Source organism: Aethalodelphis obliquidens, unplaced genomic scaffold (assembly GCF_003676395.1).
Source record: "Aethalodelphis obliquidens isolate GAN/ISIS:26980383/991018 unplaced genomic scaffold, ASM367639v1 scaffold23, whole genome shotgun sequence".
Taxonomy (NCBI): domain Eukaryota; kingdom Metazoa; phylum Chordata; class Mammalia; order Artiodactyla; family Delphinidae; genus Aethalodelphis; species Aethalodelphis obliquidens.
This window is the reverse complement of record NW_020837967.1, coordinates 25,013,903-25,077,079: the sequence shown is the minus strand read 5'-3', so window position 1 is coordinate 25,077,079 and position 63,177 is coordinate 25,013,903. Positions and strand designations below refer to the sequence as shown.

Genomic DNA, 63,177 nt, shown 5'->3' with positions numbered 1-63,177 from the left:
AGGGAGGGAGGGAGGGAGGAAGGAAGGAAGGAAGGGAGGGAGGGAGGGAGGGAGGGAGGGAGGGGAAGGAAGGAAGGAAGGAAGGGAGGGAGGGAGGAAGGAAGGAAGAAAGAAGGAGAGAGAAAGAAGAAAGCAAGAAAGTAAGAAAGAAAAAAAAGAAAGAAAGAAAGAAAGGAAAAGAAAGAAAGAGAAAGCCCGCCATCTGGCCCAGGAGCACAGAGTGCCTTTCCTGATCCAGTCTGCCTTCCTACAATTGCCATCAGTCTCTGTGTGCTCTGCGGTTGGGAGGGTTACAAGGTGAAACCCCTCCAGGGCAGCTCTGAGACTTGTCAGGAAATAGGCTTCATACACACCCTGTTTGGCTGACCAGGGTGAGCTGCTAGAATTTCAAAGGATAAGCCATACCTGTCCTTAGTGACTAAATTATTAAGAACATGGAATGCAAATCAAAACTACAATGAGATACCACATCACACCCCCATTAGGATGGTTTTTTTTTTTTTTTTTTTTTTTTTTTTTTAGCAGTACGCGGACCTCTCACCGTTGTGGCCTCTCCCGTTGCGGAGCACAGGCTCCAGACGCGCAGGCTCAGCGGCCATGGCTCACGGGCCAGCCGCTCCGCGGCATGTGGGATCCTCCCGGACCGGGGCACGAACCCGTGTCCCCTGCATCGGCAGGCGGACTCCCAACCACTGCGCCACCAGGGAAGCCCTAGGATGGTTATTTTTAAAAAAGAAAATAAAAAATTACATGGGCTTCCCTGGTGGCACAGCGGTCAAGAATCCGCCTGCCAATGCAGGGGACACGGGTTTGAGCCCTGGTCCGGGAAAAACCCACATGCCGCAGAGCAACTAAGCCTGTGCACCACAGCCACTGAGCTTGCACTCTAGAGCCCACGAGCCACAACTACTGAGGCTGTGTGCCACAACTACTGAAGCCCGCACACCTAGAGCCCGTGCTCTGCAACAAGAGAGGCCGTGGCAATGAGAAGCCCGCGCACCGCAACCATGAGTAGTCCCCGCTCGCCTCAACTAAAGAAAGCCCGCGCGCAGCAACGAAGACCCAACACAGCCAAAGATAAATAAATAAAATTTATTTTAAAAAAAGACCAATCATAAAAAAAAAATAACAAGTGTTGTCAAGGATGTGTAGAAATTAGAACCTTCATCTATTGCTACTGGGATGTAAAATGGCGCAGCTAGTGTAAAAATAGTTTGGCAGCTCCTCGAGAAGTTAAACATAGAGTTACTGCATGATCTTTAACTCCACTGCTAGGTACATACTCAAAAGAATTGAAAGCAGGCTCTCAAACAGATATTTCTTCACCAATGTTCACAGCGGCATTATTCACAATTGCCCAAAGGGGGAAACAACACGAGCATCCATTGAACAACAGACAAATGGAGAAACAAGATGTGATATATTCATACAATGGAATATTATTCAGCCACAGAAAGGAAGGACATTCTGACTCATGCCGCAACGTGGATGAACCTTGAGGACGTCACGCTAAGTGAAATAAGCCAGACACAAAATGAGAAATAGTATATGATTCCACTTCTGTGAGGTACGTAGAATAGGGAAATTTATAGACAGAAAATAGAAGAGAGGTTACCAGGGGCTGAAGGGAGGAGGAACGGGGACTTACTGTTTAACAGGTAGAATTTCTATTAGCCTTGATGAAAAAGTTCTGGAAATGGATAGTGGTGGTTGTACAAGATGGTGAATGTATTGATACTTAGTGTCACTGAATTGTATACTTAAAAATGGTAAAAAAAAAAAAAAAAAAAAGTACGGAAAAGTACATTTCTTTGTTCAATTCCTTGCCAAGGGTGTAGACACCTCAGTTCCAGGTACCGCCTTCTGCCCACACCTGTGTGTCACCTCGCCGCAGAGAACCACCGGGAGCTCTCTGAAGGCAGGTGGCACCGGACCAGTCCAGGTGCCTTGCAGCCGCGTGGTTAATATTCTGCAATTCCAAATGTCTTCCTCCATTTTCCCCAATTCAATCACATACATGTCCATTTTTCTGCCTGCCATTCTGGGCAAGTGAATTCTGCTGGGGAATGTCCCTTCTTCTCTCCCCGAGAAACCCTTCTCAAATGAATAAAACATGGGCCCGAGCAATTCAGCCTTCGCAGCTGGTCTCGCCAGCTTATAGTGCATCTTTTGTTTCCTTCCATCCTCGACAAGCATGATGGCTTTGCTCTCAGGCTAACTTTGATTCCTGGGAAGTTGAGGCTGGCAGGCGCCTGTCGGTCCCATCACACCCGAGTTCAATTTAGACTAATGATTAGCAAGGCCACGCTCCCCAGGGTTACACGTGTGTCTTCTGTTGTCTTAACCCCCCAGACATGGCCCTTCACAGTCCCACTGCATAATTAGAGAAGGGATGACCGGGCAGTGCTGGGATGCTGTCCCTTGCCGAAACAGGCAGCCCTGCTTCTCTGTCTGGCAGAGTGAGCTCCCCAGTCTTGGAGGACCTGACTTTGAAACTCAGCCCCAGCTGTGGTTTCTGCCATCAAGGACCGCCTGGGCAGTGTAGCTATTCTGATAAAATGCAAACACAGGCGTGCGAACTCTAGAAAGAAATCACTCTGTCAGATTTCTGGGTGGGTACCAAATGCTCCAAAAGTGCCTGCGTGAACCATATTGCTAAATTCGAAGTGAAAACACATTTGCCCCAGGAAGCATCAGGCTAACTCCAATTGTCATCTCAGTGGAGAAGATTCAGAACAAATGACAGCTCTGGGAAGTGCGTGTTCACATGAAATGAGGATGCAGGAGTGGCAGGCTAGGCAAACGGAGGCGTGACAGCTCTTTGCTTTTTCCTCTAATTCTTCCAAGGGATGTCTTCCCCCTTTAGCAGATACTAGAGAAACAAAGACAAGCCGCCCTAATTTCGAGCGCACTTTTCCCTTCCCACTCGCTCTGGCTTTTTCCACTGAGCTGCTCCATAATCTGATGGCATGGTTCTGGCAGGTTGGCTTCTGCCAGGGTTTTTGGCGTTTCTGATGTGACATTGGCTTCATTGGATGCAAGAATTTTTCTCTGGAATAAATGTAAGTTTCTAGAGTGGCTTAAGGGGACAGCTTTGCTTCGAAACCCACCAAAGTCAGAGCAAACCTTGGGCACCTTCTCTCCTTAGTCACTTATTATATAACAATTGCCCAGTGTCACTGCTGCTGACAGGGAGATTAGATCAATGAGGCCATTCCCTGGAGCTGGGATAAAACTGTGTGAAATGTCACCAGGCTAATGGGTTTAATGAGGAGAGGACATTATTCCTGAGGAAGGCTGCTGAAAGCAGATTGAAGGCAGCATGTGACAGTCCGTTTTGTGGGCTTTTTCTTGGTATTGGCGGGGACTCTGTTTGCACTGGCTCCTGCATCCCCAAAGCCCATTTATTTCCTTCAGAGAGGAGGGCCACGCCGACCCAGTCCACTCTGGACTCCAGGGCCTTTTGCCTCAAGGAAGAAGATGGCTCCTAGAAGTCTATAGAGATTTCCTGCTTGTGAAATCCAGATTTAAATAAAATAAGTAAAGCCTTTAAAAGTTAGTTGGATGTGGGAAATGGCAAAAAGGGAGTCAGCCTCCTATGACAGCAGGTATTGAAAGCATGGTGTGTCAGGATGGGATGGATACAGGACAGGGACCGGGGGGGTTGACAGAGCCACCAGCTGCCCTGTCACCTTCCACCACAACCTTGTTCTGAGGATTGCAAGGACTGTCATGACTTCTGCCCTTTCTGGATTCCTGTCCCCCGTGGGGATCACAGCAGCTGCAGGTCTCCGGAAATCGCTTCCGTTGTGTGTCCGAGTGGACACGGAGCTGTGCCCATCAGCTCTACCCCTGCTATGATGCACTCACACATGAGGTGAGATGCGATCCACCTGGGAACGTTTAAAAGCCAGGCCACAGAGCCAGGCTGGCTCTTCGGAATGTCCAGGCCAGAGAATCTGGCTCAGGACACACAAAGAGGACTTGAACTTGAAATTGCCGAAACTTACAGGGAGTTTTTTCTTTTCCTTGTTTTTGGCCGCGCTGAGTGGCTTCTGGGACCTTAGTTCCCCGACCAGGGATTGAACCTGGGCCCTTGGCAGTGACCAAGTGGAGTCCTAACCACTGGACAACCAGGGAATTCCCTCAGTGAGTTTATAATATGGTCACATTACGTTCATCTTGGCCAGTGGCCTGCTTGGTGCCCTCTCACTGAATTTGGAGGAAAAAGGTGAAAGGTCAGTGCAGTAATGTCCTAGCCACAGGTCCACTATGGGGTAATATCCAAAAGAAGAGTCATGCAAACTGACCCCCATCAGGGATGCTTCAGAGTACACTTGAGTTAGATAGCTATTTTGTCCACAGTATTTTTGTCAAGATTTCTAACACGTTTCTCCATTCTGTCGTCATTGGGTTAAAACTACTTTTCTAAATCCTGAAAGCTGGTTCTTTTACTGGCCTCTTCTCTCGCTCTCTCTCTCTCTCTCTCTCTCTCTCTCTCTCTCTCTCTCTCTCTCTCACACACACACACACACACACACACACACACACACACACACACACACACACGGAGCCAGACGCTCAGATTAAGCTCTGAGCCTTCCTTTACATTTTACAGTAGGTAACAGTCCTCTCACTAAAGTGTTCTCTTGGGATCTTGTGGTATCTGGGATCCCTGGCAGAATCAAGGTAGCTCTAAGTATCCTGCCTTGCACAGTCTTTTAACTAAATTCATTATGATATTTCAGTAGCTTTAGTTAAAACCTTTGTTTTAACTTAAAAATGCAATGCTCTTTGAGATACCATTCTCTTGTCTGCAGAGCAGGAAGGAAGGAAGGAAATCACAGTCTTGCCTTTCAATTAAGAGGCTAAGTGGAACAGTCCCTACAATCTGTTAATCACCTAATATCTCTGTAACGTTTTTCCTACCACAAGCAAATGAATACCGGCAAGCCTCAGAGATCTTGTGGGTTCAGTTCCAGACCACCTCAGTAAACTGGAGATAGAAACAAAGCAAGTCACACAAAGTGTTTTGTTTCTTAACGCATATATAAGTCATGTTTACACGTCTCTTAAGAGTGCAATAGCATTATGTCTAAAAAAAGTACATACATTAATTAAACGTTTTATTATTGAAAATACTAACCATCATCTGAGCCTCCAGTGAGTTGTAATAACAAAGATCACTGAGCACAGATCGCCATAACAAATATAATAATGAAAAATTTAGAAATATTGTGACGATTATCAAAATGTGACACAGAGACACGAAGTCAGCAATTGCTGTTGGGAAAATGGCGCCGACAGACTTGCTCAACGCAGGGTTGCCACAAACCTTCCATTTGTGAAAAACACGGTATTTAGGAAGCACATTAAAGCAAAATGCACTAAAATGACGTCTTCCTGAAGAGAAAGAAGTTTCTCCCTTGGTTCTCAACAAATGAGGGGCTGCGCTCAGCAGTTACATTTAGTCCCCAGAACGTGAAGACACTGGGAGCTCTTGTTGAGAGTGTGTGATGGCCAGGAGTTTCCACCTCTCTCGTTCATTCTCACGTGAGCCCCAGGAAAGGCGCAGCCTTCAACATTTCTAACAGCTAACATTTATGGAATGTTGACTCTGTTCTGAATGGTTTCATAAAAGATCTCATTTGATCCTTGTAACCACAATGTGGTTTGTTATCCTGTAGGGAGACTGAGGCTCAGAGAACAAAGTGATTTCCCTAAAGACACACAATCAATACATGGCAGCCCGAAGACCCAACCCAAACCCTCAGTTACGTCACCGCCTGACAAGCAGGGGAACCGGGACGCATGTCACTGTGAACGCATTCACTCCCCACACTGGGCAGCCGGTGGCTTCGTAGGTAACGAGATCTACAGGGCAAGTGAAGAAGCATTACTAAGAGGACCTGTCAGTAGCAAGTTAATTCCAGGAAATGTTGCAAACCATGGCTCCTAAACTTTGCTGCTCATTTGAACCCAGGCACTTAGGTAACATGCAGATTTCTGAGCCCCAGCTCTGGATTCCTAGCCAACGACAGCTACCCACTTCTTTTTTTCCAAACGGCCCATTACTTTAATAAAATCAGATGGTGACATTTTCAGCCTTAATGGTTTCTGCTGTGAATGGTAGTTGTCATCGGGTATCTTGTCATTTAGAAGCTTACAGTCTGGTGTGATGAAGGAGGCCTTTGTGTGTGTAGGTTCTGCAGGAAGCATGTGCTTATTCTGAGATATTAGTAAACATAGTGTCTCTGCTATAGCGTGGAATACAAAGTGTAGCACACAACCTAGAAAGTGGGAATATACTCTGCTAAGTAGCAGTGGGAGTTAACTGTGCGCTAAGATGTTTCATGGCCTTTAATTTAAATGTCATGTAAGTTTTTATGATGCTAACCTCTGGTCGGCCAACTTTACTAGAAAGAAGAGAGCATTTTGTTTTCCCAAAGCAATGATGCGCTGGCATCTGGGGGGCTTCTTCTCATTTTCTTTATATTAAACTTTCAAACCTACATCTAAGAAAACCTATCTGTCTTTTAACTTTTAAATATATTCCCTTAAACATAGGTATTAAGACCTTAAAATCTAGAGATTATCATACTAAGTGAAGTTAGCCAGACAAAGATCATATGATAACGCGCCTGTATGTGGACGCTTACAAAAAACAAAAGCAATACAAGTGAACTTAGTTACAAAACAGAAATAGACCCACGGACAGAGAAAACAAGCTTACAGTTATCAAAGGGTAAAGCAGGGGGTAAATTAAGAGTTTAGGATTAACATATACACACTACTATATATAAAATAGATAAACAACAAGGACCTAGTATATAGCACAGGGAACTATATTCAATATCTTATAATAACCTATAATGGAAAAGAATCTGAAAAAGAATATATATATATATTACACACACACACACATATATATATGTATTACATAACTGAATCACTGTGCTGTATACCTGAAACTAACACAACATTGTAAATCAACTATATTTCAATTTAAAGAAAGACCTTAACATTTTACATCAAATGGCTGAAAGTCAGATTTACCCTCCAGCAATTGCTTCAACATTAGAATATTTAGTCCTTATATTCCTCATTCTGTCACCATCTCTGTTTCCATGTGCTGGTGCCCTGTTCATACTACAGTTCATTAGGAAAGCTGCGGAAATAAATAAAAATAAATTAATAATTATAATGGAACAATTTATTGTGAGTTAGCAGCAGAGAATTAGTAACTAGGAAATGTTCTACATTTTAAATTAACCTGTCCACGTGTAAAATCCATCATAACCTCATGTGTAGATTTGCCCACTGATAAGCAGGTGGGCCCTGACCACAAATCAGGCAGTGTTCTCTGGAAAAGATATTAGTTTTGCTTATGAATAGCATCTGTTCCAAGAATGTATAATATTATGGCTCCAGCGTATGCTGTGTAGAGAGGAAAAAAAAATAGGGGTGGATTTAACACTACATCTGTGACTAGTTAGTTATGGTAACCTTCAGGTATTTGGTGGTTTCAGCAAAAGTTCTAATACACATTCCAGGCATCAAGAACTATAGCGAAGACTGTAAAAATATTGAGACAAAGAATTAATGCATTCGCTAGTTTGAGAAAACTAGAAAGTACGTACGGCTCCCTGCTGACTTGAAAACTGCGCTCAATTCATCCTCTCCAAGGGAGGTTTGCTGTGGGTTCCCACGCGGGGACAGAGGCTCTGGCCCAGGCAGATGCTGAGATGGGGGCGACTTATCAGTGGGGACCCCGAACGATGGACTAAGTTTCCATTTATCCAGGGGACAGTGGGTGACAAAAGGAACACTGCAGGAGTTAAGGTGTTACCCAGGAGCTCACTAACAATCGTCCCAGCCAAATGAGACACTGGGTTTGGACTTTTATTGTTATTTTTTAACCACTGCTGATGAAAAGCTGACTTTCACTAATGATTTATTTTCTTTTCTCAGACTTACGCTTCGTGTCTATTAGATGCTTTCCTACAAACCACTAATTATTCTCCTTGACTCTCTTATTTGCATGTTTTACATTATTTGCTTCTAGAAAATTTAATTTTTGTGGGATTACACCAAATAGCATGCAATGTGATCTATCTATATCTATATCTAGTGATATAGTGGATCAATCAATCACCTGGGTACTTAAGCGACTAATAAACAAAGGAAGAGTAGGCTGGGTTTAAGACGGAACACGGAAATAGCTGAAGTAAAACTCAAAACAAACTGAAAACCAATAGACCAAAACCTTGAGAAACCCTAGGCACTTTCTGAAAGTGTTGGTCATTTTTCCTTCAGTGGCACTCAGCCCTCTGCTCACTGATTTCGCCCTGTTCATATGGTGAGGAATTATAACTCAGGATTTGCACAATGTGAATTCAGGTGGCCATTTTCCACTCAGAGATACTCAACAATTCAGTTCAACCCTATGGTGCTGGGTGTGGTAAACAGAGGGATTGATCTGGGTCTTAATTTATAAAGGTGAGTGAGTGACAACTCAGACAGGTCAATGACTTTGACAGAAAAGTTTAATGTCCCTCACAGATCCCCTAGAAAGGAGAGGCATGCCACGGCACGCAGGGCCACGGGGCCCCAGAAAGGAGTGATGGGAAAGCAGAGGTCACAGCTTTTACTGGGGTCTCCGTGGGTAAGCCAAGACAGGGCTGGGAAACAGCTTGGGATTGGCTGGTTTGAATGACTCTGGTGGGCTCTGGGACATCAGGGCTGTCCCTTGTTGTCTGGGTTGATTTAGGGCATGGAAAACATCGGCTTAGTGTGTGAGGGTTAGATAAGGAGGCTGTTTACAGCATGGACTCCAGATCACAGAAGAGTTATAAACAACGGAGGCCACTGCTTTGGCCCTGTGATTAATGGATGACAGACAGATAAATATGGGACCTAAGAAAACACAGTTAGGACAGGGTGGAGCCAATCCCTTCCATCAGGAACTCAGAATCCAGTAGCTGAACTAGATATGTAGGCTGACACAGCCAATCCAGGTGTATCGTGATAAACGCTATCCTAGCAGCTTAGGCCAAATGCTGTGGGAGTTTTATGAAGGCCAACAAGCAGAGATGTGGAAAGCTTTCTTATATGGGGGATTTATAGTCTCTTCAGCATTCGACTTGAATCACTCCTTCAGAATCATCCAACCCTGGTAACGAATCCATGGGAGAGCTTAAGTCGATGCCTAGCCAAGTGCCTGGCACACAACAAACACGAAACGAAAGCAAGGTCTTGCCTCTCCCCACCCTGGTGTCCTCTTTGTACGCTAGCCATCACCTACTCAATGAAAGCCTGATATCTTATTCTCTCCCCTGATGGAAGCTTATTTATTTATTTTTTGCAACTAATGTTGATAACCAACTGGTTTCACGGTTGTTCACGTATCTCCTTCTTTTTTTTTTTACTTTATTTTATTATTTTGGCCGTGCCGCTCAGCTTACGGGATCTTAGTTCCCTGACCAGGGATCAAACCCGTGCCCCCTGCAGCGGAAGCACAGAGTCTTAACCCCTGGACCGCCAGGGAAGTCCCTCCCATTTTTTAAATTAAAAGTCACACAGGGTTAAAGAAAATACTCAGTTTGGGTTGCCTCTCGATCAGCTGGTGTGAGATGTCGGGAGAGGAGGCCAGAGTGCCTGTGCCTGTGTCTGGACACTGCGGTGCTGGCCTACGTCACTGTCCTCCTGAAGCCACATCCGTATCTCCTGTGTCCCAGGTGCTCCCAGCCGGCCACTGTCTTTCCCCGGAGGACAGGAAAATTGCGTTTTCCTTATGAATCTGACAAAGACTTGTAGACCGCAGGCAGGGGGATGCTCGGAACGAACTGCACCTCTGCTCCGGGGGCAGGTGGCAGGGTCGGGAGGGAGGCCGAGAGGCTTTCCCGCAATGCGTGGCCTGATGGAGGAGAAAGTGGACAAAGAGAAAACAATGAAAACTCATTTTTCTCATGCAATAACCATGCAGATTCAATCTCCTTAGAGTGAAGGTATAGGACTGAAATACATTTGTCATCCTTTTTCTTAATCCCCAGCGTTGTAAAATTTCTGTTGGGGGTGGTGCCCAGTCTTCTAAGCCTGCAGTTAACAGACACCTAAGGCACTTTATTCCCCCAGGGCCTCTGCCAGCATCATGTAATGATGACGACGGCTGCCGTTCTGTGAATGTTTATTTCGTGCCAATCATTCCGTTAGGCCCTCGACACACTAGCTCTGTTTCTTGTGCTCTCTCCCTGCTTCTCAAACTTTGCAGTGTATGCGAATTATCTGGGCATTCACTGAAAGTACAGGTTCCAGGCTCTCAACTGTAGCAACTGGAAATTCTGATTGTGTCCAATGAGGCCCAGGAATCTGGCTTTCTGGCAAACCCCCTGGTTGATCTGGAAGTAAGTGGTCCAGGGAGTACCTTTGGGAAAACAGATTTCTAGTTCTTAGTTAAAAACTAATAATGCAGTTCTTGGTTAAAACTAATAATGCAGCATAGCATTATGAATTAATAGAAAGTATGTCGAGGTCTAAAAACAAGTTTTCGTAGCACCTGTTGCTATAAAACCCTTTCTGGTTTTTGTGTAACTATTATTGTCTGACTTTCTAGAAGAAGCCAACAAGAGGGACTTCAAGATCTTATCGAGAACATTAATCTTTTTAGAAAACGAGAACTGGTAGTGTTTTTACAGACTGAGAAAAACATCAAACAATAGTAAGTTAAAAGAAACCTTGTGGTAGGGTCATCACCGAGGCCCTAGAGCAAGGACGGCGGTGGGGGAGGGGGCAGGTTTCTAGGTCCTTATAAAAGCAGCAAGTCAAAGGAACAAGGGCTTTGTCCTTTTTATTATTTTTTTCCTTAAGAAGGCCGTTAAGCATTCTCTCTCTGGTCATCGCACATCTGCCCTGATGACTCAATAATCCAGTTCCTTCCTGAGCCTGTGAAGTCCCTTCTCCAGGACTCGGAGAGAGGCGGAGACGTGCGGCCATCCGGGGCTGGATCCTGGCACCGGGTCCCGCTCAGGGTTGCTTTAAACCACATTTCTTGTTTTCTCACAATTGCATAAGCAGTAGATAGATTTTTTTTTTCCTGTGTTTAAATCTCCCAAAATCAAGTAGATGAGAGAGAGGGAGTGAAGTTACACCAAACTGAGGGTGGGAGGTGATGGGGGGAAGGAAAGGGGTTCTCTTTGCAGTCAAAATAAAACCTATGCAGGTGCTTTCTGAGCTACAGAGACCTGCCTTTTTTTTCTAAAAACAATAACAAACATACGTATACACGCGTGTATATATAAAAGGCAGAAGACCACATATACGCATATGGCTACACAGCTGGTTCGCACATCTGTCCACCACCCCTGGTCTATGTACTGGTGACCAGTGTGGGAAATGGGCGTGATGGGTTTCCCTCCCCAGCTTTTACCTTCATCTGGGGAAACACCATGCTCCCGTTCACCTCTGTTTGCTTCCGTTTATAATTCAGACACCCACCCCTCATACTCATGTGCCTTTTCTATCTTGCCCTCTCCCCTCTTCACAGTGGTATCCCCAAATCTGCAGAAAAGTCTCCCACCTTCTTCCTTGCTTCCCACTGCCCCATCCTCATTTGTTCATTCTGCTTGTTCTTCTGAAATGGCCTTAGTCATGGCCGTGATTAGAGCAGGGCCAGTGATGTGTCTGTGCTGAAGAAAGAGGGAAGGCAAACACTCTGAACGAGGTTGTCATGATAAAGAGGCAGTGTCAGGAAACCACAGGAATCTTGGAAATCATGAAGTCATCTTCTCCAGCATCTCCAATATCGCAGTCTCGGTACCTCCCTCTAATGAAAGCTGCCTTTGCCCTACCTTTCTTCTCCCACTGTTTCTTTCTGAAGAAGCTTTTTGTGGGTTAGTTGAGTTTGTTTCTCCCACTGCTTCAGTGTTGTCTTCTGCTGCAACTACACAGCATTTCAGCTACATTAGGAAGTTTTCGTGGGGCTGACCCAGAAACCCGACAATATAACGTTGTTCTATGGGGAACCGTGTCCTGATCTCAATGCGCTGGTTGATCAATGACCTTGCGGGAACATCTGGCTTCGTGTGTGCGCACATGTGTACTGCTGGGCACAGGTAGATGTTCCACACCCCAAAAATTTATTTCATTGTGTTGACAAATTGAGGACAAACGGGAGTGGTGTGTCATTGAAGCCGTCTATCCCTGAGAGATGCTTTTGTGACAAGAAGTAATGTCACCGCTGTATATAACTGCGATTTCCCAGAAAAGCCTCTGCATTTTATTTTCTTTGCTTTTTTCTCATCTTATTTTCCCAGCCCGGAGATGATCGCCTTCCTCTTTGCCTAAGTGCAACCTACCAGGCCTTCAGGGCGCTCCCCGCAAAGCCTTCCCACAGACCACTATCAGGACAGGTGTTAGCAGTAGGAGCTAACATTTCTGCGTTCTTACCATGTGCCAGCAGTATGCTGAGTGCTAAAAAGGCATTATCTCACTTAACTCTCATGGCTTCCCTATGAGGTGAGCACTGTCGTCGTCCCCATCTCAACAGACAAGAAATTGAGGCTCACGGAAGTGAAGGGACGCATCTAGAAAGTGGCAGAGCGCCTGGGATCAGGACCCAAGCCGTCTGCCCCTTGAGCTCCTGGTCATGCAGTCTGCTCCCATCTCCCGGCCCTGGTTTCCCTGGATGCACCACGGATAAGGCACGACACAGCCCTTGATCACATTCTCTTTCTTTCCCAGCACTGGCGTGTTTGGCTTTTTTTTTTTCTCTCTCGTAGACTGCACACTCCTTGTGGAGGGTTCAGAATAAGAGCCTTGGGCCAGATTCTGAGATTTGCTAACTGTGGTGCCTCCCTGAGACCCACCATCTCAAAGGACGGTGGTGACGATTAAAAGAAAATCATGCATTTGAAGGGCTCAGCCTGGGGCTGCCCGCGGTGAGAGTACAAACGACTTTAGATATTATTGGTGTGATGGCAACGAGCACAGCCCGACATCCATAGCGGGGCTGAACGTTTTTCTACCAATTCGTTCTGCAGGGGTCCCAGGCTGCTCCGCCCACCCGTCCTCGCCTTAGTGAAACTGACTTAGCCAGTACCCTCTCCCTCTCTGTGACTCATCAGCAAAGTCGAACGCTTTGTCTTTTCTCTGCCCTCCGAAGTACAAGGACCTTTGCCACCACAGAACTGGCAGCAGCCTGATCACTGCTTCGAGAGAGGTGGAGGGGGCTGGAAGCAGGTAAATGCTCATCCCGCTGAGCTCCACCTCCTCCAGGCTTCAGTTTCCTCATCTGTCAGAGACGGGAGACAGGACGGAGCCGCTGACCTGCCAGGGCCCTGGCAGCCTCCAGCGAAGGCTCCCAGGGCTCTGCTTTTAAAGAAGGCGATCCCAGGCACTAAACTGTTGTCAACTGTCTTCCGCTCTTCACGCCTTTCCCGCGTGCCTGTTTTTGTGAAAGTGTGTGTGCATGAGTGTGTTTGTGTGAACCTGTGTGTGGCTGTATGTGTGTGTGTGTGCATCTGTGTGTGTGTGAGTATGTGTGTGTGCTTCTCTGTGAGTGGATACGTATTTGTGTGTGTGTGTGTGTGTGTGTGTGTACATTCGCACAGGGTTGAAGCAGCCCAAACCAAAGGGACAGGAAAGAGAGGGAAGGGTGGCCCGCTCACCTGTGCCTTCGGCGGGGCGGGAGGAGGCCTGAGCCCTCGGCTCTGCGTCCGCCGCTCGGGTGCCGCCCTCCGGCCGGAGACCAGAGCCCGTAGGCCGCCTGGCGGGCGGGGAGGGGCTGGGGGCGGAGCGAGGGGGTGGGCGGGGGCGATGGGCGGGGCGGCCTGGGTGGGCGGGGCGGCCGGCGGCTCCGGGCATGCTCGGCCGCGGCGGCAGCGAGCGGGGCGGGTCGCACTGGTCCCCGGCGGGCCGGAGCGGCGGCGGCGGCGGCGGCGGCGGCGGCGCGGGGCAGCATGAGGGAGCCGCTCGGTAAGTCCCGGCATCCCTCGCCCCTCCTGACTCCCACCGCCCATCCGGTCTGCTCCCACGGCGCCTCGCCCCCAGCTTCCCGCGCTCGCCCCCCAACTTCTCCAGCCCGGACGCGGCTCGGGTCGGCGCCCTCCCCAGCCCGCCGCGCGGCCTCGGGCGGGGGGCGCCGCTCTGCTGGGAGCGCGAGTCCCCGCCCTCAGGTGCCCAGCCCCGGGCGCGCGCTGCCCGGCCGGCGCCGAGGGCCGCGGCTGGCGTCGGCGCGCGTGTCGCCCCTCGGCGCGGGGGGGCCCGGAGGGCGGGGGTCGCTGCCGGGTCCGGCGCCTTCGCGGGCGTGTCCACCCTTTGAGCTGACAGCCGCTGCGCGGGGTCCCTGAGGTCCCGGTTCCCACGGCCCCCCCGCGCCGCGCCATCTCCGCCCGGCCGCGCGCGCCCGCCGCCGGGGGGTCAGGGCCGCCGGTGTTAGGGCGCAGATCGCCGCCAGTGCCCGCGGCGACTCGGCCCCCGGCTGCGGGCGGTGAAGCGGAGGAGGGAAAGGGAAACCGGGGGGGAGAAGGGCAGGGCCCCGCCCGAGAGCGCCGTGCGTCTGGCTGACCAGCTCCCTGTGCGGTCTGCAGCGCGCCTGCCCGCCGGGCCCGGGTCTTCGCGCGCACCCTCCGCGCCCCGCACCCGCGGTCGCCAGCGGCTCGCCCCCGAGGGCCAGGGGTTTCCTGCACGCCCGATCTACGGCTCAGGGCGCCGCTCTCGCCCCCGAAACGGGCCAGAGCAGCCGAGCGCCTGGGATTCTCCTAGGGGTTTGGAAAAGCAGCTGTGATTTCACTACCGAAGGAAAAAATGGAAACGGGAACTTGACGCCCGCGCAACCTGGCCGCGCCCCAGCCCTCGCTCGTACGCGCTCTCCGGGGGCAGAAGGCTTCGGGGAGCTAGCTTAGGCGGGTTCCTACCTCCGCCCGTCCCCTGCCGCCCTGGCCACCCCGTGCTGCGTCTCCCGCCCCGGCTCTAGACGCCTGGCCTGTTGGGGAGAGAGCGGAGCCGTGCGGACCACACAACTCGGAGGTCTTCCTTTCGTCTTTTCAGTTTCGCAAGTGTGTATCCCGGGGATCTGAGATGCGGGTTGGACGATGGGAGGGGATTCTTGGGAGCGGGAGTGGGCCAGGGATTCAGGCGGCCAGAAACGCTTGGGTGAAAATCGCAGACGCAGTCGTCTGAGTGGGGAAAACTAAAGGGAAGCGTTGCCGTCTGTCAGGTAGTTTTAGAATTTAAGATGAATGGATTAAGACCGTCCAGCAGGGCAGGCGAGTGTAAGTTTGTTAGGAAATTCCACGCAGATTCTATTTCGAGGAACTCGTGTTGGTTTTCGTGTAAAGTGGGGAGTTTGGTAAATTCGTTCGGTTTTCCGTAATGCTCTGGGTTTGGACTTTATATTTACCTTGATGGTAGGTGTCTAATTCTTGGCCACGAGCTGAACAAGCTTCCTGAAGGGCTCCAAGTGTTACTCAGGGCAGGCGGCGTGCAGCAAACGGTTTCCCTCCCGCTAGAGGGGTGAGCAAATATTTGTTGAACAGAGGCCTTCATCTGCTGGGCCTTCCTCCAGACTTCACCCGCTGTTGCAGAGATGGGAAGGTCAGGCCTTTGGCAGGCCCAAGAGATTTAGGGGGATTGGGTGGGTGGAGGAATCCCGTGCCAGAAAGGAAAAAAAAAAAAAGAATTTTTGTCTTTCCACCTCCTTGGAACATAACTTAAAATGCCGAGTGTCCACATGCTCTGGAGGGTTTGACAGGCTAATCAGAGTTATCCAGAAACGCATCTGAGTAAGTCACAGATTCCAGAGACATTGGGCCGTAAAATTTTAGCTATAAAAGGTAACTGACGACTGGAGGTACACAAGGAGAATAAATAAGGACCAATTTTTCAGTTAAAAAAAACAAAAAAAAACTTTGAAAAGATCCTTGGAGTCTAATCTTTAAAATGCAGTTTAAAACTAAATCTTAGAAATGCTATGAGTAAAGAAAGCCCGGCAGTCTGCAGCCCCAGCAGGTTCTCAGTGTCCTTGCTGGGGAGCCCTCGAGTTTGGGAGGACCGCAAACACGGGCCGGGCTGTTCAGAGTCCAGCGTTTCTCTGTTAAAGAGCTTGGCGGGTCTTCTCGCTAATTACTCTAAAGAGAGTTTAGAATGCAGAGCGTTGGAGTGAAACAATTGTTCTGTTGTGGTTTTTATTTTGAGAAGCAAGGACTACGTCTCTGACGTCCTCTAGGCCGGTGGCTGAACCCATTACTGCAGTTTATTTGGCTTTTCAGCAGATGTTGTTGTTCACCTTTTGCATGGGAAGTGTTATCTCAGTCGTTGAAACCTTGCTATTGTGCTTTGTTTCGAGGGCGGGCTGACTTAGGGAATGCAGCACGCGCTAAAGGGGCGCTCACTTGCTAAAGCCAGCAGCCCAGAGGGGCTAGAACAGTCTCCAGTACTTTGATACAGTCTTTAAACGTTACATGTTATTGAAACATACAGGAACCGTCCGGATGCTAAAACCTCAATTATCTTGTTCTGAATTTGTGATGTTTTGTTTAGTTTGGCTTATTACCTTAACTTTCTTTAACTAAATATATTTTCCAGAAACTTTCTAAAGGTAATATATTGACAGTTGGGGACTGCCTGGCCCAACTGACAGAGCCTTTTATTATCAGACCACTAAATATCTTTGTAGTTTGCTGCTTTTTGGTTCTCTCTCTAGAGCTTTCTCATTCAGCTTGTTTCTTCTGTGTGTAAGTCTAAGAATTTAGATACTATTATAAAGACACACCAAGATACATATTTCAAGGAGGGAAAGAAAAGGGAGAGAGAGAAAGCAACTGTGTATAGGAAGACTAATTGGAGAAACAGAAACCAGATGGTTTTATCTCTTGACACAGTGGGGCATGGGGGGACTTTAACTTTTTACTAAAACGCTGAATTTTTCAGTGTTTATTTCTAGAATAACATTATATGACTTTCGCAATTAGAAAATAAATAATGTAAGAATTATATGAAATAATTTAAACTTTAACATTTTTAAATGTTAAATGTTGGCTCTTTTATTCGAAACAAAACGAGTGTGTTATACGTTTAATAGACGACTTCAGGAATCTTTGTATGTGGAGTTTGATGTCTCTGGTGATAGTGGAATTTAATTCTAACCTATTATAAGTTTTACAGTTGTTTTTGCAAATAGCCAACAATTCCAGAAGATTTAAAAAATCGTATCCTTTTCTTAATGACTGCTAATCTTTTGGAAATGTTAATGAGGTACTTAGGGTCTCTTACAAATGGGTGAGGTCTCCAAAGCAATAATTGTGTGACAGGATTTAGAGGTGAAAGAGGAGATGTGTGTGTGTGTGTGTGTGTGTGTGTGTGAATGTGTATGTATGTGTGTTCATACAAGTTGTGGTGAAGAGACAAAGAAGTTAGAAGAGATAATATTTATGAAAAAAATAAAGTCTGTAATATTTGGTACTTTATTTTCTTCTCTTTTTGAATCAATGCCTTAATACAACCCAACCCAGCAAGATTAGTGTTCCAGGAACCTTTTGATCTCAGACCCAAGTTTTCCATCTCGTTGTTTTTTGTTTTTGTTTCTTTTTTGTCACCTTAAAGAAACTTAACTCCATGATGGTTGTCCTACTAAAAACTATTACTTCCCAGGTTCGATACGCTTTTTATGTCTAAAGAGGTTTTCACCACTTGAGGGCCCTGGCAGAGCTGGTCATCCCTCTGTGGTGTGGTGACGACAGTGTGTGAGAACTTACTGTCCCAGGACTTAAACTGTTGAGCTCTTTATTTAATTATTAAGACTGGAAAGGGAAATGGCAATCCTCTTGCTCATAATAGAATACATGGCTCTACCATCGAAAAAAACACCAAAAAAAAAAGCTGTAGAAAGCAATAAAAATCCATGCCTCAGTTAGCAACATGCCTCAGTCTGGTTTGTTTTGTGTCTTGGCTATTCACCTCTTGTTTAAAGAAAGTACTTTGTTATATATTAATCATAACATTTGACCAAAAAATTGTCAGTTGAAGAAATATTTACAGTCAACTGCCAACAATTTGAGGGACTAATTGCATCTTAAGGATGGAATGTCAGCAAATGCAACTGAGAACGTTTTCTAGAAGAGTAACAATGTCTCATCGAGACCTTTAGAATGCTGCTTGTAATCTTACATACAATTCTATCAGCAGAACGTGATTTTGAGCCTACTATAATCAGGTTAAGTGTATCTGTAGCAGATAAGACGCAAATACCATATACTAGACCCTCTGAGCCTTACGTAATTTACTATTCATTTATTCTTTTCTTCTGTGTCACTTTTATGCTCGTTGAGTCTTCCAAATATGCCGTACGTTTTCAGTGGTACATTTTCCTAATCCTACCTATGTAGCTTTTTGTTTTTAAGGGTTTTTTTCCCCTGATGATGAAATAATAATAAAGTGTAAGAAAGTGCCAATATTTGACCATTTTTTACCCGTAAAACTTCATACGGTTCGATCTACTCCATTTCATGACAGAACATCATAAAATACAGTAAAGTATAAATAAGGACATTGTTTTAAAAACTCAGAATCCAATAGCACTGTTGCTATTTTAGTATGTTTCCTCTTCCCCACACTGTGTGTGTGTGTGTGTGTACGTATATAAATGAAATTGTATTATATGCACTGAATCTAGGCTTTTGTAAACTGTCTGTTTAGCACGGGACCAGGAGCATTTTCTCCTGTGCCGTTATATATCTGAAAACATCATTTTATACACCTGTGTGCATATTGTAGTCTACCACGTGGACGCACCAGAATTTTAACCATCCCTTAAATGAACATTTAGTTTAGCTTTTTTTTATTGTCATAATTAGAACTTGGATAAGTATCCTTATATAAAACTTTGTGTGTATCTTGGATGATTTCATTAGGGTGGATCCCAAGAAGTGAGATTATTAGTCTATAGGGTTTCAGATTTTTAAAGATTTTATAACATTAATCACTTTTAAGAAAGGAAATAGCATTTACCTACAGATCCCTGCACACAGTCATACACAAATAGGAGAACCCTTAAAGCTCACTCACCGTGTCCTCACCAACAACAGCTATTGCTTTCTAGAAGCTTCAATAATTTGAGAAGTGAATAGTGGCATTTGGGTTTAATTTGCATATCCTTGATCACAGGTGAGGGTGAACATTTGGTTCATATTTTTAATTGGGTATTTGTCTCTTAGTTTTCAGTGCTAGGCAGTTGTTAAAAAGGCCGAAAAGTGCTGGTTGATTTCATGAGTTTATTAATATTTTGTTTCATTTCACTGTCTAGCGGAGCCTGCTGACCGTCAATACGAAAAGATGGAACATTTTTATAAATGGGAAGGGAAGAGGCAGTGGAGCCTGTTTAGGTACCATTCGTTCGCAAGGCTCCGCCTCTAGTGATGAGAATGCCTGAGTCACGCCTCCCAGCCTAGGAGGTCCACAGGTGGGGGTGTGGGCGGGGCTTGTGTGTCTTTGTGTTCTCCGAGCGCAGGGCCTACACACCCAGGGCAAAGCAGGTTGCAATCAGTGGGCATCACTGCGCTCGGGGTCTTCTGGGAGCGAGGGTGCTGGGTGGTAGACTCCCTGGCCTTACCTGCACCCTCCTCTCAGCGTGTGGCCGCTTAGCTCTGCTCTCTGGGCTGGCCTCTGTATGGGTGCTACGTACGAGGCCAAGGTCAGAGGGTCTCTCTTCCTGTGACCCAGTTAGCTTTGTTCTGTGTCAGAGCCACAAGCTGTATTCCCTTCACCGGGGCTGGCTGACTTAGAAATGCACGCTGCTCATCACAGGGGAGAAGAGGCTAGAGAGAGGGGCGATTTCTAGAGCTAGAAGGACCCCGAAGAACCTCTAGTTCAGTCTTCTTAATTTACTTTTTAGGGAGAAGACTGAAACCCATGGGTTCTCTCCTTTTCTCCTATGCATCGTCTCAGGCCCCGTTCCACACAGCAGATGTGTACTGAGCAACGTGCAGGAATGGAAATTAGTCCCTACAGCGAGGGGGTGGACGGCTCAAGTTCATGCTCCAATGCTGATGGGTTGTTAGCGGTGCTTTCCTAACCTCACCGTCCCTTCAGCCTGGATATAAAGGATACAGCTGCTACTTACAGAACTTAGAAGCCCACCGCGGAGTAAGACGGCTTTAAGTGGTCTCGTTCGGGTTCTTTGGAAAGGACAAAAACTCTGATGAAAAGCCATTCGAGAATGATTTGGGCACAAAGAAATTTTGCAGGAATAAGTTGGTTAAATTAAAATCGAATGACCTGTCATCTTCTCCAACCGGGAGTTATTTCCGACTTCTGTGTTTCTCCTAATGAAAGGACCATTACCTTAGTCACCAAGACCAAAATCCATTGTACTTCTTCCCTTGAAAGTTACTCTCAATAATTTCCTTCATCCCTTATCCTCTCTGCTACCACCCCTGCACATTACAAAAGAGGGGACTTGTGACTACTTGTCCACACGTCTGTCCTTGTTCTGACCGTGTTAGTCCTTCACTTTCCTGCCAGAGTCAGTGTAAAGCACCTTTCCTTTATCTGCCCAAACCCTTCTGTGGTTTCACACTGTGTGCTCATTTAAGTCCAGATCCTGTTATCGTTGCAGATAAGGGTGGCTGTTTCTTTTTTACTTTTTTTATAAATTTATTTATTTGTTTATATTTGGCTGTGTTGGCTGCACTGGGATGCGTGCGGGCTTTCTGTTGTTGCGGTGAGGGGGGGCTACTCCTCGTTGCAGTGTGCGGGCTTCTCACTGCGGTGGCTTCTCCTGTTGCAGAGCACGGGCTCTAGGCACGCAGGCTTCAGCAGTTGTGGCACGAGGCCTCAGTGGTTGTGGTTCACAGGCTCTAGAGCTCAGGCCCAGTAGTTGTGGCACGCGGGCTCAGTAGTTGTGGCTCGTGGGCTCTAGAGCGCAGGCTCAGCAGTTGTGGCACATGGGCTCAGTTGCTCCGCGGCATGTGGGATCTTCCCGGAACAGGGCTCGAACATGTGTCCCCTGCACTGGCAGGTGGATTCTTCACCTCTGCGCCACCAGGGAACTCCCAAGGGTGTCTGTTTCTATGCAGATAATTTTTTTCTCTTAGAATTTAGTTTTTTTCTGAAAGTTACAAGCTCCCCTCCCATCTCTCATACGTGCAGTTTGTCCGTTTTTCAGCTTCACACGGCAGCTTTTATGAGAACCCCAGGTCCCCAACCAAGAGCCTGGAACCCAGAATAATTGAAGAGGTCTGCTGAAGGTCGGAGAGCATCGTGTGGTGTATTTGTGAATGAATCGTGTTACTGAGTATTTGAGTGTTTAGAAGTCAGTGCTAGTACGGCCATCAAGACGTTGCCAGCAGCAAGGCATGAGCCCTCGTGTGTGTGCATGTACGTGCGTGTGTGTGTGGTGTGTGTGCCCAGGGTACAAGGGAAGCATCGCCTCGAAGAGCCGTCTCAGTCCAAGAGAATAAAGAATTTTTTCCTTTTAAATATAGTTTTCATCTTCATGCCACCATGCCTTCTCTCCTTTCTTGTTTATATTTATGCATTATTTGGTAAATTGGGAAACTTCTGTTGCTTATTAAGGAAGGAAATTTAGAGCCTACAATAGTGCACGGGCTGTGAAGCTGGACAGACCTTGGTCTGACCCTTGGATCTGTGCTTGCAGGCTGTGTCACCTTGGACTCTCAGCCTTGGTTTTCTCGTCTATAAAATGGAGACGTTCATATCCACAGCAGGACATTTACTGGGAGTAGAAAACAAAGTGCGCCAGGCAGCTAGCAGAGTAGCTGGCAGACTGCAGATGCTCGGGGACGGATGATGTTATTATCTTTCATGCGCTGCTATTCTGAGCTTATGGAACAGGCTCTTCCTTCTGCTTTGTACAGAGAGAGTTAATTGCAGCGGTGGCAGGGGGATAAATTAACCACAGATTGGAAGATGTTCTTGGTGAATTCGTCATGCATCTCCTGGAGGGTATTTGAGCATCTTACCACCTAGCCCAAGCATCCTCAAGGGGAAGAAAAGTAATAGAATATAAACCTAGTGATGTCATGACTCAATCATAAAACCCAACCCGGGAAACTGAGCTGTTCAGCATTGTTATTCCTCTCCCTCCCCCCCTACCCCTCTAAACCACCTGGATCACAGCCTGTGTGCCGTAAGCATTTCTCTTTGGGCCTCATCTCATGAATTTCGTCTAATCTAAACCAGTCCTGTCGAGGTGAACAAGAGAACTGCGGACTGAACCCAGTCTTCTCACCCAGCTCACTGTTCCTTGTTTTTTATTTCCTTCACTGTTTCTTCGATTATTTTTGGAGTCTTGATGCTTATAATTATGCATTTTAATAACAGAACAGAGGGGGAAAAAAGCAATCGTTTGCATTTAGTGTAACTATTTTTTGGCGTGTTGTTGCACACTCAGCACAAAAGTTTTCCTCTGTAAAGGAGACTTGTTATGAATCCGGTTTTCCTTCTTTGTATATACTGTCCTGCAAAATTTGCTTTAATCCAATGGCTTCTGTCGCTCAACTCAAGTTGTATAAACGGGTGAGAGGTTCTCTGAGCCGGGTGGCCAGGTTGGGCCCTGATTTCTCTTTGGTAACATTGAGCAAGGCCACAAAGTCCAGTAGAAATTGCTCTCCTGACATCCTAGTAGCTACTAGAAGCCACACGCTTTTCTTTGGAGTAAGCGGCTTGGAAGTTGAGTCACTTGGTAAAGGCCATCCCCCAAGCAGAAGCCAGGATGGAAAGCGAGGCCCTTCTGCCGAGAAAGCTCTCTGAGCTGCTCCGTTTTCGCTCTGATCAGGTGGAAGTCTGCAGACAGCTTCCACCTGAGATGGGAAGAAACAGCTGAACATACGCCCCCCAGAGAAGGAGACCCACCAGGACACATGGCCCTTTTGCCAGGCCATCAGGTTTTTATTGGGGCGGCAGAGTTTTTCAACTGGTTTCTCAATTTTGTCTTTGAAATGATGGACTTAACTCTAGCAATTTGTGGGGCAGAGAATAGTAGGAAAAGATGAAAAGAGCCATAGTGAACTCAAAAGAGACAAAATGCTGCTTCCTGGCTCTCTCCAACCAAAAAGAATGAAAGCGGCAGCACTGCAGGTCCAATTCATGCTGAGGGCTCCTTGGTGGCCCTCTTAGCTCCTCCTACACCGGGTCTTATCTGTCAGCCAGTGATGCTGTGTTCCAAGGCCTCAGGTCTCGAGCCCCAGGTAGATCACAGGCAGAGGAAGGAAGCAGCAGACGTACTTTCCCTTAAGGAGGTTTATTTCTTTTCATCTTATGCTCTTAAGAATAGGAAAGTAGCTTCACTTAGTTGCTGTGACTTTTCTTGAAAGGAAATTGTTGATAGGACAGAAGAGGTGTATTTGCTGTTGAGAACAGAGCAAGGAACTTGTTAGACTAAGGAAGTTCTCATAGCTTGATGGGGTCATTGAACTTGACAAAATTTCAGGGGTCACCTAGTCCAGCATCCTGACCAGCGCAGGATTGATTTCTACATTAGTGCTTTCCAAACTGTAGGTTGTGACCGATTCGTGTGGCACTGAATTTACTGGGTAGTGGCCAGCATGTTTCAAAAGTGAAAATGGAATAGAAAATATGAGAGCACCCGTCAGGATGTGAGGGTAAGTACTTTTCCTTTCAAGTTTTGACTAATGTGTGTACACACACCTTCAGTGGATTTGCTGTAAAAACAACAGAGTTGACAAATCCTTGACCGCCACTGAAGACTCTCCCAGCCACGAACTCCCCCCTTTCAGAGGCAGCCGGGCCCTGATGGACTGTCCTGTTAACACGTGTGTCCTTATCTTAAATGTCTTCTCTGCATTAATGGTATTCAGATAGTCATAGAATGAAAAAGATACTGAAAGTGGGCTCCTTCGTCTCTGTCCTTGTGTCCCGGGATTCCTCCCCTGAGAGTGTATCTAGGTACCTGCGCTGACTGGTCTGCTCTTTGTTAGATGTTCCACTATGAGTATTTGACACAAGGTGACAAAGTAGCAAAGAAAAAAATTTCTTACATGGACTGGCTGGAAAATCATACTCACAGGGTGATCTCACAGTGCAGCTCTACCTTGAGGGATTTGTTTGGCTTAGAAGCGATCTTCCAGAGGCCTTCCTGACCCCTTGAGAGCCTGGGTGAGGGTCCCGTCTCTCCTCCTGTCCTTGTCTCCGCCGCAGCACTGTGACACTGTGGGGAGGGGCAAGCTCCCGTCGGTGTGCATGCGTGTGCCATGCTTCAACGACCTGTTTTCCTGCTGTCGCCACAGCGAGCCAGTGAGCTGCTTCTCGAGAGCAAAGAACGTGTCTCGTTCATTGTTATAGTTTCAGTGTCCAGTGCATCCTAGGCCCTCAGAAATTGTGTTTCCACGTTTGGGACTCTGTAAAATAACATTTGCTGTTGTCAGTGACTCGGAGGGCGATGGAAGTGTCCCTTCCTGGAAGACAGCTGTCTGGGTGATGGAAAGCGGGAGTGACTTTGGAAATCAAGAGTCACATCCCAAGTGACACGAAGGGAATCAGGAAGGGTCTAGTGGTCACAATGAATAACGAAGGTGAAAGCTTTTCATCGGGCAGGTAACCCTTCAGAGACAAAGGAGACATCGCTGCATGATGAACGCACTCCCACATTTGTGCACGAGTTACACTTTTCCCTGCACTTGTGTGGCCCTCAGGACGGTCTGGTGAGCCAAGAAGAGAGTGGCCATTTTGCAGGTCAGAAAACTGAGGTTTGGTGTGGTTCATGACTTGCCCCCGGGATCATGGCTGGGGCTGGGTGTCAGCACCACCACGGGGATGAAAAGTCTCCTGCCCAGGCCCTAGAACGACGCAGGTTTGACCTTCGCGGGGCCGCAGATACACAGATTCTTTTCAGTAAGCGCCTCCTTACAGGGCGTGAGCCTGCACGCCCAGGCTCGGTTGAATCCGCGGATGGGGAACCGAGGATACAGAGGGACCCTGTGTACAGAGGCCTGACTGTAAAGTCACCCCCAGATTTCTGACGACCCGGGCGTCAGCGACCCAAGGGTCCACTGTACACACACATCTCTCCAAGTTGTAAACCCTCATGTTATAATAACTTGCGTTTATGTCCAGCTTTGCTGTGTGCTTGTCTGAATAGCAGCCCTTTGGGCTGGTGGGCAAGGGTGGCCTCGGGTGCCATCCGTTTAGAAGGCCGCTGTCTCAGGGCTGGGCAGAAAGTTTGAAAGGGCGCATCTCCTCCTCAGCGCCTTGGCGTCCCCTCCTGGTGGCCAGGGGCATTGATGCGTTAGGGACAGGCCAGCCCTTCTGCAGTAGGTAAGGATGCTACGGGAAGGACACTGCATCCGAGAGGGGTTGGGACCGCTGTGTGGCTATTGAAACTCTGTCTGAGGGGAGGGGTGATGTTTGGCCTGGGGTGGAAAGGAGGGAGAAGACCAGGCTCTGAGTTGGGGTGGAGAAGTGGTGAGTGCCAGCCAGAGGGAGAGGGGTCCTCTGGGGATTGGGTGGGCGCTGGGCATCCCACCCAGGCGGCAGGGCCTGTGGGTCACCCCCTCCCATGGGGCCGCACGGCCTGCGTGCCGAAGCTGCTGTGTTTCATTCTCCTGCTCCCCCAGGCTGCTGGCCTCTGAGGCCGAGCAGGTTAGGAGTCCCCCCAGATCAATACACTTTTGACCTCAAACCTCTAAGGTCAAGTACGGCTTGTCTGAGTTTGGGTCTTTTTTGAAAGGTATTCACGGCCTGGCCTGAGCTGGCGTGCCGCTTAAGGGTTTGCTAACTATACTTACACACAGACAGAGCCAGGATGGAGCGGTTCACCTAATCCCGGAAGGACAGTGACACACGGACCTTTTCCTTGAGGGTCATTGCTTCTTACCGCTCTCACAGTGGATTCTGTGGTGGACGCCGGCCTGCTCCTCTGCGTACTGGGTGGCCAGTTGGGGTGCAGCGCACTTGGCTTTGCTTTTCAAGAGCCTGACGTAGTAACGGAGAGAGAAACTGAGTGTCCTCGGACCTAAACTCTAACCTTAGCCGTGGTGCCGACTGGCTGTGTGACCTTGAGCCAGTGAGTCTGGGGACCCTAGTCTAGGCTACCAGGATTCTGTTGCCGTGTCATTTCTTTACTCCTGGTATGACGGTACCCCAAGTCTATTTTAAATGCCAGTTCCCCATCTCATACACATGCATGTGCAGTTTATGGAGTGAACTCCTAATCATTCTTCAAAACCTAGCTCAAATGTCCCTTTCTCCCACTGTGCATTCATTCAACAGTGATTTATTGAGAGCATACTCTGTGCCAGATGCCAGGGGCCTAGCACTGAACAAAACAGACCTTGCCTCCACGTCGCCACGGCCCTGGGTTTGTGATGGGATCCCTTTCCTCTGCAGCCCCAGCCCAGGGCCCGGCTCAGTGGAATCGGAAGGAACGCTCGCCTCTCTGGTCCCTCCATTTCTCTGGCCATGTTGTACAGGCGCCCTAGAAGACGCACAGCAGCAGGGTCAGGAGTGGCAGAGTTGCCGTGGAGACGGTTCCACTAGTAGTACAGCCACGGCAGGAGCTTGTGGATGTTCCGTGACGTGTAGGTACCTGACGGAGAATCACAGACTTCCACAGTCTGGTCCCCCCACCCTCTCTGTGCTGACAGTGGAGACTTTGCTGCTGCCGGGCCGAGAGTGTGATGAGCTGAGGACGGGCACAGTCAGCGGGATCCTGTGATGGGCCCCCGTGAGAGGTCCCGTCAGCAGGAAGCACGTGCGCCCCCTGCGCCCCCCTGCGCCCCCCTTTCACCTGCAGGCGGGCGGCAGGCATTTCCTGGCCATTGTCTGCAGGGGCTGCCACGGTGCTCGAGCTATTTCCGTCCACCAGCCAAGCGGGGCTGGAGCTGGCCAGGCTCTTCCAGGCCCGCTGCTGTGCGCTGCTCTCCCAGGCCAGCATCACAGCCCAAGGAGAGGCAGCGGCAGGTCTCACCAAACCGCCTTCCACCCTATTAGCGATGGGAAGACGCAGGAAAGAAGATTCTCTGGTGTCAAAGTAAACATGGCAGTGCCACGTCTGTGCACGCGTGTGCTTTCTCGTGGGGCTCTGTCCATTTTCATTCTTCTTGGCCGTTACCGTTGTCTTAGGACAGTGTGTTTGGGGAAGTTGCCACTGTTAAACTAAGGTGCCCTGGCAGGATTCGGACGTGGGCGCCCTGGGCTCAGAGGTGCAAACCATCTCCCCAAGATAACGTTGCAGAGGGATTTGATTCTTACAGGTTTCGTGTGGGAAGGAACTTGGGATCGTGTAGCACGTTGGGTGTGTAGGCTTGGTCAGCGTTTCTCATTAAGGACTGAAGATCTATTTTCAGCGGCTAGTTACCCACTCAGATTGCGTCTGCTGAAGTGCATCCTGGCCCCGGGTTGATTAAAGATCTCGCTCTGCCCTCTTGGAGCAAAAGGTGTGTCTCCAAGATGAAAGCAGGGAAGTACAGTAAGATTAAGCTGGGAATGGCTCTTTTTAGCAGCATGGAGTAGTAATTGCAGCTTCCGAGTCTCTCTCTTTGTTTTGTCTTCTCTCCGGTGTGTGTTCTCCTCCGGTGTCTGGGCTGTGGGCGCTGGGGACACTGTCAATCATTTCATGGCTTAAATCGCTAGTCCGACTCTCCTGCCAGGAGCGGCCATCCGAGGGCGCGGTCCCCATTGTCGGCGCCCCGCCCTGGCTCAGCGGAATCAAAGAACAGACGCCACCTCTCTGGTCCACGAGGGGCCAACTCACCCAAGCCCAGGCTTGAACGAGCTGCAGGAGCCCCCCTTCCCTTCCTCTGCTGGCACTGCACCCAGGGTCCGGACTGGTCGGGGTCGAGGGCGGGCGAGGCGCGGGGCCCCAACGGGAGTCGGTGACGGCTCACAGATACTCTCCTTCCTTGTCCCGCAGTGTGGGTCCTGCCACCACGACGGCCCCGGCGGCGGGGCTTGGACGCGGCCCGAGCGCTATGTACAGCGTAGAAGACCTCCTGATCTCCCACGGCTACAAGCTGTCCAGAGAGCTGCCGGCGCCGCGCAAGGATGATGGCGAGGGGCGCCAGGCCGTGAAGACCCGGGCGCCGGCGGGCCCCGGCCTGCTGAACGGGTGTGACGATGGCCCTGCCGCCTCCCCACGCGGCCAGGCCTCGCTGGGGACCGGCCGCCTGAGCGAGCCCGACAGCCGCGGCCGCGGGCCTCGGGGCCTCGGGGAGCCCCCGAGCGCTGCTGCCGCTGCGCGGATTTCCGAGGCTGGGTAAGCTCCAGCTGAAGCCAGCGTTCCCCGTGCCCCGGGGGTCTGGCAGTGGGTGTGTGAGTCCGTCCCTGGCCACCTCCGGTGGGGCTGGGGGGCCTGGGAGGGGGGGAGCAGAGCGGCACAAGGCGGCGTGCGCAGGGACGCAGGGCTGGTGCAGCAGGCGTTTAGCGCAGAGTGGCCGGTAACCGAGTTGCGCCCGCTGGCGCGGCGTCTTAATCCTCAGCCGCCTCTTTGTTCCCGTGTAAGCTCTTCGTATCTCCTCAGCCAGGAATCACTTAAAAACACTGGAGAAGCCAGTGTGTGTCAGGCACACATTCCCAGCACGTCTGCTTTCTCATCAACATGTTTCACCACCTTGTACCTCGCAGAGTTGGGAGACGGATACGCCTCCTCCACCCGTGCCGAAGCAAACCTTTCTTCTCGCGTATCCGTGTAATTCCACTGGCCTCCACCCATCTTTTCACAAACGCACACACACGTGCACACGCGCACACGCACACGCGCACACACGGGCCCTAGTGTGGAGATCGCGTCTGAATACAGCTGCGTCTGTGGGTGTTTTCTTAATAACCAAAAAGAGGGTGGACCGGGGAGGGTTGGTGGAGGAGGGGGGAGGTAAATTAGAGGGAATTTCGGCGGCTTTGCCCCAGAGCCTGCGCGGGAGAGGACTCCGCAGCCCTCACCCGGCAGTTTCAACCTAGGGGAACCCTTTGCCATCACTTCCTAAAGCTGTGTTTGCCTTTAATGCTGCCCGGGGACCAGGCTCAGGCCGGAGGAGGGGCCGTGCCTACAAAGAGCGCGAGGCTGGGTACAGCTGGGCAAAATGGGCCACCCAAACAGGTGGGAGCAGAGGCCTCTGTTTAAGGGAAGCAAACAGACATGCAAACGAAAAGGGCAGTGAGTCTAGTCCAAAGGGAATGAACTAGCTTCCACGGTTACAGGTCGCCTTTCACAGGGAGGATCTTCCTTGTTGGTCGACAGCCTTCAGGGAGGGATTTTGCTCTTACAGGTCGGAGCGTTCAACACCTTGGTCACTGAGTACAAGCAAAGGGGCGGGCCCCTCTTCACACCCAGTGGAGTAGAAGCAGGTTTGTGTTGCCAAGTCAGAGCTGCCTCTCTGTGGAGGGCGAGGTTGTCACTGATGGGGCGGGTTCAGGAGGGCGCCCAGGATGGAGAAGGGCTTGAAGCTGCTTTTTTTTAACCTTGCCCTTCAAAACCTGCCCTTATGTCCACGACTGCCTTTGCAGCCCTGTTCCCTGAAAAGCATGCCCACCGTGGGTTTTGGAGGAGGGTGATTGCGGGTATGTTGTCCGAGAGCCAGGACAGCCTTAGCTGCTGCTGCACAAACGCGTTCTGGGTTTCACCCCGCCTCCTGTGCTTCCGGTTCTGTGCTGAGCACGCCTGCACCTTCCGCCCTGGATTTCAGGGCACCGAGGCTGTGCCCTGCTCCCCCTCCTGCATTTCCTGCAGAGCTTGCTACGTGCTGGGCACACAGTGTGTCCAGTATAAGCCCAGGGATTCAGTTCATCCACCCAGCCTCGTAACAGTTGTTGAGAAGCAGAAGGTTTAGTTTCTAACGAGGTGAAGACGATGGCCTTGGAATCCCTGCACACGTGCCACGAGTGGGGTCCATCCCAGTCCAAAGGGCTGAATCAGAGATCAGAGTTGGGTCCCGCTCGGGAAGCAGCAGAATCCCCTGGAGGATTCCACGTGGGCAGTGAGGCTCCCAGCCCCGTTCACAGCTTGCTCAGGATTCCCTAGCCCTGTGTGATCACGGGGGCCTGGGAACCTCAAGGCCCTCCATCCCAGCCTCCCTCAGACCTGTAGGCGCCTTTCTTTCTGTCACAAGTGAAGGGCTCAGCTGGGTTGAGAGCAGCGCTGGGACGTCTTTGCCTGTCGACAGAGTTCTGAGAGATCTGGCCGTTCCCCCCAAGTCCTGAGGCTGCCCGGTTAACTTGGGAGGTGTCGAGGTGCTTTTGGATTGAAGGTTGCCTTGTAGGGTAGAAAGAGAAAACGCATTCATGTTTGCAAAGATGCATGCCAGCGCCCCGTGCCTCAGAGACCCGCTGCCCAGCTTCCTGGCTTGAAGTGAAAAGACGTTTTCTTTCTTTAGTGGCCAGTAGAGAACTGGAAAGAGGGGGCAGGCGGAAAGGTAGGCTGAAGGGGATTACGTTTCCCTTTCGGGAGAAGCGTACCTTGAGAGGAAATAAATAGATGCTAACAGTTAAAGCTTAACTCTGAGTCGGGACGCATCAGTGGTGCGCAGCTAGATCCCAGCCTTTAGTCACGGGGCGAGGCAGCCGTGCTCCTGCACCTGGCCTGGTCCCCACTGTGACCCTGCCGGGCTGGCCTCCGGGTCTGGGGGGCCGCTGGGGCCCGGGATGCGCTGTCCAACTCCAAGCCATCAGGGTGACTGGGGAGCATCACAGGGGCCCCTCATCCTGCAGTTCCTCGGTGGGGTGAGGTCTGCCCTAGAGAGTGCCCTCACCACAGGCAGGTCCTCAGTACCCCTGGACCTCCTGGGGACGGGGGGCTCAGAACAGTTTGGAAGAGGCCACAGGGGCCGAAAGGAGACTGCTTTGTTTTATTCTGGTGGAATGGTGGAGAGGTAGGCATGTTAGCAATGTTGTTATTTTATAGCCAAGAGCTTGAAGCTCAGAGAACGTCAGTGACTCTGCAAGGGCCACGCACTCAGTGCTGGCGTGGAGGGAAGCCCGGCTCGGGCCACAGCAGCACCGGGCCTGGCCACACTGTGCCTGGCGGGGCCCGTCGCCTGTGCTGGGCCATCCTCACGTCCTCCCCTGCACTCCCTGCCCGTGGGCGGGGGTAGCAACTCCCACGCGCCGCTGAGCCCCTTCCTGTCTGGGGAGCTGCGTAGGGACGGCATCTGTGCTCCCTGGTCAGAGCCGGGTAATGACGCCGCCCTGCGCACACAGGCCGGGGCCACGTAGGTGGGGAGCAGTGTCGCCCGTCATCTGGGCGTGGCTGGAACATCAGGGCTCCCGGGTGAGAATGAAGAATGATAGGATTGATAACTCACATCACCTTAGAGTTTCTCGTGTATGAGCTGGTTATATGCAGCAAAATGTTAAAAAAAAAAAAAAGGCGGGGAGGAACACAGAACAGATTTGGAGCCTTGCCTAGGTTCCCGAATGCAGGACCCACGCTTCATAAGTGGGCGGAGAGGCTGTGCTCTGAGCTGTCGCTGTTGTTAGATCGAGCGATACCGAGCTCCTGGGGTGGCAGGAGGGGTGCAGGACCGGCTGAACCTGCTGAGAAGCCCTTCGGCTCAAGTGGGGAGACCGTTTATCCAGCGCGATAATTAGAGTCACTGCTTTCCAAAGCTGCGTCCCACGTGTTGCCGGGACTGACCTTCTCAGGGCTGGAGACTGGACGAGCGTGTAAAGCACAAACGCTGGCTGTGCGGCCCCGTCACCTGCACTGTCGACCCCAGCTCTGAGGTCGCGGCCTTGGTGGCTTCGTTTATACCAACCTTGGGGGACGGGTGGGGAGGGGACAGTCACAGGCTCAGCAGAACTCCCGGGGGCCGCCTGGTCCCTGGCGGGAAAGCTTCCGTCCTTGTGGCTTCTCCGGGTGCAGGGAACCAGAGGCACCTGCGTGAAGGGGGAGGTGTGAGGATACCACGGGGGCTTGGCCCGCAGGACACGAAGACTGGCGGCCTCACCCGATGAGGGACGAGCAAGCTGGGCCCAAGATGGGCCATTAGCCCGGGTCTCTCCAGGCTGTGGCTCGTCCCTGCGGGACCCTCTCCGCCCGAGGTGTCGCCTGTCACTGCGTCTCCCTGCACTGCAGCTCCTCCACTGATGTCACCAGCAGTTCCCCCTTCCCGCTAACCTGGGCTCCCCGGGACTCGAGTCCCACGTGGAGGCAGAGGTTTGGCTCCAGAGCCCCCGCCGACTTCCGCCCTCGGGTCTCAGTTTAAATTTCCAAGAGAAAGTATGTGTAGCTTGGGGCAGCCAGAGATGCTTTGGGCATGGTGAGCCTGCGGCCCTGTTCTGGTCGGCGGTCAGCACGCGAGGGGCTGGCCAGGGCAGGGCGGCTGGACAGTGGTGGGTGTCCGGGCCTCACCCGCTCTGGGTGGAAGGCTTCGGATGAGGCCGCTCTCCAGGCCAGGGTGGGCGCGGGGCTGACTGTGCACCCCACTCATATTTTCTTTTCTCTTCCCAGACCGTTGATTTAGGAAGCCTAAAGCCCTGGCACGTCCCCCTTGAGTCATTCACTCCGCAGAGTGTTCACCTGGGTGCTAAACACTCCTAGATGGTCTCAGGGACCGGACTGGGGTGATGGAACTGGCTGTGTGAGTCACCCACGTGGTACAGAAGAAAACTCACAGGTCACGTCAAATGTCACTACAGTATTCCCATAGCAGGAGAACCGAGGATGTACATAGCAGGGAAACCCAGGATGTACATAGCAGGGAAACCCAGGATGTCTGTAAAACTGCAGACAGCGTTCTAGATGTCAGATGATTTAATGCTAGGCTTTTGTTGTGTCCTAATCTTGGCCGTATAACCAACAGCAGATACTAACTGTGTGCATCTTCTCTGTGGCCTCTCTGTCCTCCCCATGGCAACATGAAAAGGATGCTTCTGAAAGCTGGTATTTACATCTGTGCTCAAAGCTTATAACGAGTAGACTTTCAGTTCATCAGTTTGTACCAAGTTTAACTATTTCTGCACGTACTGCCTTGTTGCAGGGTGTGCTTGCCCACACACACACACACACACACACACACACACACACAGATTAAGGGGAAACAGAGGAAACGCGCAAAGGAGAAAAGCTATCTGTTATCTATATGTGGAGGAAACTGCATGCTTAAATGCAAGTAGCCGTCACTGAATAATACTCAGCTACCATTAAACTTGTGAAACACTGTTATCAGGCATTCCCTGTTTCCTTACTGTGTTTCCTTTGAAATGCTATAATCAGAGGAAGCTGTAAAGTAACGTAACATAGCAGAGGTCTGAACCTGAAAGTTGTACCACAATAAGCTCTTTTCTGCTCAGCCCCAGAAATCCTGAGAATAGCTTGTAATTATGTCCTGTCGTCAGCGCAGTCGTAGCTAATTAGAGACTCAGCAGTCTGAGAGGATCTCTGATGTGGGGTGAGGGGCCTCGTCTGGGGAGCCTTCCATCCGATCAGTGGACGTCGTTCTAGGTGGTGCTACTGGGTATGGTAAACAGTTCCTTTGCAGAGGCTTTTTAAGCTTCTCTCCCATCATATCCTGCTTATACTGGTTCTCCAAAAAAGGAACGCCTCGAGTTTAACATCTGTTTCCATGTGTGTCTTTCTCTGTACAGAATTACACTTCCACAAACATCATTTGTCTTGTAGCTGCTGCTTCGTCTCCTAAGTGTTAGGCCTTGTTGGTTTGACCACTTCCCAGAGCAAAGTATGGGCTGTGTGAGCTGGAGTGCTCATCAGCGCACGTGAAGCTCCAGACCTCCGATTTCCCGTTGTCTTGTTGTAAACCCTTCTTCCGAGGCACTTTGCTTTTGTTCATCAGCAGTGTCAGCTCCCAGAAGCCCGGACGCTGGTTCTCTCCCTGCACGCGCTCCCATGTTGCTTTCCCATCACCATGTTTTCCCAAGAAGAATCAGGTTGGACCCTTTGCACATGAGACTTCAGGGAGAACAGTGGGGAGGAGGAGGAGGACATCAGCAGCACAGCCAAGAGCTCCGTTTGTCTTGGCAGCAACATTATCACCAAGAGGAGACTTGCTGGTGACGAGTTCCTTCTTTAGCTAGAGGACTGGGTTAGTTAGTAGGTGAGGAAACACCCATATATATCCGTAAGGATATGTCCTTGTTACGAGAACACGGGGAAAATTCTGGAATAATCTGCCTTACCTAGTGGATTCATGAGAGAGAAGGTGGGCCCCAGCTTGCTCTTCCTGCTTTGTTTGAATAGACTAAATATTGGTTGGCTGGACATCGTTGTTACGGACCCTCCCTTAGAGCCTGGCCGGAGGGTCAGGGTCTTGTTATGTCAGTCAGTGCAGGCCCATTGATTACAGCTTAGGAGAGGACAGTACGGGTGTACAATAACCCCACTCGAGGGCAGACACTCACTTGTCTCTTCCCTGCCTGCCCCTCACCCGCTCCGTGTACCATGTGAGGCGAAGACTTTCCAAATGGATCCACCCTGCTGAGAATTGCTTTTAATGGGGGTCATGATGGTACTAATAGCTAAAAACGGGGGGTTCGTATGTTAGACACTCTGCCAAACAGTTGAAATGTATTATCTCATTAATCCTCCCAACAAGCTTGAAAAGGAAGGCGTTCGGACCACCCACTGGACAGGGGAGGAGTCAGGCCAGGGGAGGCGAGGCGTGTTGCCGAGGGTGTGTGGCCACGAAGCCCTGCTGCAGGCGTCTGGACCCCCGCCGTCCAGCGCCCCAGGAGACGCCCACACACTCCGGGCAGCGTCCCCACCCCGCCCCCTGGTGGCGCCACCGAGGGGCGCCTCGGCAGCTCCATCGCTGCCGAGGGGGTCCGCCGCAGGCTCCCGGCAACCTGACCACAGGCCCTGTCTTCTCATCCCACTTCTCCCCACTTCAGCCCTTTCTTCCTGAAGCTGGGAAATCTGTCAGAAGGGGCCGGGTCACCCAGAGGAAGTGCAGGGCGGCTAACCAGCCATTGGGGGGAGGGTCCCACATCTGGGAGGGAGGGGACGGCGTCTGCCCCACGTGTCTCCCCGAGAACTGCAGCTCCAGGCGCTGGTTTGTAAAAAGCAAGCAACGACCCTAAACGCCCCTCCCCGCAGCAGGGCCTCTTGGGCGGGGCCTCTGACTTAGGTCACTTGGGTAAAAGGTCTTCACCAGACCTCGCAGAATCAAAAATCTCTTGAAGTCCTCCCGAAGATGATGCAGAAAACTGCCGGCCGCCACGAGAGCAAGTTGCGTCCACTGCTGGCAACGCGGTCTGATAGCCGGCCCTGCCCAGGGACGCTGCCCATCCTGAGCTCATCTCTGTGGACCCTGGACCCGGGCTCAGGCGTTCAAACCCCCGGGTAGAGGACCAGACTCAGAGGGCCTTCCATCCCCTGCGTCAGCAGATGTGTTTCCCGGGTGGGTCTGCTTAGTTACCTGTCCGTGTGGATACCTAGAGTGCTTTGGACTGTCTTCCTGCCCCGCCCCTCCCGTATATGCTGAAGTTAGCATCATTCATCAGTCCTGTCAGTTATCATGCTTCCTCTTCCAGACCCATTGTTAAGTGTGTGTATTTAAAAAAAAAAACAAACCAAACAGTAACCTCCTGAAATAGTCTCCCTGGTCCTTTATTTCAGCTGATTCTGTAGTGTTTATCATTTGCACTCACTCATCGCGACATTGTGGAAAGCAGGCATAACAGTACATTCGCCGTCTGACCCGACAGTTGTGTGTCTCTTAGTTACCTCTGTGCCAGTGCAACTTGCAGTTCTTGTTCACCTTGAGCCATTGGCTGAATAGTGATCTGTCCATTATGTTCCCAGAGCAGCTTTGTCTCTTCTGACTGATCTTAATTTGTGCTAACCTCTAAACCTTAGTCGTGATCTCTTCTTGACCTTAAAGCTCCCCTTTCCAAAATTAGCTTATCTGTTACCCTGAGTCAGAGGGTTAGTCACACAGTGTAGTATACTGAATATACCACGGCACGCTGGAAAGTGAAATTGCAGGCTTCCAGGCCCAGAGAGGACTGGGGAGGAAATTCTGTAGCACTAGATAGTTGACCGCATCCCAGAAACGTGCCAGACACCCAGCACTGGGCTGCTGGCGCTGAGTCCCTCTAAAGAGATGCCCCAGTGCCCCTGCCAACCTAGAAGGAAAGCACTGCTCCTTCACGGGGTGGGAGGTCCTTTAAGGGATGTGTACTACCCTTATGCTCAGACTGTGCTCCTGGGTAAGACTGACCCTCCCATCTGGAAGAGGGCGTGGCTTCTGAAGGAAGGGGCACCAGGGCTTCAAGGTCATGGGGCGGCACCAGTATCTGCTAGGGTGGTGGCCCTGCCAACGGGAAGAAGTCACTGGACTGGGGACCACTTCGGTGGGGCCTCCAGACCTCCACAGAGAAGACGAGCCTTTGGGGGCTGCCCTTGGGGGACCAGATTCAGGATCTTGTGGGGAAGGGAGGAGGGCATCTCCCCCCGCCCGCGGGGTATCAGGCACAGAGCTAGGCTGCATTGAGCCCAGGCGATCACAGGTTGGTGCAGCTCTGAGGACCGTGGAGGGGATAATCCTGCAGTGGGTGCAACCATGGTTAAAAACCATGGCCCCTGCTGCCCTTCTAAGCAGGCTTTCCTTTTAGAAAGGATGGTGGGATTTCCTGTTGCGGTTGAAAATGTCATGTGAACAGACAGAAAGGTCTCCTCACTTTTTTCATCATCAGCCTTTATACCTTCAGCAAACAGATCTGCCTCTTTTCCTATAGACATGTTGTTTTTCACATGTTTATGTTTCAAAGATTTTCCAAACACCCCGATCAGTGGTTCTGTCATCATCGTGTCTCTTTTCTGATACTCAGGGAGCTGCTCGCAGGTGTGGCTTCTGTCTCCTCTCTGACCTGTTCTCCCAGGGATTCTGTACAAAGACCCTGCTTGTCTCACTGACCTTGTTGACACCGTTTATTTGGGCTCTCACACGCCACTTGGCTTTCCTTATCTTTTTCCCACCCCATATTAACGCGTTCAGCATGTTTTTTGTGAAACGTCCCATTGTTAACGTTTTGTAAATGTAAATTATTAGTCTCATTTTTTAAAAAGAAAAATTTGATCTCAGCTTATTTCCTCAAAGGTACCGGAAAACACGTTCTTGGCTTTGAAGCCATGTGAAGTGGCACACATTTTAGCTGTTAATGGACGTCATACACTGAAGCCAGTAGATATCCAACTTGATAACTTGTCTGAAGGAGAAATTCACCAGAACTGTCACCGCGTGGGCCACGTGTGCCTGTGAGAGCCAGGCTCAGACTAGGTACAAACTAGATGTTTGTGAAATAATTGCTTCATATAAAAGTTTTCTCTGTCATGTGTACTCTTTAAAATAGATTATTTAAAGTTCTCCGGGTGGATCTGTGTTTTCTTGAAACTGGGGTTTTGCTGTATTGTGCAAATAGAAAAAAGTTTTGCCTAGAATGCCCAGCCGTTTTGATCAGTTACAGATGGCAGCTTTGACAAGGTTAAGGTGATAACGGAACATTTTTGGGCGGGGAAGAAAACTGGCCCCCTTCCTGGCGTAGGCAACTACAGCCTGTTTATATCCTTGTCCTGTTTGTGTCATTCTTGGTTTGTCTCTGATTATGCTCGTGGCCCGAACGTGGACAAATCGCACCTCAGGATTTCAGTCCCTCCAGACGTTTGCCGATAAGCACATAAAAAAAAAAAAAAAACCAATGAGAGATTACTTGCACTTGTCTAGTAAGGAAACACATCGGCTGTGATAGCCGGACACGGGAACAGTGCGGCAGGGCCAGCTCTGCTCCACGCTGCGGGCGGGACGAGCCTAAACGGGCCGGACCGATCTGAGGTCACACTGCACAACAGGGATAGCATGATCCCTGATCTGCCGCTTCCTTTTCTACGGATTGATTCTAAATAACCTGGGACCTGCTTAGTGTTGGTGAATAGAGTTTCTCAAAAGTGTTCTAGAACGTAAGCTACGTGGATGTCTGATAGCAGCATGATGGTTGAATAAAGCACGTACACGTGATAGACTGCTATCCTCCCATTGAAACTGTGCTCGTGAGGAATTTGCCATTACGCCGGAAGAAGGGAAACATGGTGGCTAACGGGGCTTTATGGCCACATTTGTTGGGTTTGAATTCTTCTCCCACCACTTGCAAGCTGTGTGACTTGGGAGAGTTGTTCAACCTCTCTGTGCCTCAGTTTCCTCCTCTGTAAAATGGGACTGACAGCAGTTCCTACCTCGGAGGGGTGCTGGTGAAGCTTAAATGAGTTAGGAAAGCACTCAGTAAGGACCTAGCACACTGTCACCACTATGTAAGTGTTGGCTGTCGTTTGCGCTGCAGATGTTGGGGAATGTTGATGTAAAACCAGAAAGCAGATCAACACTAAGGCTGTTTGAAAATCCACATCCTCACACACACACAGACTAGAAGATATACATCAAAATGACCGTCTCTGGGTATAAAGACTACGAGCGATTTTTGGGGTTTGTACTTTCCTATATTTTTCCATATGCTCAACAATGAGTGCGTATTACTTTTATAATTTAAAAAGCAATCGGGACTTGTAGAGTTGGAACCTTTCCTGCTTAGCCCGTGGTTAATCGAGGTAGCGGGACGCCCCAGGCTTCCTTCCGCCTCATGGGTGTTCTGTGTCACAGTCCTGGTCTCTGCCGGTTTGTAGGCAGTCGCTTAATGTCTCTGCACGGTTCAGCAGTGTTCAGATCCTTCCTTCAGCGGCAGTAGAGCAGCTCTAAACTCGGGCTGCCAGAGTCATTTGAGGAGGTTTTGAAATATCTGGGCCCGGGCTCCTGGCGGCACTGATGAGATCCCCTGTCTGGGGGTGGGCCCTGGGCGGTGGTATGGTTTAAAGGCTCACAGGGAAACCCTGATGCCCAGCCGGGCGGTGGGCCACAGCCTGGAGCTGGCCGGCCGCAGGTGCCGGCATTCGTTACCTGGCAGAGGGCTCTCCTCCGGAGCAGAGCCCCTCAGTCTCAGAAGGTGGCCCGAGCGTGTTTCCCACGTCCCCTGAAGACAAGATGCCCAGAGAGCTTGGTAACAATAGACACCGGACCCTAACCCGGAGCTACTGAATCTGAACTTTCAGGGGCAGGGACATTGATAATGTGTATATTTAATGAGCCCAGTGGGTGGTTACCTTCGGGGAGGTGTGGGAACTCTGCTAGAGCCTCCGTCTCATCCAGACGCTGGGAAGAGCTGGGGGCCGCGGAGAGACGCGGTGCCTGGCTGCCTGCCTGCCTCGGAGACTCTCACGGGGTGGAGCTGGGGTACTGCCTACGGGCGTGGGGAGGCGGCGTCCCCCGACTGCCGTGCGCTCGTGGTTGACGCCCACCCTCAGTGATGGTGCTGGGCGGGGGTGCTGGGACCCACAGCACAGGCAGCACCCAGGGACCTGGCAGGAGTGCCTTTTATGGAGCCCCACCCAGGCCTGCTGAGTCAGCCTCTGGACTGGGACCCAGGGTCCTCACCTGAGCGGCCCCCTCGTGATTCCTGCCCACACTCGACGCGGGTTCCCAGACCCGCCCCCAGAGAGCAAGCAGCCGTCCCGCCTGAGCTGGGGATGGAGTCCAGGGCCCAGGGCCACACTCTGGAAGCCCGGTCCCCTCGGGCATTTCAGAGCCCTGAGCTTGGCCTCGCTCACGTGCATGCGAAGTCCTGAAGTTCTTGAGCGCAGCCTGTCGCTAGGCGCGCAATGGCAGAACAGCTGGCTGCCTTCCAGCCCTTATTCGTGGGCCGTGGCTTCTTCCAAGTCGACGAGTGCTGGGGTTGGGAGTGTGTTTTTGTTTTATAGTCCATTGCTTTTTTTTTTTTTTTTAATTTTATTTTTGGCTGCATTGGGCCTTCCCTGCTCCATGCAGGCTTTCTCCAGTTGTGGTGAGCGGGGGCTACTCTTCGTTGCAGTCCATGGGCTTCTCACTGCGGTGGCTTCTCGTGTTGCAGAGCACGGGCTCTAGGCGCATGGGCTTCAGTTGTTGTGGCACACGGGCTCAGTAGTTGCGGCTCACGGGATCTAGAGTGCAGGCTCAGTAGTTGTGGTGCACCGGCTCAGTAGTTGTAGCATGCAGGCTCAGTAGTTGTGGCATGTGGGCTGTAGGGCACAGGCTCAGTAGTTGTGGTGCACGGGCTCAGTAGTTGTAGCACGTGGGCTCAGTAGTTGTGGTGCATGGGCTCTAGAGCACAGGCTCAGTAGTTGTGGTGCACCGGCTCAGTAGTTGTAGCACACGGGCTCAGTAGTTGTGGCATGTGGGCTCTAGGGCACAGGCTCAGTAGTTGTGGTGCACGGGCTCAGTAGTTGTAGCACGTGGGCTCAGTAGTTGTGGTGCATGGACTCAGTAGTTGTGGCACGCGGGCTCAGTATTTGTGGCTCTTGGGCTCTAGAGCACAGGCTCAGTAGTTGTGGCGCACGGGCTCAGTAGTTGTGGCTCACGGGCTCTAGAGCACAGGCTCAGTAGTTGTGGTGCACTGGCTCAGTTGTTGTAGCACACGGGCTCAGTAGTTGTGGTGCATGGGCTCTAGAGCACAGGATAGTAGTTGTGGTGCACGGGCTCTGTAGTTGTAGCACGCATGCTCAGTAGTTGTGGCGCATGAGCTCTAGAGCACAGGCTCAGTAGTTGTGGTGCACAGGCTCAGTAGTTGTAGCATGCGGGCTCAGTAGTTGTGGCGTGTGGGCTCTAGGGCACAGGCTCAGTAGTTGTGGTGCACGGGCTCAGCAGTTGTAGAACGTGGGCTCAGTAATTGTGGCGTGTGGGCTCTAGGGCACAGGCTCAGTAGTTGTGGTACATGGGCTCAGTAGTTGTGGCACGTGGGCTCAGCAGTTGTGGCTCTTGGGCTCTAGAGCACAGCCTCAGTAGTTGTGGCGCACAAGCTTAGTTGCTCCGCGGCATGTGGGATCTTCCCGGACCAGGACTCACACACGCGTCCCCCGCACTGGCAGGCGGACTCCTCACCCCTGCGCCGCCGGGGAAGGCCCAGGGTGTGGTTTTCAGCAGTCACGGCCCAGGCAGGCTCCCCGTGCACATCCTCCCTGGCGTAACCGCGTGCCTCTCTGTCTCGCAGGCTCCGCCAGCAGCCCCCGGCCAGCCGCAGCCATACCTACCGGAGGAGGGAGCAAGAAGCCCGCGAGGAGCCGGCCCGGGCCCCCAGCCCGCCCGCGCAAGCCACCCAGGGGCCCCGGGAGGCTGGCGGAAGGAGCGAGGACGTGATGAGGAAGGCACTTTGCGAGGAAGGGCTGGGACTGGCGGGTCCCGCCAGATGGCAGAGCGTCCGCGTCGGAGGCCAGGCCCAGCCACGGAACCCAGGGGGGCAGATGCCGGCTGGCGTCGGGGAGAAGCTGTTCCAAGACCTGTACCCGTGTGTGCTCGGAGGCCACGGCTTGACCTCCGAGAAATCCCATTCGCTGCCGAGGGTTCTTTCCCCCGAGAGCCTGAGCTGTGTGGAGATTCCCATCCCTCTGAGCGACGGGCACTTTCCAGGTGTCCCTCAAGTGGCATTTCAGCCTTCATTCGGTGCTCGCGATTCGGAAGCCACCAGGAACCCCGAGAAGGGCGGCTCCTCGGCCCCCTTACCCCGGCCTCGGTTTGGGAGACCCCTCAAGCCTCCATCTTACGGCTCCCACCAACACTGCAGGGCCGGCGCGGAAAACGGCAGCTACGCGGACAGCCGGCAGCCGGACTCGGCTGCCGCCCCCTCGGCCAAGGCGAACGACACCGCCAGGCAGGAGCCGTGCGCGCCTGACCCCGGCCTGGAGCCCCCGGTGTATGTGCCTCCGCCCTCCTACCGGTCGCCGCTCCAGGCCGCCGCACCCGCCTGCCCGGGGGAGGCCCGAGGGCGGAGGCCCGAGGGCGGAGGCCGCCACGCGCAGCGGCACCCGGTGGAGAAGGCTGCTGCCGGCGGCCAGCCCCCTTCGGGCCGCCGGGGAGCCGGGGAGGAGCTGGGGCCCAGCCCGTGCTCTCCTGTCGGGGTCCTCCCGCAGCCCCGCCCCGCCACGGCTTGTGACGGCTCCGTCCTGTACATCCCCTTCGATGACCCACGGATACGACACATTAGACTCGCCCGACCCCACGGGTTCTGGGAAGACGTGAAGCTGGACGGCCCTGTCCCTGCCACGGAGCCGGCGCCTGGAAGCCTGCAGCGGGAGGCTGTCGTTCGGGGCCCCTCGGGGAGCGAGAGCTGGCTGTGGGACCGGCTCCCCGGGGGTGGAGAAGATGGTGGCTTTGCTGAGCACAGAGACGCTTGCGTCGTCACTCGGAGTCAGCGGCCGGACGTGCACGCAGAAAGCCTCGTCTCCTCCCCGAGCCCCGAGGGCGAGAGTACCTGTGAGATACAAACCCAGCTCAGAAAGTTCGAAGCTGGGCTGCAGACCAAGAAAAGTTCAAAGAAAAAAATGAGCGAGACGATATTTTGTTTGGTTTCCATCCCAGTTAAGTCAGAATCACATCTGCCAGCTACAGATACGAACAACAATGACTTAAAACAGAACGTGGATGAAAGGCCTGGGCCCGAGAAGAGCGCGGCTCTGCGAGAGCAGAGTCTGCTGAGTTTGTCCTCCACCGACCTGGAGCTGCAGGCGCTCATGGGCGGCATGACTGGGAGGACGGAGCTCCAGAAATCAGACCCGGGGAGCCCCGGAGGAGACCAGCCAACAGACGACCCCAGGTTCCCACACCCTGTGAAACACCGAGCGCTCGCGTGTCCTGGCTCGTGGCCCGGGCAGCAGTACAGAGACCAGCAAACGCAGACCAGCTTCACCCAGGAATCCCAAAGCCCGCGGCCCGTCCCTGGGGAGATGTGGGGAGGGTCCCCCGACACCGCGCTGCCTCCAAGATGTTTGGACGCCTTCGAGGTTCAGATGCACGTGGCGTTGGCGTCCAGTGACCAGAACCAGAGGCCCGGGGCTCCTTCCCCGAAAGGCCAAGGGGGGCCCCTGAGCCCGTGCGGCGGCGGCACCATCTCAGGGTCTTCCTCGCCCAGGAGCCAGGCCCCCGCACCAAGGGCCGGCCCGGGTGAGCCACGCGTGGACGGCCGTGTCCGCGGAGGCAGCCCGGTGCCCAGGGCCGAGGTTGTCAAGGGGGCGACCACAGGCCCCTGCAACAGCAGACAGCCGTTTGGGCAGTTCCTCCTGAAGCCCGTCAGCCGCCGCCCCTGGGACCTGATCAGCCAGTTGGAAAGTTTCAACAAGGAGCTTCAGGAGGAGGAAGGGGGCCGGGACGGCGGCAGCGGCCGCGAGGACAGTGAGACAGAGCCGCCCTGGGGAGGCCGCAGCCAGCCCGTGTCCACGCGCCCAGGCCTCCCGGAGGGCCGGGCACCCGAGGACCCGGGGCCCAGGCCGGGGAGCGTCAAGAGCAAGCCCGAGAGCTGGGCCGAGGAGGCGAGGCCTTGGGCCCCCGGGCCCCGGCAGGCAGACGGCAGCGGGCGCGCCGCAGGGCCGTCGCCCCCCGGGAGCCGGATGGCGGAGGGGCGGGACCGGGAGGTCGAGGCCGGGGCGCCCGAGCCGGCCGTCAGCCCGAGGCCTGTGAGACGAGCCGCGTCTTCCGGGCCGAGCGGTGCCGCAGCAGGGCCCCCGCCCGATGCAGCGGAACCGAGGGCGCCCCCGCCGAGTCGGGAGCTCAGTGCTGCGGAGCTGAGCGCAGCCAGCGCGCCCAAGGCGGGCGGTGGGGGGCGGGGGACCACGGGGGCCCCCCTGTCCGTGGCTGGCAAAGCCCGAGGCCTGTCGGCGCCAGACTTGAGGTCTGTGGGGCTAACGCCGGGGCAGGAGCAGAGCGCCGGCCAGTTAGCGGGGTCTCCGGGGGAAGTCAGTGCACTAGAAATCCCCCCAAACGAGTCCCTGCAAGCCAGGGCCGCCAGGATCCTGGGCATTGAGGTGGCTGTGGAGTCCCTGCTGCCAGGCGCCCGGAGGACGGGGCGGAGTCAAGACCCCGAGCCTGAGGGAGGCGCCCGCGGGCTTGAGGCCCGCAGGCGGGACGCAGCGGCCGGCCCAGCCCGGCGGTGTGACCCCGCCGCGTCTGCCGACGCCTTCTACAGCAGGAGGAGGTGTGGCTGGACCGAAAGCCCTCTGTTTGTGGGAGAAGTGGGCAGCGCCCGGCAGGCTCCCCAGGCCTCCGAGCCCGCCGGCGTGGACGGGGCCGTCCCCAGCAAGGCCCCCGAGCCTCAGCCCAGCCCCCAGGAGTGCCAGCCCTTCCATCCCAAGGACGTGGGGACAAAGCCACCCTTCAGGTCCACCTTGTTCCATTTTATAGAAAGGACCCCAAATTTGACAGCCTCCGAAAAGAGGCTCCGAAGCACGTCCAAAGTGATTGAAAGTTTACAGGAGAAACTGGCGTCCCCCCCGCGGAGGGCAGACCCCGACCGCCTGATGAGGATGAAGGAGGTGAGCTCTGTGTCTCGGTTGAGGCTCCTGACCTCGCGGGGCGCGGACTCTGCGGAGGAGGCCGAGGACCTGAAGGCCGAGAGGGGCCCCGGGGCTCTGAGCGCCAGGCACAAGCTCTCTGACCCCAAGGGTGCCCCCCCGCTGGAAGAAGACGGGCATCCGACAGCACAAAGGGAGGAGAACGGCGCTCAGGACTTCTGGTGCCCAGGTGAGGATCGGGGCAGGCGGGCGGGCGCGTTGTGTTCAGTCGACGTCCCGAGAGCATCGGAACACAAGGTTGGTGGATGCTGAAACCTGCAGGTGCAGAAAAGGTGCAACTGACCCTGTGAATTATGGGCCAAAAGAGTCTTCATTTTACCAAGAATCATCCAGAAGCTTTCCTTAAAAAGCAAGATCTTATAGTGTATTTTAAATGATCCAGTCTTGATAGAAATTATCTATGTAAGCAACTAGGTAGAATTCCAGACATAAACAACCTTGGGGGCCCCCAACTGTGAAGAGGTACATCAGTAAAGTGTTCCAGCTTTAGTGCAGGAACCTTGATCAGTCTCGTAGGAGACCATGGACTCTGTATTCTCTTCCCAGATAATAGCCATTCACCCAGATAACCCTCGTTGCTCTATTGACCTGATGGGAAAAGACGTACCAGTCGATTCGATAAACTCCCCGCCCCGTGATTCTTGCAGAATCCTTTGTCCATTTTTATCTGTCTTCACCACCACACCATTCCTAAGACTTGAGAGGTCTAGACAGAAATAGCAGTTTGCTTTTCTCAGTATCCACCTACCCCTGGAAGTTCACCCGCCAGCCCTCTTTCTTCCAGCCCCTGCGCTCTCTGATGGCTAAGACCCAGGGGAGCTGGCTCTGGCCGCAGCATCCTGCAGGCCCATGAGCCCTGCATCCTCTCACCTTCACGTGTCTCCTGAGCCTTCTTCAGCATGTAGAACTACAAGGCAGGTTCCCATGACAGTGACAGCGGTGCCCCCAAACGCCTGTTCCCTCTCGGCTCTGACATGAACAGGCGACAGAGCCCTTGGCATCTGTTTCAGGCGCCGCGGATTATCGATTATATACCCTAGACGTGATTAGAGGAAATTCAAAGTCCACATCATAAACTACCGACTAGAAGGGACCCTTCTGCTGGAAGGGTGAAGTGCGCCCCTTTCTCAGTGTTCCGGCGCTGTCCCCAGACCCCGACCCCAGCCCAGCCTCGTCAGCCAGGCCCTCCCATCTGACTAGCTGCGCCGACCTGGTGACCCCTAACCCTCGCTGCTCTGCTTCCTGTTTTGAAATCCAAGGGTTTAAAAGGAGACGGAGAAGATCACTGGTTTCAGCTGGAAGAGTCCCGAAATTTTGGTTAAACAAAAAAATCTCCTTGGCACTTTTTCGGTTTTCCCACAAATGCAGAGTGGTTCTTACGAGCCAACATTGCTCCCACCCTCACTCAGCATCCATGATCGAAAGAACTCGTTTGTCAGGGCCCTCTTGGGTCATCTGAGTTGACAAAGTTGGTCTTTGCTGCGGAAGAGAATACCTGGAATGCAGAGCCTTTGCCATCACGGTGGAAAGTACTCCGTGGCCCATTTTGTGAGCCATTGGGATTTGTCAGGCTGTAGCATGAGACCCTCTGCCCCCACCAAAAATAGGCCCCTTGGCTTTCAAGTGCTGGTTACAAGGATATCATCACAGGCTTTTAAAGGGCGTTTCTTTATCTATCAAATCACGATGATTTTGTCAGTGCTCCTGAGAATTATAAGGATTTTGAAGTAAGACACATCCTGTTATAAGGAAAACACCGGTTTGTAGAGATCGCTATGCCTCTGTCCGTGGCCACGTATTTCGGGGAATATGTTGTAACAAAAAATTTCTAGTTCAATTCAGTACCCCCTCAGTTTGTAGCCTGACCTTTTGACACGTGAATGGGGCCAGATGGGTGTCTGAAATCACCTAGGTAATGTTGATTTTCATTTTAGCCAGCCATTCAAACTCCACCCCACCCCCATGACTTTATTATTATATTTTTTAACCATAGTTTCCGACAGTTCGAGATTTTGATTACTTTCTTGTCTCTCCATCTGGTGCATTTGTTATTGATACACAGTAAGATGACCAGAAATCGGAAGGCAGAGCGCTCCTCGTGGTCATAGCTACCTCGAGCTTCCTGAAGTGACCGCATAGCACGACCCACAGGCACGATTTCACACACGTGCAGTGGCTCAGGTGACCCCGTCAGCCTTCCAGGTGATGGTCACCTGGCCTCGGGATCCAAAGCCAGTCCTTCTGAGAGGTCTTTGATTGACATAGTAAAGCTTGTTGCTCACAAGCTTTTGGACTCTTTCCTTTTGATGAATTTTATCATTTTAGGCACGAGAGTCATCATCTCCATCCCCGCCCAACCCCTGCCTCTGTCACCCCAGCGTGCCGGACCCCCTTCACTGCCCCTGAACTCACAGGCCACTTAAGTTCAGATTTTGTTCTGGAATTTTCCAACAAGATTATACCGTGTACATCTGTAACCACACACGCACGCACACACACACACACACCCTTCTAGAACCTTATTATCTGTGTTGTGCACCCATTGTATCAAAGACTTTCCTTCAGCTTAAAGATGGTCATTTCCGTGAACATTTTTTGGTGGTTTTTTGCGCTCTAGCTAAGAAGTCAGCAGCTCAAAACTAATTCAGGTCCTAGACGTCATCTCTGCCGAACGGATTCTGTTCCAGGTGAGAAGTGTAATCCTGGCACATCAGCGTCCGAACCTGCTGGTCCCATCAGCCTCTGCTGGCTGCTCTCCTAATAGAAGTTCAGGAGAAGAGTGGGGGGAGCCTGTCTGCTTGGGCCCACGGTGGGGAACCTGGGGCAGTTTAATGATGCCAGATAATGCTGTTAGAAGGCTGGGCGTCAGCACGTCCTCAAGGGCAGTAGCTTTTGAGGGTGTTCATGCTCGAAATACCCACGAGGGCGGGCCTTAGTGATTTGTCTTCACCTGAAATGGTGCCCATGGGAACCAGGATTCCAAATACCGAGGGTGATGACTTGTCTGTTCTCTGGACCTCTGCCGGCCGGTGTGGTAGCCCCTGGTCACACACGGCTCCTGGGCACTTGCAGTGTGGCCTGTCCACATTGAGGTGCGCTGCAAGTGTAAAACACATGCCAGAGTTCACAGACATTCACCCCCAAAATCTAGAACTTCTCAATAATTTAATCTTGATCACCTATTGAAATGATAACCTTTTGGATTTATCTGGTGAAATAAAATACATCACGGCAATTAATTTCACCTATTAATTAATTTCACCTATTTCCTTTTGTTTGCTTTAACACGGCTACTGGAAACTTTAAAATAACACGCTGTGGCTCACGTTATATTTTTACTGGACCTCGACCCGCCCATGATCTGAAGAGGGAGCCCCTTATTCTACAGAATTCTCTCCGTGGCCCCCTGTCTCTGGGCCCTCAGCTTCCGCAGTGGAGGTCAGAGAGCAGGCATGTTCCGTGGAGGCATCTCCGTGCACCTGCCCTCGGGTGGGCTGCTCCGGGCCCGGGGTCTGTGTCACTGGAGGCTTAATAGACACACAGCCTCTCCAGGCCTCTCTGCTGTCGGCAGTGAGCCCGCCCGCCTCATTCTCAGCGGCGAAAAGGGCGTCTTTGCTCACAGGGCGTCCCTCCGAATCCACCTAAGATGAGGCCGATTGAGCAGAGATGTAGGCTCAGCTGCTACCCATGCTGCCACAGTGGGTGTGAAGTGTGGACCCTCGGAAGGCGGCTGGCTCGCGGGAACTCGGCTTCCAGCCAGAGGGGCACTCGGTGCAGCAGATGTTTACAGAGGGGCGGACTCCTTGCCACGAGAAGAGCCTGTCCTGTCTGGCTTGTGGCGTGCGGCTCGAGCGCGACAGACGCTGCCTTAGTCGTCGCGGTTGCGGGGTCTTGTCGTAAACACATCATGGGGCATCGAGAAGGTGTCCAGAGGAGGCGGCCAAACATTTTGCTGCCAGAGGGGCGGGCCTCCGCGCGGCCTCCAGGATGCACGTGGTCCAGAGGCTTTGGGAAGAGCTGGCTCTGCAACAGCTGTAGTAACTGCTGACTTGTACCACCCTTCCAGGTTTCCTACGTGTTTTCTCTTGAGAACTTAAGAACCGTTTGAGCTGCCGTGGCAGGAAATTCTGACCATGGGAGCCACACGCGTAAGCCTCAGGTTTGCCTGGGCCCCAGAGATCTGTGGCCCCCGAGGGCCTAGCCACAGCCCTAATGACGGTCTAGGACTGTTGTTCTTTCGTGTGGTGTCCCGTTTCGGAAACCCAGGCCACCTGGGCCCAGTGTGTGTGCCTGTAGAACGGATCAGCGTGGCAGCCCAGACTCCCAGGGCCTGCTGCCGGCTGTCGGGTCAGGGACAGGAGCCCTGTCATTGCCAGCCCAGCTCTCAGGGTCTCGGGGTCCTCAGGCCCTTCTGGGACATCACTGATCTCAAGGACGCACATTCTGCAGCAAGGTTTCCTTAGAGTTGTAATTTACGCGCACACAATATCCTCTTTACTGTCAGCTAAGAGCGTCACTGCTGCTTTACAAGAGTTGCATTTAAAGTTAATTATGTTCCACTGTGAACAACAGGAAGGGACCATCAAAATACTAAGCAACTCCCATTTTTCCATCTGTGATTAGGCAGTGGTCATACACGTCCCTTTAAAACAGCCTTTAGACTGTTTAGATAGCTTTTCACTCCGTAGTAAAAAATACCAATAAGATGGGTGAGATGTCTGAAAATGAACGTTTCTACACGTGTGGACTTGGTTCCCTAAACATATTTATTTCTGGTCTGAGGCTTAAACAGACAACAGACCAGCTGAATATACCGCTACTTGTCTTTCGTTTTCTTTTTTGCAGATTCGTACGACCCTAGCAGAGTGGAGAGGGTGTGATGACGCGCCAGTGGAGTGCGGGGCTGTCCTCTGCTAACAGAGTGATCTCCGAGGTGGCCTCAGCCCCGCCGCCTGGGAGGAAGCTGGGACCCTCGCTGTGACATCCTGTCCCCACGGCCGCCAGGAAACTCATCAGCCCTAGAGAGTCACTCTGTGGAAGTAAAGCAGTAGTCGGTTGAAACCATCTGTTTTTATGGCACGAAGAGTTAATACCTGTCTTTAGAAAAGAGTCACAAAGACCCTCCTTAATGATGGGTTTAGCCAAGCTGGTAAAGGATTTGGTGTTAATCTGGCTGTATGTGAAAACTCAAATGTGGATGATATAATGAATGATTTTTTAAAAGGACCGTGAATGTCGTAAGTCCCCCTTCGCTTCCCCGTGGCCTGCGGTCCCCGCTCGTGTCACAGAGTCTGGGATGCAGGCCACTGCTAGTGTGTCAGCACTTTGAGTTCTGGGGAAATGTGAACGCATATGTATGATCCATTTCTCATCAGTCTGGCCTTCTGCTGAAGTCACTTTACGTATAAGTAACTTGCCATCAGAGAATAAAGCCGTAGCTTTTAAGTCCCCGAAAGATTCAGACTTGTACCATAATGAACTAAGAGTGTTATTTATCTGGCAATGAGATGCTTTGATCGTTTGCAAACATGATGTTGTCTGCTTTGCACTCAGTATTATCTATTTTTATTTCCTGTATGGATGTTTAGAAATTCTTTATATGAAAAATAATTGCTGGTTTAAAATAGACCATTTTAACAAAGTAACTATATTTCTTTTTACAAAAACGCTATTTTTCTATGATGTAAACAATTGTTAGGTGGCAGATTTTTAAGGAAGTTTATTGTATTTAAGACTCTGTATCCCTTTGTGTGAGAGGAACCCAAAGAGGGTTCACATTTGCTTTAAAGCATATAGCCCTTACCCGTTCACAACTCTGCTACTTTTAGTTTATCTTAGAAAGAGATGTCAATATAGGCATTTTTCAGGGTTAATAAAATTAACTTTTCACAAAGATTTTTTTACAAAGAGAGCTGTACGGTTATATTTGAAAATAACCCTCTTAAAACCAGCCAACATCCTTAAGACAAATTTTTGCTGCCACAGCCACTAGAATTACCAAAAAACATAGTTTCAGCTTTGTACGTCCGTGGGGATCCGCCCTGAGACCACCCCTCCCCTCCTCCCACCCCGCCCCTTTAAAGAAATACGTATTTTTACCGAGAATCATCCTTAATCAGTGTCTGCATAGTTTTCAAAAGTGCTAGAGACGTTGTATGTATGCCATTACAAAAGTATTACGAGGCCTATGTATTCTCCTGTTTACTGTTGCATTAACCTGCGCAAAGTTTATGCATTTTTTATGCGTTTGTCCCTTCTTTCTAAGTCGGGCGTTCTTGGGAGCTAACATTTCCTGAATGGTTTCTTGTCTCCTCCCTCCCTCCTTTTCCTCTCCTTTTTTTTTTTCGTTTTCTTTCTTCTTTCCTTCTCTCTGTCTCTCTCTTTTTCAGAAACCACCTTATCTATTTTTAGGCATTTCAAATTCCTAAAATGTGAACTATTGGGTGGTCTGCAGTTTGGCCCTAAAACAACTCTGGGCTTTCATGGCCTGTTTTTATCTGTACCTTATGATTTTATTTCATCAGAACTTCATGTATTTGGATGGTAATAAACAACACAGAATCCAAGCAGTTCTGAAAAGTCTTTTCAAACACATTTCCCCGCAGCCTTGGTTCTTACCTGTTACTCCTAGTTACTCCTTTCCAGATTTTGGTTCCTGTGAAATTAGAGGATTCTCTGCTTCTCACAACACACGGGGACGATGGGCCAGGCCTCTGCCAGGAATGGCTGGAACTGTTTTTCCCAGGAAAGATGTCGTGGGGAAGAGCCTGCTTTACTGTGCTGTAGTTGGTGAACCACGGGGGTCATCTGGTAGCACTCAGTGAGGGCGGCTCCTGGGAGTCCGCACTTGCATTCCTGTTAAGTGCAGATGAAGGAGGGCATGTGTGTATATACGTATGCATATAGACACATACGTGTATCATCCATGTACATACATCTTAACGGTTCTGACTTCCCCTTACATTTTGTTGGTCCCATCTAACACTTCTTTTAACCCAAAGAATCCAATTACAGCTTATTCCTCGAGAGAAAGAGAAGGGCCCTAAAGGGAAGAAATTACCGAACCTTATGTATATCACAAACCAACCAAACTGCGACCCTCTTCCTTTCTTCTAAATTGTTGTATCACAGCACTCTAAAAGCGTTCTGAAAATGTGGCGGAAATTATCAATATTTATACTTCTAACCTTAATTTCTGGATTCCAGCCTGTACATAAGTCTTCCGGGGGTGGGGAGGTGTGGGGATGGTAACTTTGAAAATGCGGCTTTAAACTTGCGTATTCTGAGGTAAATAATACAGTCTCTAATCAAAAAGAGCGTTTCCAGGGCTTTTGGAGTTCAGCTGATTATGCTTTTATTATTTCTGTTTCTTATACACACACAACCCTCCGTTATCATTTGTGGCTGGTAAAGAAGTTTTCATATTTTGTGTTTGTCTTTCTTCTTCTCATTCGGATGACTTACTATTAGTGTTTAATAATTGGTGGCTTATAAAATTAAAAGTTCTCATTTTGGCTATTTGGACTAAAAGAATTATATGAGGAATCACATTTGAAATGTATTTGTATTTCTCGATTTGCAAAAGAAGGGGACTATGTTAATATAGCTGTAATTACCTTTCTTTGAAGAAAATTTCTGAATGATTGAAAACCAAATATCTTCAGTATTGTTTTGAACCTTCCGTTTCTGCAGACCACAGGAAACACCTAAGGATGCACAGCCCCTGATGGCATCTTCAGAATTCTTTTCCACGTTGTACGTGAACTCTTTGGGTTCCTTTTTTAAAACTCCCTTAAAAATGTATGTGCTCTCTGAGATCCTGGCTTCCTTCTGAGAGTTGTAGGTTGAGGTTTGATTCATGTGGAAATTCTCAGTAGATCTTTCCTTTTCCACGTGACTGTTGGTGAAGGGCTGTCTGTCGTTAATGGAAGTCCGAGTGTTTGAACTCAAATGACTCTGAAACTAGACACCGACCGCTTTTTCCCGCAGTGAAATGACCTGCTCTGATAGCACCTTGGTTTAGGCCTTCTGGGGAAAAGTGATGAACCTGATCCTCTGTTGACACGACTCCTTCCCAGCTCTGAGCAGAAAGGGCTGATGGAAGATAAGATCAACCCACCATCTCATCCGTGACCCTCCAAGATCTTGTTTGTGTGGTTTGGCTATTCTTTTGTTTAAAATGACTAAATTATACACAATTCAGTGTCAGGTCAACATCTCCTAGTAACTGACCAGCACAGCAGAATCCCTCTCTGCAGATCTGGGCTTAGAGACTTGTACGCAGTTACTTTACTGCTGGGACTGTCTTTGTTCCCCCAGGTCCGTGTGCGCGCAGGAGACGGTGCCCCAGGGATGGAGTGAAGGGTGGGAGGTGTTTCTTAAGCTGAAGCTATTGCAGGCCTGGGGGATTTTTGCATTTTCTTCTTATTTTGTTTTGAACTGCAGATTCTGTACATCTGTGTGTGGGAGGAGAGTTGCTTCTCAGGACAAGATTTAAGAGACAGATTCCAAGTGACCTTTAAGAGTCTGCCTGGTGGGAGGTCCTTTGCCAGGACCGTGGGTTGGTCCACTTGGGGACCCGCCAAGCCAAGACGGGGGAGATGATAAAATAACACGAAAGATAGAATGGTCCCCCAGCCTGCATGTTTTGTTTTAAAAAGAAAAAGGGGTGTGGGGAGTGGTGAAGACTCTAATTCAGCCTCTGGAAAAGGTGGACGGGGCCCAGCTCACAGCTCCCCGGGAGAGTCTCGGGTCCGCGGGCGGCGAGGGAAGGGGCAGAGCGCCTGCAGAGCCCCGCCCGTGGCTGTTGAGGGCCCCATCACGGCGGTGTGCACTGCACAGGGCAGGGAGGTCCTTGTTCTGTGGCCTCTGCTCAGCGACTGGACTTGAACCTCCGGCAAGTCCAGGTCGTCGAGCGATTCGTCCCAGGGCCTTGACTGGGGGGTGAAGGGAGCCCTCCGCTCGAGATGAGCCCCCTCCAGGGGGCAGCCAGGCCGCTGGGTGGCCCACACCCCGTCTCCGGCCCCTCACCCCACGCACAGCAGGGCCAGTGTCGGGGGGACCGAGGGAGACAGAAGGCCAGTCCAAGTCCAGGTGCGTTCGGCAGGGAAGCCAGAGCAGCCCGGGGAGAAGCGTCGCCTGCGCGCGATGCAAGTCAGCCCGGCGCCCGGCCTGCGCGAAGCTACGCCGAAGCCCTCAAGTCACAAAGCGGGACAGACAAACGCAGGGGATTTGGTGAAGGCGGCGCCCCGTAATCCCATCATTTCTTTGGGCACCGGTATAACGTATTAACACAGTAAGGCGGGGAGAGAGGGTCCCAGGAAAAGACGCAGCAGGTCACGGCCGATTCCCAGCCGCGGTCGTGGCCCCCATCAGGCTGCCCCCGAGACCCTGACTGGGGAGAGGTGAAGCGGGGGAGACGAGTGGCCCCAGCAGAGCTCAGCTGACTGCCTTCAAGGGGCTCTTCTTGTGTTTCTCCGCACGATGTAAATACTGGCTATTTCGGGATGGTTGACCCGCTAGGTGACACGTATTCCAAATAAAGACTTCGCTTGAAAATACCTACGTCTGTTGTCTTTGGCCTTGTGGGTGAGAGCTGCCCCTTAAGCCTTAAAGGCTGGCCCCTGGAGGGTAGCAGGCTGCAGGGGGGGCAGCTCAGATGGGGCCGGAGATGCAGGAACATGGGGCCCAGGGAGTTGGGGCACCTCTGGTCCCCACCGAGCGCCTCCTGGGTGTTCCAGCGCCTCTGCATCTTCTGCAAGGTGGGGAGAGGCCTGGAGTCGACCTGGGGACTGAGTTTGTATTTCGACTCTACCACTAACCGTGTGGCCTTGCACACGCCCCTTCCCTGACTTCTGTTTCCCCGTCTGCCTCTGTTACCCCTTGAACATAATAATCAAGTGTATGAAAAAGCCCCTGCCTGACCCGTGATGGGTGTTCGGTGCACAGAAACGCACGAAGACCTGCAACCCGTGGGAAGCCGGCAGAAGGTTTTCAAATCCAGGCCTGGGTCCTGCAGGGATTCACTGCCTTGTTTTCAGTAGCGCGGGTCTGGGGGTAGATGCAAATTCGGTTCCCCACCGGGCTCTCGGTGTGTTTCCAGCAGCCCAGCAAACTGCTAAGCTGCTGTTTCTGAGTTGTAAGAAAATGTGGTTCTTTTTTCCTCTTTCCCATTAGCTTTGCAGACCGTTGTCCTCATTCTTTCCTGGCTCCACGTGTGTGGGCCTCAAAGCTCAGGAGCTCCAGTGCCCTCTCGGTAGCCTGAAACTTCAGATCATGTTAAGATGCAGGTTTTAAAATAAGAGCTACTCCCAGCCAGCTGGTAGTTCAAGGCACACATTAGAACATAACTGAAAAAGGAGTCCCTTGACCAAATTAATGCTATGGGAGGAAACACGCAAGCCAGGAATCGGGGGCCCAGTCCTGGGCCAGGCTCCGCATAAACCCTCTGTGACTGAGGCCACCTCCTCTACCCACTTGGAAACACTTCACAAGTGGAGAGAAGGGACTGAACTAAATTAGCTGGTTCCTTCCAACTCTAACATGATATAACTACTTTTTGGCAAAATTGGGAGTCCATAGGGTCTTTTGCCCTGTCAGAACAGTCCAGGAGTAAAATAATTTGAAAATTACGGCTGTGCATGACAGAGGACCGGGTCACTGCTGGGGTAGGGAGCCCGGCCACGACTTATCCCTTCACCGGGGTGGTCCACTTCCCTCTTCCAATAACTTATCATGCTTCTCTCTCCGCTGCCATAGTTACGGGCCAGCCAAGAGACTGACAACATTGAATTCTCCCAAACATTTTTCTTAGGTTAGAGCAGGGCACCGGGATGTTTATGAGCCTGGCAGTCAGTCCAAGGCGTTAATCTGCAGTGTCTGAGTAGCCTTTTCTCACGATTTCAATGCACGCAGGTTGGGAGAAGTTGTGTCTCACCAGCTAAGTCGGCCTTTCCGCTTCTGCCCCGAGCATAAACCTCCCCCCAGATGCTCAGCTTGTATTTCACAGGCTGGAAATGCTGTCGGTCACCCCATCGCTCGGCATTTGGGGGACAACAGCTCCGTGGAAAACTGAGCGTTATTCCTCCCGGGCCCAGTAGGTGTTTCGTCTGGATTCAGTGGGAGAGCCCAGCTCTTCTTTGACGTAGAGGAGGTTTGTACCAGATCACGCAGAGGCTCTATTTGCTGTTCCTTCTCGTGGTTCCTCCTTCTGTCCTGTGCTTCCTGCTGCATTAACTGTGGTTGTTTTTACCTCGCCTCACCCCACTGGAGTTTCAAAGGCTATCACAGCAGGGTCAGCTCGTGTAGAAACAAACCCAAGTGCATTTACCTGGAGTTTCTTCTGAGTTTTAAAATTAAATTCTCAACATGGGATGGAAGAAAACAAGGAAACCAACATCACTGGGTCCCTACTGTGTGCCAGGTAGGTTATAGCATTAATTTAATGTACAATGCTTTACAAAAGACAAACAGGTACAGAGAAGACAAATAATTGCTTACAGATGCAGCTCGCAGCAGGGGAGGGGTTTAAACCTACTTCTTTACCCCAAAGTGCATGCTGTTCATCTTAGCTTGCTTCATCCCAGGAGGACGAGAGAATGATCCTCCAGTGAGTCAGGAAATTCAAAGGTAACATCTTACCACACTAAATGCATCTGTTAATCAGGCTCAGCTGCTTATGTCAGAAAATTGGAAACAACGTAGCTTAAATGAGATAAAAGCTTATGTCTCTCACACTTCCACGGAGTTCAGAGGCAGGCAGTCCAGGGCTAGCATCTCAGCTCCATGGCAAATGGGGAGCCAGGCTCCTTACGTCTTTCTGTTCCAGCATCCTCACATGGTGGCTTCCATCCTCGAGGTAAACTCATGGTCCAAGACAGCTGCCAGAGTGCCAGCCATCTCAGACACTTTCCAGGTAGCTGACAGGAGGAAGACTTCTCCTCCCAGGTAGGTTAGCCTCCTTTAAAGAGACTTCCAGGATGTCCTACACTCTTCTACTTTTATTCCATTTGCTGAAACTTAGTCACATGGTCAAACTAGCTGCAAGGGAGGCTGGGAAATGTAATCCTTTAAGTTGGACACCATTATGAATCTGAATATAATCAGGGTTCTGTTACAAGTGAAAGCAAAAGGGGAATTTATGATGGCTATTGGAGAAAGAATAAGAAATGTAAGATGGGTCCTGGGAGGATTCATTTTGAGAGTTTTGTAATTTTACCATAGGGTCTGCCTTTTTTGTATACAAGCTGTCAGGAGAGTTGCTTTGCTTTGGGAAGCCCTACAGGGATGAACTTGGACAGAACTCTGTGTTTGAGTCACACCAATATTGTGCCACACAGGTTATACCAATATTTTAAAATGACTCTCTTTAGTATAAGTGTCTGTTACTCTCAGGTCCCCTGTCAAAGTTATAATCATGCCCATATCATATCTGGTTCAGATACAATCCACATACATAAGATTGTACTATGAAGGATAATAAGCTAAAGTTTGCAGAATTTATTTCATTTACAATAGATCATCTTTATTAAGTTTGGGTACGTCCGATGGATGGTGTCTGGGAAGGGGTTCATTTTTTTCTTTATCCAGAGACGTTTCAAGTCACAGAATCATTGCCTAGATCCTGCCATCACATGCAATAGAGAGAAAACATCTTCTTATGAAAATAACAGGTGGTTGTCTGGGGCAGGTTTCTTCAATATGCCTTGCTCATGGCTTATCGAAGAATCTCCGCTGGGCCACCTGCTTCGAGTGAGCTCTGAGATCAGAACCACGATTCCCACGGAGCGGCCATCTCCACAGGCAACCCCACAGTGACAACAGCGAGCGCCTGCCTGGGCGGAGACTCCCAGTCCTAGGAAACTGGGCCACTCCTCAGCCTCTGCGAGCTGGTTACACAGTTTTGTCTGTTCTTGAGTGATATTTATGAAAAGTGGCATTTGGCCATTTTTCTGCGGCTGCACATAAATCCTCCAGTTTGAAGCTGGTGGGTCTCAGTACATCATTGACTGGGGAGCCAGCCCAGCATGGGCCTCCCCACAGCTCTGTGTGTTCCACCCACCAATTAGTTCAAAGGCGCATTGGGGTCCACAGGGTGTGATGTTTGGATGACGCCCATTGCCATGAAAACACACCCCAGCAGCCCCTCATTCTGGAAACATGAATGGCATTCTTACCCCAGTCGATCCAAAGACCTGTAGCTTGAAACCGGGTCGGCTCAGCTGACCCACGGTAGTGTGAGTGAGAACCCAATGCTTACTGTGCACGTTCTTGAAATGTTCTCGGGTTCTTGTTAACACAGCGTCACAGTGACAAAGCTGCTGACTGGGACGCGGGCAAATTCCATCGTTCATTATATGCTGCTTGCATTTACAGGGAGAACCCTGCGCTCTCAAGGCATCCAGGAATTTTTATAACTTGCAAATGCCTGAGGTCAGGGCCTTCAGGGATACGAAGAATCACCCGGAGAGGGGGTGTGCTCAAGAGATTGGCTCTCTGCCCTTTGACCCTATGCCTGCCTGGCAACCATCAGTGCTAGATTGACCTGGGCTGGTTGCCTTGGGATATCTCACCTCTCACCCGCCCCGTTTATACCTGAGGGTCAAGTTGACCTCGGAGCCTTCCTCTGACCTTCTTCAAAGGCTAAAAATCAGTAGAGGCATCTGTGCTTTTGGGGTATTCTCCAAAGGCCTCACACAAGGAGCTGCTGTGTTTCTTAGTGCTCAGATCCATGTCTTTGGAAATATCCTTGGTTTCTAAAGGGATGGTCACTTGGGAGAGACCAGGAGATGCAGAACATTTGAGGGTCATGGAATCCGAGTTGGCATTCCAGCCAAACATCAACACTGGCCCTTGGCCACCGGGATAAACGCCTTCAGGGATGACCGACTGTGGCAAAGGGTGTCCCCAAATCCCCACCAGAGAAAAAAGCCCTTCTGTGGAGCAGAGCCTGCTGGACAGTGCTGGCAGCCCCGCTCAGGCCAGGCGTGCTTGGGATTTGCAGGAAGCGTCTGGCTGTCTGTGTGGTCAGACGCTGGGAAGTGGCCCACTGCTCAGGGCTCAGAGGTGTGGGCTCTCTTCTGTGGTTCCAGGGACGACGGGGGCCGCCGTCCAGAGCATCCTTAGAGGAGGTGTCCAACCGGTGTTCAGACACCAGAGGGCAGCGTCGGCTCGTGCCGAGAAGCGAGCTGGTCCAGAGCATCTGATCCCTCGGGGCTGCGGGGAGGGCCGGCAGCTTTTCCCGCCAACAGAACCCCCAGACCTACTCATCTAAGATCTGGGTTGAGGCACTTTGCTGCAATGGGCCGGCACGAAAGAAAGGCTCTTAAGGGATTCTGCTGCTGGACCCGGACTTGATTTGTGAAAATATGCAGATAACCAGAAACCTTTTGTGAAAAGCATATACGGGCCTTAGAACCACTGGGGCCTTGGACGGATAGGCGTCTTGTCACTTACTGTGTGACTCTAGCATGCTGTCATAGAGAGGGTTTCACGAGGATCAGATAAAATAACGCGCGCGGAGAGCTTCGCAAAGCCCTATTCAATCAAAGTTCATCAGCAGTCACGCTGCGGCCTGGAGAAGAGGCCAGGCCGAGCACGAGCCCCGGAGGAGACGGGGCAGGAACTGGGGCTCCTGCAGGCACCCCGCTCCCCGCTTCCCGGGCGAGAGCCCCTTGCCGACACCTGTTGAAGCACGAAGACAGACCTCAGGCCAGACCCCTCGACCTCTCGAGCCTGGCCACCTTCACTGCATAGCAACTGCCCCTCGGGTACGGATCCTTGGGGGACAAAGCAGCTCCGGCCGTGCAGGCATGAGTGCGGCTGGCTGACCGCCAGCCCCCCCCACACACACACACACCCCGTCCCGCCGCCGGGCTCAGCCCCATCGCCCGGGCAGCTCCAGGTCCGGATTGCTTCTGGGTGTCCCGAGTGCCCTTGTAGCCCTCTGCCACCCCTGCAAGCACGATGGCCGGGACGCAGCCCAGGTATTCAGCACACCTCTCACCTGTTTTCATAGGTGCTCAGTCTCGGACGCTTCCGAAGCTTCTAAGGGCAGTGACTGCTGAGTGCTTCCGGCCCTGTAATTTGTAGGTTGTCGTGGGGATGAATGGGGCTCGAGTGACATCAGAGATCATCCTGCCGGGGGCCCCGGAGGCCAGATTTCTCAGGGTTAGACTCGGCGACTCACCGGGTAGCCAGGTGGCCTGGGGCACCTGCTTCACCTCTTCCTGCCACAGCTCCGCATCCGCGTAAGCAACACAGTGGGGTCGTCTCGGCCCCGCCCCTCACAGGGGCGCTGTCAGCATCCGCGCAGCCAGAGCACGGACGGACGCCCAGCACCCACACGGCACGTGGCGCTTGTATCGGGGGACAGCTCTCTGCGGGCCCCCTGCCCTTCTGCTGACGGCTCTTGTTCTAGCTTTTGCTCTCGACCAGCTCTCCAAGGATGTTCACAGAACGAACAGTCTGGAAAGACAGACAGTGTCTGTCACCCGGGCAAAGCGCAGGTTTGTTGACGGCTCAGCGGGATGAAGACCGTGTGCCTCGGGGCCCAAGCTCAGGCTGAGCGCCCCTCCGACCACATGCGTCTCCTAAGCGCAGGGCTCCTGTCCCGCGGCAGGTGTCACCTGGCCCTCTTCACTCCGCCCTGTGCCTATTGGCGGTTAGGGATCTGGATCCGGGTCAAGAAAACGCCGGCACCCGGCTAAGTACCATTGCTGACAGCTGCGCAGCCCTTCCTCCCGGCCCAGGATGCTTCTGTGTTCTGCCGCCACCTGTGACACCGGGCCAGCCTCGCTTACAGGGCGGGCGACGACCTCAGAGCCTTCACAGTCCTGAACCCCCTTCAGCCAAAGCCGAAACCCTTGTTCACCACACTCCTGCGAGCCAGGTACGCAGATACTTTTATTCCTGTTTTACAGGTGAAGCAACATAGGTTCAGGAAGTTTAGAGATACTTCCAAAGCCAGCTAGCACACATCAGAGGAGACATCTGGAAAGTTTAATTACCTAATTAAAAACCGAATTTCCTCCAAACTTCTCTCCATATATATATTTATTTATTTATTTATTACAGTCTCTTCCTCCATTCATCCATCTGTGGGCCCTTAGGTTGTTTCCATATCTTGGCTATTGTAAACAATGTTGCAATGAACATGGGTGCAGACGTCTTTTCAAGTTACTGTTTGTTGCCCAGGTTATTACAGGACATTGAATATAGTTCCCTGTGCTATCCAGTAAATCCTTGTTGTTTATTTTACACATACTAGTGAGTATCTGTTAATCCCATAGTCTTAATTTATCCTTCCTCCCTCCCCTTTTGGTAACCAAAAGTTTCTTTTCTATGTCTGTGAGTCTGTTTCTGTTTTGTAAATAAATTCATTTGTACTATTTTTTAGATTCCACATATAAGTGATTTCATATAATATTTGTCTTTCTCTGTCTGACTCACTTCACTTAGTATGATCATCTCTAGGTCCATCCATGTCGCTGCAGATGGCGTTATTTCATTCTTTTTTATGGCTGAGCCGTATTCCATGGTATATATGTGACACATCTTCTTTATCCATTCCTCTCTCAATGGACTTTTAGGTTGCTTCCATGTCTTGGCCACTGTAAATAGTGCTGTTATGAGCGTTGGGGTGCAGGTATCTTTTCAAATTAGAGTTTTCATCTTTTCTGGCTATACGACCGGGGGTGGGATTGCGGGGTCATATGGTAGTTCTATTTTTAGTTTTTAATGGAACCTCCATCCTGTTCTGCACAGTGGCCACCCTTCTGTCCCTCTGTTGTATATTTTTTAATAAAAGAGACCTCTGAGGAAACTCGGACTGCAGGTTCCAAACATTTTGTGTGTGTGTGTGTGTGTGTGTGTGTGTATCTGTGTGTATTTGTGTGTGTGTCTGTGTGTGTTTGTGTGTGTGTGTATTTGTGTGTGTCTGTGTGTATTTGTGTGTGTTTGTCTGTGTGTGTCTGTGTGTATTTGTGTGTGTGTGTACCTGTGCGTGTGTGCAGAGGAGGGTATAGGGGGCACACTGGAAAGAGGAAAAGAAATGCGCTTGGCTGGCATGTGGTCCTTTGGTGACAAGTCTTGAACGACACCAGCTTCGTACTGTGGGGATTGGGCACAGAGCAGCTTCTCGTCCCTCCTCCCAGCTCGGGGGCTTTGGGCGAGTGCCCAGAGGTTCCCACGGCCGCCAGGCCTGCTCCACACGGAGGAGCCCCTGTGGTGTGCTGTCCTCGCGGGGATGTACACTGTCAAAGCGTAAGCTACGCCCCGGCTTTGAAGGCTTCAAAAAACAAATGCAAAATAGCTCGGTATTTGTATATTACACATGGAAATACTACTTGAGTATATTGGGTCAAATAGAACACAGTACTAAGTTAGTGGCACCTGCTTCTTCTCCTTTCTGAAAGTCACCAATGCGGCTTGCCTATGTGGCTCACATTACGGTTCTACTGGGCGATGCTTTTCTGTCGACCACAACGTGTTCCAGGAAAGGGGAGGGATGACGTGCTCACCCAGCATCACAAACCCAGCGTCTGCATCTAAGGCAGCAACTCCCCTACCCTTCCTGCCTCAGCCAGGCGGCCACATGGCTGGCTCTGGATGAAGCCCACTCTAAAGAGATTTGGCAGGAAGGTGAGGTGTTCCCGTTTTCTTCATCGCGGGCTGCGAAGCACCCAGCTCAGGGCCTGGCACATACGCACTGGACGCAGGCTGTCCGGTTAATTAATCCTCGCCGCCTCTGACGCGAAGTCCTTGACCTCCAGCCTTCGCAATGCTGCCCCCTGCTGGCCAGTTGTGGGAAGAGCCCAGCCAGGTCTCGGAAGCCCTTGGGTGTGCGCGGTGCGCCGTGCGCCCGTGTGACGTGAGCGCGTTCCTCGTGCGCGCACTGCGTGTGCGTGTGTGGACGTGATGATGTGCGTGTGCGACACGTGCGACCGTTTAACGCTCCGCAGCTGACAGTGGTCCTCAGCGATCCTCTCCTCCCCATCCCCGGAGCAGCAGTTGCTGGGTCCAAACATCCTCAAGGGGTTGAGGAAAGAGTCCCCGTTTACAAATCGGGGACCCCCTGGTCTTTGCCCAGCACAGAATTATTCCCGAATAGCGGTCCTCTGCGGGGCCACCAGAATCTCAGGTAGGAAATTCTAGCTCAAGTCTGTCGTAGTTCAGGTGTTCCCGGCTCTGTGCTGAACCGCTTGCTTCCAGGCTGAGGGGCGCATTTGCGCGGGGAAGGTGGCAGCGACGGATTGAGAGGGGCTGGGGGAGGGCTGGGTTCTCCACAGCGGGGACAGACGAGAACAGAACGCGGCATGACGTCTGATGGCCGAGCTTCCCGGAGATCCCAAAACATGTGGTGCAGACGTTCATGTTGGAAACACCTGTAAACCGGTGACTGCGTGTCCTTACCCCACTGCAGGCGGGCTCCTCCGAGCATGGCAGGTGGAGAAAGCAGTAGGGCCCAGGCACTGGGAGGCCTAAAGTCCCTCCCTTCTGATTAAATCCCATTTTTTCAGGCCTCTGCTCTGTGCCAGGTGGCAGCCAACTGAACCGATAAGCTGGTGGATCAATGCTTTGTTCCTTTCTGTGTCCCAGCTCTGCAGTTCCACGTGGCCTTCTGGAGGTGCACGGTGAGTTACTGTTCATTCATTCAACAGCTACCTTCTGCCAAACACGCAGTTAGTCCCCAGGCCAGAGGTACTCAGAGTCTTCTGAGAAAGAGGCAGAGACGGAGAGAGGGGCAGAGAGAATTTCAGTGCAGTGAGCAGATTCTAAGCAGCAGAGTAGAGGTATCTATAAATGAATGGATTTGGAATCGGGGAGATAACACAATTCAACGC

At 51.5% G+C, this 63,177-nt stretch overlaps 1 protein-coding gene across 2 annotated transcripts; it reads left to right on the top strand.

Annotated features, from left to right (window-relative positions):
* Window positions 1-13,876: 13,876 nt before the first annotated feature.
* On the top strand, window positions 13,877-52,202 carry JCAD (junctional cadherin 5 associated). 2 transcript variants are annotated; one of them, XM_027122010.1, is made up of 4 exons: window positions 13,877-13,971; window positions 27,884-28,225; window positions 40,987-44,504; window positions 49,181-52,202. In XM_027122010.1, the coding sequence occupies exons 2-4, from the start codon at window positions 27,942-27,944 to the stop codon at window positions 49,213-49,215; spliced, it is 3,837 nt and encodes a 1,278-aa protein (XP_026977811.1). In that variant the 5' UTR covers window positions 13,877-13,971; window positions 27,884-27,941; the 3' UTR covers window positions 49,216-52,202. The 2 variants fall into 2 exon arrangements, with proteins under 2 accessions (XP_026977811.1, XP_026977812.1); XM_027122011.1 differs by lacking the exon at window positions 13,877-13,971 and adding an exon at window positions 14,742-15,053.
* Window positions 52,203-63,177: the final 10,975 nt, after the last annotated feature.

Excerpts from the sequence above, each read along its gene's own strand:
- JCAD (XM_027122010.1), top strand. The coding sequence starts at position 27,942 with ATGTACAGCGTAGAAGACCTCCTGATCTCCCACGGCTACAAGCTGTCC. Across the intron at positions 28,226-40,986 it reads GCGCGGATTTCCGAGGCTGG|GCTCCGCCAGCAGCCCCCGG; the intron begins GTAAGCTCCAGC and ends TCTGTCTCGCAG. Across the intron at positions 44,505-49,180 it reads TCAGGACTTCTGGTGCCCAG|ATTCGTACGACCCTAGCAGA; the intron begins GTGAGGATCGGG and ends TCTTTTTTGCAG.